General features: G+C 42.8%; 1 protein-coding gene across 1 annotated transcript; it reads right to left on the minus strand.

The window, feature by feature from the left end:
* Positions 1-10922: 10922 nt before the first annotated feature.
* IL1RL2 (interleukin 1 receptor like 2) lies at positions 10923-59875 on the minus strand. The gene is made up of 10 exons (XM_065891211.1): positions 59818-59875; positions 58769-59000; positions 56452-56647; positions 43908-44067; positions 40336-40410; positions 24665-24794; positions 23754-23890; positions 19879-20022; positions 13038-13199; positions 10923-11433 (listed from the first exon to the last, which is right to left on the minus strand). Exons 1-10 carry the CDS (start codon positions 59873-59875, stop codon positions 11015-11017), a joined length of 1713 nt encoding a protein of 570 aa, XP_065747283.1. The 3' UTR covers positions 10923-11014.
* Between the last annotated feature and the right edge of the window lie 12214 nt (positions 59876-72089).

Genomic DNA, 72089 nt, shown 5'->3' on the forward strand with positions numbered 1-72089 from the left:
GCACTGCATGCCGGCCTGGAAGGACAGCCAGGTGTGAGCTCCTTGTAGGTAAGACATGAAGTTCACCATCCATCCACCTCAGTCCCGTGGGCAACGAGCTAGGACAGCCACTGAGATGCCCCAGGGAGGGGGTTGCCACCTTGTACAGTCAAGGATACAGGCTTCTATCTTTTCCATCTCACTGCTCCAACTAAGGTAAGAGAGAGAGAGCAAGAGGAGGGGGGCATGACCTACACCCACCGTCAATCCGACCACTAGAGGCTCAGCTCCCATCTCCCCCTAGCGGCAGAGAGGAGCAGAAAGGCTCTGACTCAAATGATGACGTAATCTGGACTAGAGCTGCATCCCCTAGACCCCAAATGACACTTCAAAGCACCAAAAGTGACTACGAAGCTATCAAATCCTGCCAAGTGCTCATTAAGGGAGCTGATGGGGAAGGGGGCTCGGCGTTGGCGGGTGCGGGGCGACCACATTAGTACCACAGTCACGTAGCTCAGTTACCTGGGGTCTTCCACCTCCTGCCAGTCTTAGGGAGTGGTTGGGATGATGGAGTGAGATTTCATGTTGCACTTTTCCATCCTTGATGGGCCATCTCTAGAAGAATCACCAGCGAAACACTTACCCATCCAACCGTACCAGAAGCTAAGGCTGTGAGTTGTGTCTCTAGCGGACGTTTCTTGTGTTTCTGAGGCAAGGAGGAGGAATGTAGAATCAGCTAGCCAGTCTGCTCTCTCCCCGTATTTTATTAGCACAGATTTTTATTGCTTTGTGTCAAATCAACGTTACAGTTCTTTACAGGAACCCTTAGAAATTGAAGAAAAAAGTGCCAGGGCGCCCCCTGCAGGACACTTGGAGCAATCGCGGGCGCCGCGTGGGCCGTCTGCTTCCGCACCAGCTTTAAGGGTCTGGGACATTCCTGCAGCTGTCTGCAGGGGGTTTTACAGTCCGTTCTTGTCCTTGGGGGCACACAGGTAGCCACCTCCCAGGGGAGTTGGTGGCGTTCCCAAGAGGGGCTGCGCCACAGCGACCCGCCAGCCGTGATTGGGGGCGGGGCTGGGGGGCTGGGGGTTGCCCTGGGGCAGAGGAGGGGACAGCAGCCCTGAGGACAAGTCATTCTTCTCCAGATTCTCTGTCATCAGCAAGGTTGAATCTTCCCCCCTCCCGCAGCTACCGCCACCCTCCCCAACCTCGGGACAATTTCCCCGAGTACTAAGGGAAAACCACTTTAAATGATTTATTCTCCATTCTCCGAAACGGACATGTCTGGTGGAGGGTTTAGTCTTAGGTTTAATTTAAACCAACCAGCTTGGCAGACGCCACAGCCCTGTTCAAGGATCCCAGTGGCTTCTAGCCGCAGCTCTTTCCCACGCGGACGCCTGATGGCCGTGGGGAGCCGGACCATGGGGGACGGGGGTGCTCAATGGAAAACAGCTGGGTCCCCGCAGCCTCTTCATTTAGCAAGGTAACATCCAGGCCAGCCATGTCCCCTTGTGACCTTTGTTGCATTTAAAATATTACAGATGATACAGATAGCCAGAGATACAGATAAGATATACGATCTCCAATCAGTTAACTTTCTCCCCCATGATTTTTTCTTCTCTCCCTCTGCTCTGCACCCCCCTGCACCCTCTGCCCATCTCCCCTCCTTTTAAAAAAATATTTATTTATTATTTATTTATTTATGGCATGCGGGATCTTTAGCTGTGACATACGGCCTTCTTAGTTGTGGCATGCATGCGGGAAGGGATCTAGTTCCCAGACCCCTGCATTGGAAGGGCGGAGTCTTACCCACTGGACCACCAGGGAAGTCCCTCCTCTCCCCTTCTTGTTGCTACCTCACCTGTCCACTAGCTTGCACAGACCATCGGGGCACAGACCGGGCTGTTCTGTTCATCTTTGTATCTACGTAGGAGGCCCATTTGCTGAATGAACACATGGTAGAAGATGACAATAAAACCACAAAAGTCCTGTTTGGGACACGTGTTGGAGCACAGTAGCTCTGACAAACGACCTCCCAGGGCTCTTTCCTGGTCTCTTGAGTGTCTACAGACTGGACTCTCGCCGTTGGTGTGGAAGGTGAAGGCTGGAGCAGGTGTGTGTGTGTGTGTGTGTGTGTGTGTGTGTGTGTGTGAAAGATGGGGCTTCTAGGAACACAGGCAAAGCACATCTTCCGGGTTCTCTGGCCACACCCTGAGAGGCGGGGCAAGCACAGCCCTGGGAGGGGCTCCCGCCCAGTGTTGGGCTGCTCACCTGTTCCCGGCTTCCCCGGGAGCCACATTGGGCAAAATTTCCTAAGGGACACCAGCACTGCAGCAGTGCGACGGAAATCTGGCACAGTCTCAGATCATAGATACAAAGAACATCAGGCCAAAAGTAAATATCCCTGCGTCCCACGTTCCCATTGCTCATTCATCCGCCGATCTGCCAGCACCATGCTGTGCTGGAGGCCCTTGACTCCCCCAGAGGCAATGGCTGTGTCCCCGGGGGCGCTCATGGCCGCTGTCAGAGTCAAGGGATGTGGATGCTTTATTTTTACCCTGAATGAGACGGACAGAGCCTGCATCTCATTCAGTTAGTCATTTGTGGGGATTTTCCAAGCCGACTGATGTTACTTGAAACCGAAAAGGGGGAAAACTGAGAAGGGAATGGTTTTTCAAGCACAAAGGCTAGGAGTACATATCCTGCGATTGTGCACCCACCCCTCCCCCAATAAAGGATTTGGTTTTGTTGATTTATTCCAACAAGCAGATATTAATACTTACACACAAGACCTATAGCCTTCTCAAGGGCCCGAGCATCTCTTCTCAAGAATGTCTGTGCCCTATCAACTATGGTGTGTGAAATGAACTCAGAGAGGGTGACGTCAAAGCAGGGCAGGGACATCCTGAAATAACAAGCCTCCTGTTAGTTTTAGGGGTTCTGCCTCATAGGGGGGCAGCTCACCACTGCAGCCTATCTGACCGAACTCCGTCCTCTTCCCCACGGGGCCCTAAAACCAAAGACCCCAAAGACATTGGCCTCTCTCACCTGGGGTGGGGTGGGAAAGGAGAAAACACAGTTGGGTTGTGACTTGCTGTTGTGGCAGTAACTTACGCTACCAGGGTGGGTAGCGGTAGCGGCAGCCTAGATGCCACTCCCCTTCGTTTGGAGCCCCGGGCCTCTCCTCAACCCAATACTGTGGCTCCTCAAGGTTTAGGATGCAGCCGATTGGATGGGGCAGCAACAGAACCCAAACCTGCAGGAGTGGCCCCGCCTCCACGTCAAAGTCCTGCTTGAGACCACACCCTCCAGGGCCACCAGCAGCATAGCACACTGGATCCCACAGATGCCCGCTCCAGGGAGACGGGCCTGGGAATTGCACAGCTGCACCCCAGCACCGAGAAGTGTGTGACTGCGTCCTTCAAGACCCCAAACATCCCACCCCATGTATCTTGTTGATCACCTCTTTTGAAACATGCAAAAACATATGAAACAAGAAATTTCCCATTGTTATGACCAAAACAGGAACTCAAACATGAGCCTGAAATTCTTCACTGGGACACCTTAGAAGAAATACTTAACTCTCTGTCATCTTCAACCAACGTGTGGTATGAGTCACAACCACAAACTTTCTGGAGGGGAATTTGGAAGGATGTTTCAGATGTCTTAACCTAGAAATTCTATTTCTAGCCATCTATTCGAGGCAAGTCATCAGACGAATGCACCACATTTGCAAAAGTAACCAATTGGAAACAACCTAAACATCCTGAAATCAAGGATTAGTTTAAAAATTATAATACATCTATCCAGGGGAATGCTATGCAACCATTAAAAATGGTGTGTGGGGACCATAGTTAATAACCCTGTGTTGTATATTTGAAAGTCGCTAAGAAAGTAGATCTTAAAAGTTCTCATGACAAGAAAAAAAATGGTAACTATGTATGTCGAGGGATGTTAACCAGACTTATTGTGATGATCATTTCGCAATATATACAAATATTATATCATTATGTCATACTCCTGAAACTAGCATAACGCTATATGTCAATTATATTTCAACAAAAAAGGATGTAGTTTTATGTTACTGGCTTGTAATTATGTCCATTATATGTTATTATGCTGATATATTCATATTTTATTGGGGAACAATTAGATATATATTGCAAGATCAAATCCATGTAAATAGCCATATATACACCAAAATGCAAATAAATATTGTTTTTAAAATAATTTCATGTCTTTATGAATTTTTCCAATGACCAAATAATCAGGAAAAGAAGAAGCTGATTATATTTTGAAAACAAAAGACAACCAAATGCCTTTTCCCCTAGCTAGAAAAGAAAAATGTGTTTCTTTTTTCATAGGCAAATTTGCCCAAGTGTCTGAGAGTTAGTTGTTTTTTCAAAAATCTTTTTAACTACTTTAATGTTCAAGCTTACTTTGGAGAAGATTTCATACGTAACCAAATATAGAGAAAATAATATGATGGGCCCCCATGAGCCTCATTCACGGCCATCTTGTTTCCTCCATTCTCTAAAGGGCTCCTCCTCTCCCTACACTGAATTATTTTGAGGCAAATCTCAGACATCTTAGTATTTCATCCATAAATGCTTCACTATATATATTGTTTTGGAAACTTAACAATGCTACTGTTATCACACCAAAAAATTTAATGGTAATGTTACAGTATCATGAAACACTCAGTGATACTTTTCCTAGGGCATTTCTTACAACTGCATTACCCCTGGGTGATCTCTTCCATCCTTAATTAATTCATTTTTAAAGTGGAGAAAATATAGGATCATTGAGAGTAATAAGGGAGAGAGTATATTAAAGAGATTAGCATAGAGTCTGGCACATTGCAACTGTCCTAAACCAGTAGCAACGGGTGATTTGCGATGTTTTCCACTTTCTCATTCACTCATTCATTTGCACGAATTAGCCCTTATTTTGTGAATTTCCTTTTCACATCCTTTGGCCTTTTTTCTAGGGGGCATTAAGAATGGCAACATTTATCTTTCATATGCTTGCTCACATTCTTTTTCAGGTTATTCTACACTTTTCTACTTTACTTGTGATTATGTAGTAAAATATGTCCTTCCTTTCCTTTGGATCCCATATAATATACATCTATATTTTTTCAGTGTTTTGTGGTTTCGTGTTTTTTTAATTTGGTTCATATAAACTTTGAGAATCACTCATCAAATGAGCCCTGTAATCTATACTTTCACTAAAAAAGCAAAAATATAATCACTCTCTGAATTCATGAGCTTATATATTTTTTGGTAGAATCAGGTTTTTCTTAAGGTGGAACTACTCTAGATGTGTACTCAGTGATATAAGGTAATCTTGGGTTTACCATATTCACAGTAACGCCAACCAGCCGTTTTGTCTAGGGCTTAAAGTGCTTTCCACATATTGCATTTAATACGTACCATCCTCTTATCAAGGAGGTATTATTCTCATCTGGATTCTAGGGATGGAACACTGGGCTAACGGAACAGAGAGATTAGCTACCTTGAGCCCAGGTTATCTGCCTCCCAAGCCCCTCGAACACCTGCAAAGTGAGGAAGGTCCTTAGGGGGCCACCTCACAGAGCTGACGATGAATCAGTAAGTATAAAGCATACAGAAGAGTGTCTGAAATGCTGTGAGCGCTCCATATATGTTACCCTTCATCTTCGTCATCATTACTGTAGTAACAAAAACAGTAAGTGCAAACGAACAGAGTATAAATAATATTAATTATTACAATATAATAATAATAAAAGCCAGTGTTCACTGAGGTATCGCTAGGCACCAAGAAGCATTTTACTTGCTGGTTATCCTACAAGGTAGGTACTTTTATTATCCCCTCTTTACAGAGGAAGAAACTGAGGCACAATGTGTGTGACTTGCCTGAGAAGCTAAGACGTCACCAGTTTAGCAAATGCACTCAGTTATTAGGTGGTGGAGCTGTGACTGGAATCCAGGCAGTCTGATGGCAGGGCTACCTTTCTGGAGCCACCACCTTAGATCCCTGCCTTGTGGGCATATAATCAGGACCTCTTGTTCCCCATCACAGCTTGTGGACAGATGGCTGCAGTCTCGGAAGCCCAAGGATTAGGAACACAGTGACAGATTTAGAAAATGACACTCTCTCAACGTTTGCCACAGCCTAAGAAGAAGAAGGAGACTCTTGGCCTTAAGGTGGAGACCCCGACAGGCTGCGCGCGAGCGCCAGCGAAGAAGAGGATGCGTTCTCTGCCCAGCGATGCAGCCCCTGGCCCAGGGGGTTCCGCGCCGACGGATGGAGAGCAGCGTCTCGGCCACCAGCAGAGGGCGCAGTGGCGCCGTGGGGAGGACCCACGTGTCGTCTGATGTCTCCAAGTCGGGGGGGGGGGGTGAACCTCGCTTTCCCTGGGTCTCAAGAGAGGAAATGCTTTTCTCTTTCACAAGGTTCTTCACCCACGGGGCGACTTTCTTTTCCTCTTGATGTCATCCTGTTACACAGGCAGGAAGTTCTGTTCGCTTGGCTGTTGGGAAGACTTCTGCCCTGCGGTCACAAAACAACAAATAAAACGAATTGACCCAGAAGTTAGCCAATCAAAGAGGAGCCGAAATCGCTACTTGATAAAGCCTGTCGATTGAAGAAAGCGGACTATCATTCCTGCGTGGTGACCCGCAGGCTGGGAAGCTGGATCTGTGTTTGTCTAATTGCTTTGGAAACACGTAAGTGGGTCATTAAACAATCGAGGGACTGGGCTCCACATTTCGAAAAAATTGAGCAAAACTAAACAGAACAGAATAGAACCAATAATAGAACAGAAAATTTTTTCATTCTTTTGTGTGCGTGCGTGTGTTTACTGGGTTGCAATGTGAAATATATCTAATTCTGTAGTTCTCAGTTTAAAAAATGTGAAAGCTGCTGGTAGATGATGCGAGTCCTTCAGCCAAATCCTGGGAATCCAGGCTCTGCAGCCCTGGTCTGTCTTGCACGTGGCTTGGTCTGGGGAGCTGGCCATGTTTGATAGATATTTTGAAAAATCATCCAGCCCCTGCCCAAGCCTCGGTCCTTATTACTGTTTTTATTTTCCAGAAAGATGCTAAGGGGAGTGATGGCAGAGATGGTGGTGTTTGAGGGGAGGGCGAGTAAAAACAGAGGGAAATGGGGGGAAATGGGGGTCAGAGGGCCCGCGGGAACCACAGCACCATCACCATATGAATCTTCCATCCCCAGGATTTTCCAGGTAAGTTCAGGGACAACGTGAATAAATCAATAAAACAGTAGATCCCAGTGATGCAGGTTAAGAAATAATACATCCACTGAGTAAGGGGGAACATTTTTTCTTTTGCACATTGTCCTCACATTTTTCTATAACTGTAACCACACTTTGGGTTTTGCCAGTTTTTCAGTTGACACCAGCACCAAGGTATAAATACTTAAACGGTGACCAGCTGGTTACTTAGATGTAATAGAAATCGGTTTTAATTGTCTCAATGGATAAAATAGAATTTTGATCACTTTCATGAGTGCTCAACAAATACAACTATTACGTATATTTCAAAACTGACAATGAAATTTTCTTCCTGGTCTGCTGACATTTGCAACAGTTATAGCTTACTAGTTCACTGTGGACACAGAGGGGAAGGGGCACACGCACAGGCTTCCTGTCCACCGAGACGCCAGGCTCTCACCCCATCCAGCTCTCCTCTGAGGCTGAGCCCAGCTGGGTCTCCAGAATCAAACCCCCAGCCCCTCCTGCAGCAGGAAATTGGAAGCAGGCAGAGAAGATGAGATAGACCAAAACACAGCATGACCCATCCAGCAAAACGCTTTAGTGCCGCCTGTTTTCGGTCGGCGTGAGTGCACTCCTAACCCCCTTGGCCCCATTTTGGGCCTGAAATCCGAAAAGATGCACTTACATGTCTTCCGAGGGGGGTGGGAGATGGGGGCTGGGCAGCCTCCTGATAAAGACAAGAAAACCCCCACCTTGTGGTCCAATCGTCTGATGGTGTCTCCCGGTGGATTCCCTTTTCTCTTGCTCTCCCTTCTCCTTCGCTAAAAGCTTTTTGGTCCTTGCAGATAAGTGTCAGCTCTGCTCCTAAGAATGGTTAGGCCAGAGCATCAAAGGTGAGCAGTGGCCACTGTCATTAATAAGAGAGCCTCTGACAAAGACCACTTAGAATGCAAACCCTTCCACAGCAGTCAAGAAAGGCAGGAAAAACAAAACAGCTGCTTGTCATATTAAAGCAGCTTGTTTACACCCTGCCAAAGTAGAAAAGAGCTAATTTTTGTGTTTTGTCAGAGTTTGAGTCAATGGTTGACCCAAACCAACAGATTATCTAGGAAAAAATAGACACATTACTGCAAAGCCTACCTAAGTGGATTGGTTTTGTGCTGGCAAACATGCAGATTATGGGTTCCACACTTCCCTTTACCACTCACAGGCAGGCGTTGTGTTGGCGTTCTCGATTTGTGGATTTGAGTTAAAAAATAGTAATACCAATAAAAGAGCCTTTGGGGAGAGGTGACTCAGAACAAGACCCAGGGCTACAAGGTCTGCTTTCCCCTTCCTCTCAGAGGGGGAAGAGGACAGGACGAGGGTTCAGTTTCACTACGACAACGTCAGCATCCCTTAGAAGCTGCCTGGGTTTGGCAAGAGAGAAGGGATGGACGCACTTAGAGTTTCCCTCCTTGAAGGGCCCCAGAAGAATTCCTGTTGAGATCTGTGGCTTCCAGCAGTTCAGGCCCAATGTCCTGCCGCTCTGAGAGCCCGGGTCACCACCCGACCCAGCCCGTCACTTATTCCAGATGTTGTGGCTTTGTCGTCTATAGAATAGTCTCTAAAAAGGAAACCAGGGAGGAATTATCCACTTTCTTAACTTTCCAGACACAGCCCTGGATAAATCAACCACACATATGAGTGCTGAAGGAAAGTTTATAAATACGAAGCAGGATGGAGAGCTGAGGAAAGGTCAGCGGCCTGGGACACAGCAGGAAGCCTTGTGAGTCACTGTGCGGGGGGGCACGGGGGATGGCAGGAGGCACGAAGGGACAGGGGCTCCGCTGCCCATCCCCACATCAGTCAGACAGTGCCTCGTGGAACCACAGAGCGTGCCGAGCACTTACACGTGTGTATCTGCACCTCAGTCTTTTGGGAAAAGACCAGCCCTCCCTGGACCCTTTAAATGACGTGACTCAGCCTTTACCCTGCCCTTTCTCATGGGCAGACTTTCGGCGTTTGAGGTGGGAGACCAAAGGAAGTGGGTTTTGTGGCCAGCTCGGTCATTACAGGAAGGTGAACCAAAAGGTAATGAGGGGCGCAGCACATGTATTTCACCTTCACTCTCACCTATTCACCTCTCACTGTAACCGAGCAGGACCCCATGGGGCCTTCCCGGGACAGACCTCCCCCGCCATCATATCCTTTGCCGTAGCTCCTCTCTGAAGTACCCAGGTAACAGTATCTGATGCACGTTTCCTCAGTTGTTGTTACAGATGTAAAAAACCTCCCCCTCTCCAACAAATGGAAGATGTGAACTGATGACCGTGAGCACATAGCCCCAGGCCTCCTGGAGCCTAAGGACTGATAATGTTTTGTTCTGTTTTGTTTTTAAATATTTATTTATTTGGACGTTCAGGGTCTTAGTTGCGGCATGCGGATCTAGTTCCCCGATCAGGGATCGAACCTGGCCCCCCTGCATTGGGAGCACGGAGTCTTAACCACTGGACCACCGGGGAAGTCCCAAGACTGATAATGTTAACCCCCGTGACACCACCCTGCTACCTTACCATCAGCTAATCAGAGAACAATGCACAAGCTGATCACAGACCCTGCAACACCCCTCCCTCACCTGGCTTTTAAAAGTGCTCCGGGAGACTCAAGAGGGAGGAGATATATGTATACGTGTATAGCTGATTCACTTTGTTATACAGCAGAAACTAACACAACATTGTAAAGCAATTATACTCCCATAAAGGTGTCAAAAAAAAAAGAACACCAATCCCATCCATGAGGGCTCCTCCCTCAAGACCTAATCACCTCCCAAGGCCTCACCTCCTAAAGCATGACATTGGGTGTTAGGATTCCAACATATGAATTTTGCGGACAGGAACGTTCTCACCATAGCAGCCACCTTTGAATGCTGTTGTTGTCAACCACAGAATAAGAGAGTTGGACTATATCTAAGCTCCAACCGTTTGGGTCTTTGAAAGTAATGATAAGAGTTTACAGCTCAATTTTAGTGTCAGAAATCTTTGTGACTTGTTAAATCATAAACTGACCTGTGATGAGCGTGTGCTGGCTAACTGAAAGACGGCTTTTGTTTGCTTGGATTAGAAGTACATCCTCTTGGTGTGGTAACTGCATCTATCATATGTGGCTCAGAATTCTGGCTGACGTAGGCCAGCTGGAAAAATAAGTGAGTGATTACTTATTTTGGTCTGACAGGTAAAGTCTTTCAAAGCATGGGGCCCACCAGCAGGGTGATTAACGGGCAATCTCGGTGGCACCAGAGTTGGTCCCCACAGGGGACCCCAAAGTTGCTTCCAGTGCCAAGGTGCTCAGACTGTGGGGTCACAGGTATTTATTTGCATTTGAGGAGTGAGGGGCTCAGAGACACAGCAAATATTCCCTGAGGACAAGGGCCTTGCACAACCGGTCAGGCATGAAGAGTGAGGGCCATTACCTTTGCCAGCCCTACCCAAGCCCACACTGCCCTCCTGTATCCTGGCTACCCAGCCCCACCAGGGCCACACCACATGCCAAACCACCTGACATCTGAACTGCCACTCTGCAGCCCTCCACGTCCCATCCCCAGGGGCTCAAACGCTAATGCTCCGTGCTCATCGGTGTTCATGAGTGTTCAGCGCCAGTCAGTTAACGAGGGCTTCGGGAGAGGTAATGTCTTTCCCTAAAGAAGTAGCTCTGAGCAAAATGAGCAAATAAACACAGTCCTTTCCACAAGTACACAACCGTAAGCTTCAAGCCAATGGCCCAAATGCAATGCATCCTAATTTAAATGTGAGCCACCACATGGCAACCAACTCTCCATCACGGGGTGATGAACCCCACGTTGGCCTCCCACTTGCTGTCCATGAGGTCGAAGGGCGTGTTCTTTAGCAGCTGGACAGGAGGAGAAGGTGTCCACCTTTTGGGTGGCATGTGATACCTCACTTTTTTCCAGAACTTGGTGTTTGCACACTGTGACTGCTCTGTGAAGTCCCCACTCCACTGGACGGCCCCATGCTTCTGTTTGATGTACTGAATGGACTCTGGCAAGGTTGTATAGTCCTTGACCTTCTCCAGTTCAATCAGAATGACCTTTATCCCATCCTGGATGAGAACATTGTAGACTGCAATTTGTTCTTCTGACATGTTCCTTAATAGGTCAAGGCTCAGCGCTTCGGGAACTATGACGATGATCAGTCTTCTGCATAGCTTAATATTTTCATCAGTGACATTGACCACAGCTGGAAATAAAGAAAGAAGATGCGGAACATCTCATGATGAAAAGAGCCACAGACCCTGCACTACTCAGAACAAGGATCTTATCATGTCTAACTTTGTATCTCCAAACGTAGCTAAAGGTCTGGTATGTATTAGAGGATAAATACTTTTTAAAAAGTAGCAGACTTTTAAAGGATAGGACACATGTAGTTAGCTCAAATGTTGTACTAATCTTTATTTGTGTTTTCCTCTTGTGCTTCATAGCTATTTAAATGACCAGGACTTAAAAGACTAACTTGAAACCAAATAACATATCCCAATGATTTCTTGGGAAGGGGAGGGGAAAGTTCTTGAAATATCCAACTATGGATAAAACTTGGTCTTTTTTCAAAACAAAGGCCAAGTTTTATATCCTCCTTATGCTTAGGATGTAAGAATAGACTGTAACCTCCCCAAGAGCACTTCCTTCTTCTCTTTGGTTTATTTTAATATTTCTAGTGCCTACAACATTACCTGGCACATAGCAGGTGCTCAATAAATATTTGTTGAAGAAGTGAATGAATGAATAAATATTGATATGCTTATGAAATGAGAGCTCTTCTGCAGGTTTATAACAAGCACTGGATCACACTTTCATTTCCTCATGGAGGATGATTTCATAACTTGAAAAGATGTGATAAGCTATGGATAGGAGCAGCCTACAAATCCAAAGTTCTTAGAAACCTTTTAAAATGACCCAGAACAGGCCACTAGGTAGTAATCTTGGTTTCCTGGTGATATTTCAAATATCAGCTGTTTATTGTATCGCCTTCTAAGAAAGAGAAGGTATAGGATAAGACATACGTTTTCATCTATTGAGTATCTAATATGTGCTAAGCTCCATACTGGTCTCTACTCAGGTTTTACCTCATTTAATTCTCTCAACTGAGTCAGGGAAGCATTCTCAACCCCATTTGACAGACGAGACAACTGAGGTTCAGTGATGTTAACTGCATTTCCCAAAGCTACTCTCCTCGTAAAAGGGGGAAATATATAACTTCTATTTTATTTAGGTAGGGCAGGGCTGGAGAGAGTTGAAGTTTATAAAACCAGCCTTAAACATGAGCTCTTTTACAAATTCAATTTGACAGAAAATACTCAGTGGTTAGTCTCAAGGATGTGACAGCCAATGACCAGTTGTCCCTTTTCCGTCTCTTGGCCAAGGCTGTGTATGTCATCATCCAGCGGTTCATACAAATGGGTCAACCATATCCTTACCCAAAGTGAAAGTCACATGGTTTCAACCAGGAATCCCCGTTATCCTGTTGTAGGGATGGGCCTAATGAGAGAAGAGAGCCTGGTCCTCCCTCCTCAGCTCTGGTGCTGTGGGCAGGGGAGTGAAAGGCTCCCTGTGGTTCTGTGGGAAAGGCAAGCGTAGCTCCTTCTGTTTGTAAAGTCAAAAAGAGAGAGGTTCCTTTCCTTTTTTTTTGGCTGCATTGCAGCATGTGGGATCTTAGTTCCCCGACCAGGGATCAAACCTGCACCCTCTGCAGTGGAAGCACGGAGTCCTAACCACCGGACCACCAGGGAATTTCAGTTCCTTTCTATTTTATTCATTTCTTATTTTTATACCTCATTTAAAACATACCTTGTCCAGGAAAGTCATCCCTGCCAAATATAAATAACTTGTATCCACACTGCCTCTCCAGCACCTTGGGGAGGATCTTCAACACCAGAGTGTCCACATCATGGCTGTGGCTTTCTCTTTGAGGCTTGGGGTACAAGACATATGCATCATACAGCTTCCCATCTGAAAAGGAAATGGGACAAGCTCGTGAAATTATTGCTACCAAATTATGTGAACAAAGTGAAAATCTGAGTTGCTATCATGATGTCTTTTTCCTTGGGTTCAATGACTTCCAGGTGCCCACTTAGAGGTAAGGTGTCTCTTTCCCCTGGCTTCATTAAGAATTTTTTATTCTGTAGTTTGAAAATGATATGCCTAGGTGTAGTTTTGTTTGTTTGTCTTTGGTATTTATCCTAATTGGAGTGCTGTGAGCTTCCTGGATCTGTTGTTTGGTATCTGACATTAATTTGGAGAAATTCTCAGTAATTAGTGTTTGAAATATTTCTGTTCCTCTCTTTCTTCTCCTACTGGTATTCCCATTACATGTATGTTACACTCTTTGTAGTTGTCTCACAGTCATTGGATATTTTGTTCTGTTTTTTTAATTTTTTTCCGGTCTTTGTTCTCTTTGCTTTTCAGTTTTGGAGGTTTCTACTGAGGTATCCTCAAGCCCAGAGATTCCTTTCTTAGCGGTGTCTGGTCTAGTAATAAGCCCATCAGAAGCATTCTTCATTTTTGTTTGTTTTCTGCTAGCAGTTCTTTTTGGTTATTTCTTACTATTCCCATCTGTTTACATTGCCCATCTGTTCTTGCATGCTGTCTACTTTATCCTATAGAGCCCTAAGCATAGTAATCATAGTTGTTTTAAATTCACAGTATGATAATTCCAACATCCCCACCATATCTAGTTCTAATGCTTGCTCTGTCTCTTCAAATTGTGGGGGGTTTTTTTGTCCTCTAATAGGCCTTATAGTTTTTCTTGATAGCTGGATGTGATCTACCAGGTAAAAGGATTTGCTCTAAGTAGGTCTTTAGCAACATGTGGTGAGGAATGGAAAGAGGGGAAGTATTCTCTAGTCCTATGATTAGATCTCAGTCTTTTAGTGAGCCTATGCCTCTGGACTATGACATTCACAAACGTTTCTCAGTGTTTTCTCTGCCCTTAGGTTGGGCAGGATGGCTAGAGAGGGCTGGAGCTTGTTATTTCCCTTTGCTCAGGCCAGTCAGACCCCTGATAAAACGCCAGCAGGTTAACCTCTCATTAACTAGTGTATCCCAAGGGCAGTCCTTGTTAAGAACAGAATGCTCTGGTGTCTTTCAAAATGGTTCTTTTTCCCCCTCTCCCTGCTGGAAGCACATAAAGGAATTTTTCTCTGATATTTACCATCAGAGCTTGGTCAGGCTCCTGGAAGTAAAACTCAGGAAAGTGTGAGGGCCCCTTTATGATTGGGTCCCTGAAGAGGGTTCCCAGACCCAACTGCAATACGTGTGTGTGTGTGTGTGTGTGTGTGGAGGTTTCCCCACACCAACAAGCAATTCTTGGATGCAAGCAGGGTGTCTAGGAATTCAACTCCATTCTGACACTTTCTACCCAGAGATAGAATCAGATTGCACAGGGAAAGGGCTCAGTCCCACAAGATCACATTCCACTTCAGACGCCCAGTTGTTACCTGTGCTTCTGACCAAGGCGCTCCAAACTGGAGGTTCCAACGACTCTCCCCGCCCCCCACCCCAATGTAAGCAGCTCCTTGCAGGAAGCAGCTCTTTGCAGGAGGCCCTTTTGTCCTGTCACTCTAGCAAAGCTATATTTTAACTTAACCTTTACACCAGGTGCCTCCATGCTTAACTAACCTCTGGCCAAAGCACACCTTTCGAATCTTTTGATCACACAAGGCTTCGCCTAACCTGTTGATTCTTTTCTTAGAAGTAGAAATGAAGAATAAATAATTAACAGATGACTACATCTCTTCCCCAGCTTCCCCTTCGGTAATCTCACAAGCAGACTGTGTGCACAAGATAGCATCTAAAGAAAGGTCATGCGGAGTCAACAAGCCTGCAAGCAGTGGGAGATGGTGAAGAATCTGACCCCCTTTCTCAGTGATTAACTGAGATTATTTCCCCTTTTCCCTTTAACACCTTCACGGCCGCGCAGAATCTTTGGAGTTGGTTCTGGGACGCCAGTCCACCTTCTCCCCTGGTTGCCAGCCTCCTGAATAAAGCAACATTTCCTTTTCCAACCAACCCTTGTCTCTCGAGTATTGGCTTTCGAGCGATGAACAGCCAAACCTGAGTTTGGTAATGCTAATTCAGGATACCAGTAGCGAGTCCAGGGTGTTACCTGTACTCCGGACCAACTGGCTATAGACCAGATTTCCACGACCCCCTCCTTGGGTTCGATTAATTTGCTAGAACAGACTCAGAGAAACACGTTACTTACTAGACCACTGACTTATTATATAAGGATTTTTAAGGGTATGAAATCAACAGCCAGATCAGGAGATGTACAGGGCAACGGATGGAGAAGGGGTGCAGAGCATCCATGCCCTCTCTGGGGGGCACCACTGTCCCCAAACTCTACCTGCTCACCAGCCCAGAAGTTCTCCAGAGCCTGTCCTTCCAGATTTTATGGAGGCTTCATTACACAGGCTTGATTGATTAAATTAAGAGAAGGAAGCTTCACAAAGCTCATCCCTGATTCATCCTGTGCAACTGTGTCAGATGGTATTTTCCAAAAATAGCCCCAGCAGTATTTCCAGTCCCATATGTTCTCTCTGCACTTTGCCACACCCCACAAAGAGGCAGAATCTATTTCGCCTTCCTTAGAATTGGGTAAGACTCTGCAGCTGCCTTGACAAGTGAACAAAGTAGAATTGATACTAGAAATTCAGGGTCTGAGTCATTAAAAAAATAATGGCTTCTACCTAGCTCTGCTGTTCTTGAAACACTAGCCCTTGGAAGCCATCGCATGCTGTGAGGAAGCCCAGTGTAGTAGCCCCCCTTGAGAGATTATTTGGAGAGGAGCCCAGGCCACCAGTCAACATCCCACATCAGCTTCTTGTCCTTCAGCTGAAGCCCCAGGCACCATGGGGCTGAGACAGGCCACCTCCGCTTTGCCCGTCCACACTCCTGACCCACAGAATCCATAAGCAAAATAAGTGGTGGTTTTATGCCGTAAAGCTTTGAGGTAATTTGATTCCCAGCCACAGTAACTGGGCCGGAATTGGGGAAATAACAATGAATAGCAACAAATAACAATGAGGTGGACCACTCCCCGCAACTGTCTACATCATCAAGAAAATTACAGAGACACAGACCTACTAGTGAGTTTCCTAAGGAAAGTGGGCCCTGCTCTCTCTGTGTAATGGTGGGGAAACAGGGCACCCAGGTTCTGGTGAAGTTCCTTTCATTTTCTAAGGAGATTCATCCCTACTTTTGATGTTAAAGCATCTGTGTACACCCTCATTGGCTGTTGGCAAAAATACAGTCATTTGTTTGCACAACTTAATGTTTATGAAAGTTGCCTAAAGATTATTTGATTCCCTACTTCTCTCAATACGATGCTGCTAAATTTTAAACCTGATCAAACTGGTCCCGTGGAAAAATCAGATGGAATCAATTTGACCTTCAGGTAAGTGCGCTAACTGAATTGTATGAGTTTTTGGCATTTTTGCCCTAGCATGAAGACACTGGGAGAAAAGGCACATTAAACATGCTTTTACATTTACCATGGGAATTTTGTTGCAAGCAAAGTTCATTACATCACATGCTTTAAAGACAAGATCTCACTACAAAACAATTTTCCTGAGGAATCGGCCCAGAAAAAGCCATGTGCTCTCATGAGCGAATGAAAAGTTTGTGTAAACAGTGCCATGAACCTTGTCACGGCATTGCCTTCACTTTTAAAGCAAGAGCATCTTTAAAAACCATCCAAGGTGGGTCATTAACTGTCCCCTGCCCTGCTTATGTTATCATTCTACCCTTTGTTCACTGCACCTGTTTTGTTTTGTTTTTAATTTATTTTATTTTTGGCTGCGTTGGGTCTTTGTTGCTGCGCGCAGGCTTTTCTCTAGTTGCGGCGAGCGGGGGGCTACTCTTCGCTGTGTTGCGCGGGCTTCTCATTGCGGTGGCTTCTCTTGTTGCCGAGCATGGGCTCTAGGCACGCGGGCTTCAGTAGCTGTGGCACGCGGGCTCAGTAGTTGTGGCTCGCGGGCTCAGTTGCTATGCGGCATGTGGGATCTTCCCGGACCAGGGCTCGAACCCGTGTCCCCTGCATTGGCAGGAGGATTCCCAGCCACTGAGCCACCAGGGAAGCCCTCGTTTTCGTTTTTAATCATCTGTTCTACAGGTGCATTCCCCACAAACCTATTTGGAATAAGGTGAGGAATAGACACATCGCTCACGTAGATTTGTAAACGAATTCTTATATTTGTGTACACACATGCACACATGGGATAAGAATTTTTAAACTCCCTCCTGTGAGTTAACAGACAATACACAGAGCTCGTGGACTTAGCCAGGCCTGTCCATGACTCAATAAAACTGTGAGTTATACACACCTCACTATTAATCACAGCTGCGGCTTGACTAATCTGGTTGGAATAAACAACTTATCACGAGAAGGACACATGTTCTCTCTCTCCCTCACTTGTATTTGTTGTCCATTACTCCACATGTTCTCAACTAACCAGAAAATATCCTCAAGGGACACAAAACTGGAAACAGCATCTGGGACTCATCTCAAGGTCTCATCACTAACTCACTGTTGAAGTCACACTCAAAGAGGACTCACAGTGCAGTTCTCAGAGCCTGAGCTGGAGGAAATTTAATCACCAAGGGTGCGTGTACTTTTCTGACTTAAAAGGAAGAAGACCGCTGGCTGACTGTAGGTTCCCATCTCCAAATCCTCAGCCGGCCGGTACCAAATCTGGGCAGCAGCCCGGTCTGAGCAGAGGGTGGGGCTCCCTGAGTCAATCAACTGTCCAGCTTCCCCTGCTCAGGGTGAGGCACAATTCCTTTTTTCTCTTCCTGCTACACTTGACCTCACTCGTGGTGGTTTCACCACACGCTCAGCATTCACGCTCCGGGGATCCCGGTAGGTCAGGGAGGGAGTTCCGGGGACAACACTGAACCCACGCAGTCCCCTGTCAGTCAACAAACAAAGCATCTCTGTGTCAGAAAAGACAAGCAGCAGTGCTGCCCTGAGGTGTCTTCTCAAACAGATGCGGGAGGACCACAGGCAGAGGTGGGCTTACGCAGAGTAGGTTCTACAGGGGCCACGGCCCAGCTCAGCGCCTGCAACGCTAAAAGAGCTTCAGGCGGCATTGGACATGCAACGCCGATTTCCACAAGTGAATTGTGCCATCAAAGAAAAAAAAAAACAAAAACAGAATCTGTTTTTTTCCAGGTTGCTCCAGGGCTGCCAATTTTGAATTCTGAAATTTAACTTAAAGTCCAAGTTAGGATACTTACCGTTTATCAAACATGTGGACAGACACGTGGTTTTATATGCCAAGCAGGCACTTAGTATGACCACCACCCTTCTGTGTAATAGGGATTCCTAAAACGTGCTGGGACCCACCCCACCTCCTTGAGTTCCCAGCAACACTGCAAGTCTATGGACTTGAAAGGGACACGTTTGTGTATCTCTGTGCAGGAAAGCCGCACAGACCTCTCTCAGCCATGTGTGACTTTTTTATCCAGTTAGGACACGTTAAAGCAGATGCATTACTTTTTTGTGAGGCCTTGATTGATCACATCTATTCTGAGATACAAAGAAAATAGCACAGAGTTAAAAGCACAGTGATGGGGCTTCCCTGGTGGCACAGTGGTTGAGAGTCCGCCTGCCGATGCAGGGGATACGGGTTTGTGCCCCGGTCCGGGAAGATCCCACGTGCCGCGGAGCGGCTGGGCCCGTGAGCCACGGCCGCTGAGCCTGTGCGTCCGGAGCCTGTGCTCCATAACGGGAGAGGCCACAGCAGTGAGAGGCCCGCGTACCAAAAAAAAAAAACAAAAAAAAGCAGCACAGTGATGGGAAATGCCGGATCCTCAGATTTGGGATCACACGGGCACTTCTCTGGTGACTAGCGCTGGCAGGACGCGGCTCCCCACGCCAAAATGAACCCCCAGGCAGAGCAGCAGGGGTAGCTTGCTTGGACCTTCAGACATGGGAGCCCCCTGCACCCCAGGACCCTCAGTGCTTTCCTGAGCTTCAACTCTGCTATTCCTACAGGACTCTGTGAGGCAGGCTCTGATCATGGTCCCCTCCCCTCCCCTCCCCTCCCCTCCTCTCCCCTTCCTCCCTCCCTCCCTTCTTTCCACCTATACCTGAGAAAGAGAAGAGAATTAAATACCTAAATCACACAGGGAGTAAGTGGAGAACTCAAATTCAAACCCAGGTCTGTCTCCCTCCAAACCTGAAAGTTGGAGACAAATCGTTTTGGGCCCCCAGCCCAGGCTCAGAAGGAGCTGCAAACACAGGCAACTCCTTGCTCTCTGTGACGTAAATTCTGCATGCACGTGTGCTGTGTTGAAGATGTACCGTGGACAGAGCTCACGCTGCTCCAAGAGAAATTTTTGTCTTTTGCCTACACCAGTGGACGTGAGAACCTTCCTAAAACAGTTGCACTGGGAGCCAGAAGATGATCTGCCAGGTGACTCCTAGCTTGCAAGCCTTATGCGATTGTACAGTGCTGGCGGCTATGGGCAACTCCTTTCTCTAAAGTACGAGAAGCCCCAGGGAGACGCTCTCATCTAAAGTTGCCCACAACACGAAAGGCAAGCTAGTAAAGATGGTCAAGTATATTTACAACGGTTATGCGGACGAGCAGATTCCAGGACAATGCATGTTTCAATGGCTACTCACCTTCTATGGGCCCTGCAGAATGGAAGGCACTTCGATACCAAAGTACAACGTCGATCTTAAAAACATTGTAGATACACAAGGCAGACACCGCCGCGCTGGTCAAAACAAGAAGCCCTCCTATCAAGTAAGCTTGAAAATCTGGAACTACAAATGACAGCAAAAAAAAAAAAACAACCCAATAAATAATAAAATAATAATACTACAAAGAGTCAATTATACACTTAACTTACACAAGTCCCATTACATACGCCAAATGGGTATTAGATGGCAGAGAGGGGAACACTTAATTATTCCTTTACAGTTAAGTAATAGGTATGGGGAGTAGAATAATTTGGTCTTGACCTTGAATTTGGGGAAGAAAATGTGCTCTTGGGAATCTGGAGAGGGAAATTCTGCAGACCCCTAGCTCCAGACGGTGGATGTGGCATGGCTCTGACCGCAGGAAGACTGCTCACCTATCAAAGCACACATGGCCAGGTCCTCCTTATTCAACACTAGACTCTCCATAGGTGGAGCCTGAGAACCTTTACTGGGAAAGTTCCCCAGGTGGTTCTGTTGCATGTTCTTGATTATATTACTGTTATAACCGCCTTCCCAGTTACTCAAACTTGAGCCGCAGGACCCCTGTCATAAATAAAGAACCTTCAGTTGCCTCCCTTGGAAGCCATCTCCGTGGCTTCATAAGACTGGCCGAGAGCCAGACTCCCACCTCATCCCCTCTGGGCCAGCAGAGGCCAGGCTGGGCCCCTGTCTGCAAGACATGGTCTCAGGAAGGGCATTTACACCCTGCTCTCTTTTGTGAGCACATTGCCAAGCAATTAAAGCAAAAGCAGTGGGCAAGAGATGACCAAGGAGAAGAACCAGTTTCTCTGCGACCCCAAGTCCCCTCAAAGCATGCTCCTACATATCTGAAAAGAGGAACAGCACAGCTTTCTGCCTCGCCACAGCCCAGAGCGCTGCTGTCAAAGAAGGAGGCTCTAGGAAGGAGAGAACTAGAAAAGAGGAAACGGGAAAGTGGAAGAGAAATCCTCCCCATTCTTAGAATCCACCGCACATCCACCACTTCCTTCATTGGCCCCCTCCCTGGTCCTCCGGTCCGCACTGGAAAGTGCGTGTGTGTAGGAGGGTGGGCGGGAGGGGGGGAGGGGAGCTTACTAAAGACCTGATCACAACCTGCCCTGGGCCACACCACGTTGCAAACATTTTGCAAAGAAATCTCTATGCGCGCTTGTATGTCTTCAAATACATGGCATAATAAAGCACAATAACTAAAAGCACACTCTGTGTCTCCAAAATTAATCCGTTGATTAAGTCCCAGCATAGCCAAGCGGATCTGCTCTGCACGCGCGTGCCCAGTTGGTCCTGACCGTGTGTTTGAACCTCTAGCTTCTATCTGTTGGATGGAATCACCTCCTCCCCACTGCCACCTCCCGCTTCTATGCTTTTTACCAGCTCTTGGAGCAACAGTGCTACCTCTCCCCTCAGGAAGACCTGTGTCTGGGGACATTTACTGTACACATCAGGGATCTTGGCATTACAAATGGTCATGATAAAAAGACCATGGCCACAATATTTATGAGATTCAAAAAGCCTCTGGTAAGTAAACAGAAGTGTTGGCCTGAAATTCTTGGGTTCACCATTCACTGCATTCAGGAGTGTGGATACCCTCTGCTCTATAATTGAGCTAAAAGACAATGAAATTCCAAACAGGAAGTTAATGAATAAGTTCAAAGGAAGTATTGGCTTTGAAACTGAAATAAGTGGAAAACTCTCTGTTGAGACATCAGGTGTCCTATTGAAGGCCCTATTTAAGGGGGTATTTACCTTTTGGGTCCACATGGCTACCACCAGCCTTAAACTGAGATGGTAGCTGAGAACAAGTGATTAAAGGAAATTCATAGAAGAGCACACCCAACCCAAACAACTCTCTAGAGAAGAGCCTGCTTCCGATAATCCAAATATGATTCACATCTGAAGATGTCTTCAACAAAAATCAGGAAGTCCAATGGAGAAGTTGTAACCTTACTTCAGGTCCCAAGGAAACCAACAAGAGGCTTGGATTTTTTTTTTTTTTGCGGTACGCGGGCCTCTCACTGTGGTGGCCTCTCCCGTTGCGGAGCACAGGCTCCGGACGCGCAGGCTCAGCGGCCATGGCTCACGGGCCCAGCCGCTCTGAGGCATGTGGGATCTTCCCGGATGGGGGCACGAACCCGCGTCCCCTGCATCGGCAGGCAGACTCTCAACCACTGCGCCACCACGGAAGCCCAAGAGGCTTGGATTTAAGAGGGTTTGTTCCTAAGAATTTAGGGAAAACAAAACAGAGTGCACATATCCAAACATACATGGCATGTGAGATATGAAATAAGTGTTGATTGGAACAAAGATGAAATTTGTAAGCGTAGGTTTCCTAACTAACCTAAAACAGAGGAGATTAAGGACATGTCCCCTCTCCTGGACGATCAGCCGGTGTTAACTGATAACATCATTAGTCGCTCTGAGCCTGGACTTTGCCTCAGAATCCTTCTGAACACAGTGCTTCCACGTGGTTATTACCTATAAGGCAGTATTGACATAGAAATTGACACTGGTCTTCCTCAGTCTAGGTTGGGGCAGATTTCAGTTATAACCACTTCAGGTCTTGTGCAATTTTCAAGGCTTCCCACAATCAGGTTCCCCTCTTTTCTCTGGTGTGGGCCCTGAGGCACTCTCTCCAGCGATTTTACTCCTAATGATGTATCACAAAGGAATGCTTCTACATCAGCACCAGGACCAACACACAAGAATTTCCATAGCATCATGATTTGTTAACAGTCCCAAACTGGAAACAACTCAAATGACCACATAGTTACAGTAGAATGGATACACTGTAACCTAGTTATTCAATGGAACAGGATTCAGCACTGAAAATGAATGAACTTCTGCTACACGCTACATCACCGTTGCCTCAGTGAACCCCATAAACCTAAGAGAAGCAACACATCAAAGAAAACCTACTATGTAACTCTCTTTACAGAAAGTTCAAAATCTGTCCAGTAAGCAGTTGGAAATGCAGAGGTGCCACATGGGAAGGGAAAATGTCATTGGAGATGTGGAATTCATTTTCACACACACAGGGATGACAGTTGAAACCATGAGGAAAAGGGATAGTATCAGAGAGGAGTGTATAGAAAAGAGCGGCTCTGAGGATAGAATCTCAAGAATCACCCAGATGCGCCACAGAGGGAGATGGGATGCACATGACTGATTGGGGGAAAGTGATCCCAAATGACTTCCTATGACCTTTCCCGATACATTTAAGAATTGAAAGTTTTTCTCGAGATTATGATCTCATCCTTCACTATTTACTCTCTGGTTCCATCACCTCCAATGGATAATCAACACACTCTGTACAGTGTTAAGTGCACAATCTGTGTACGCACGTGGAATTGGAAGCCTTCCTGCTCCAATATCAGAATTCAGCCTCTACAGATAATTTTACAAAGTTACATGATAAAAATATACATTAGCACTTTATTTTTACATCACATGGTTTATAATAAACAACCTAAAAGCTGAAAATCACGAGTACATGATTATAAACGTTGAGCAAGCAGGTTTAACAAAGGAATACTTCTGTTTTCTAGAGGTCCGATGCATAAAGTCTCAATGCATATTAATAGGGAGCTTTCTAATGACACTGTAGTGAAGCCACAGCCTGACCCCAAGAACATGATCAGACAGGGTATCAGCTTTTATCTAGATTTCATATTGAGTTTCCCTATTTAATACCACTCTGCTGCCTCGCACCAAACATTTAAAGTCACTCCTCTTTCATTCGTGTTTCCTTGCCATCACCTGTAACGCTCTGAGCAGAGTGCATCCCACTAGAGTATTACCTGGGAGTTTTAGTATAACATAAGCTGCAGACACTCCAGCATGGCATGTGAAAGGGTGGCCATAATCTTCCATTTTCACTTCTAAGAAGGTTATGTTCACTGTGTAAAACACTTGTCCTTGAGAAACAGTGTGGTTTCTATGAAAGAAGAGCCAGTCATTAATACGTACATGAGTTGTATTTAACCAACATATTTTATAACCTTTTGTCTGGAGAATAAAGTTCTTTCCTGGAGAACACTTGGGGCCATCATTGCACCCTAAATATACCCTGCTGGCTCAATGAGGTGATGGATTGTGTAGCACCAAATCTGCATTTTCTTCTGGACGGCGATGCAGAAGTGCAGTCCTTTTAATGAGAGACACCATCCTCAGCCCAAAGGGGCCTTCCCCTATCCCTCTCCACTCATCCTAACCTATATCCACTGCAAAGCCCAACACAAGTTCTTCTGCCTTTTGGCTTCATCAGTCTCGTTTCATACCACTCCACTTAAACCACCATAAACTGGGTTTACGCCACTCCGTTAGCTAACGGTCACGCATCGTCTCTCCCAAGAATCCCTGGGTTGTGGCCATTTTGCTATTTAAGGCTTGAAGGCCCATGGCCTTCCTAAATAGGGATGAGACTCATTGAAAGGAGTAGCGGAGAGAAACCGATCTTGCTGCTTGAAGCCATACTTTGTTGTTCTGCCTCCTCTCTCTATGATCCAAGCAGGATTAATAACATGAGCATCTTCTCTGAACCAGAGGCTTGACCCCACAGTACTGAAAAGGGCTTTGAAAGCTACAACCAAAAGGAGTGAGGGGAGAGACAGTGAAAGCCACCTCAAATAAAGCAGTACCAGCACCAAAATCATTTAGATGGAGAAATTCTTGCTAGGTTTTAGGGAAGCCAGAAAAGCAAAACACTTACTCGATTCCTTCTTGAATTCGTTTAGATTCCTTGTAGTAAACATCGACCAATGTATTATTGACCCTCCAGCAGCGCAGGTTTGTGTTACCCCATGTGTCTGTTATATTGCAGTCCACGATGAGGGTGGAGCCTGTGCAAGCAAATTCATAAACACACAATGAAAACACTACCAAAGTGACATGCTTAACAAAGGCACCTTGCTTCTGAGCCTTGAATGTATTTCAATTATCAAAAATGTCCCCCTGAGGTCAATGTTCATCTACTGTACATTATTCTCTCCCTGGATGGAGATGACAAGGACACATGATCTTCCGGGATGCCTATTGTACAGAGACAGGAATAAGCTGTCAAACGTCACCAGCTTGAGACCAATTTCCCCACAATATCAGGGGCACACATAGTGCTTCTACTCTCAGTAAACTTAGCAAAGTTTACAAAGTATTTCACACACGTATCCTCATTCAGTCTTCTTATCTTTCAGACACTCCTACAAGGCAGAAAAGGGGCAGAGCTATTATCCCCATCTTATAGATGAGAACACTGAGGTCCAGACAGATCAAGTGCTTTGCCCAAGGTCACACCTTAGAGGAAGGAACGAGATGTGACTCTGGTTTCCTAATTCCGAATCCAGTGATATTTCTACTTTAGCATTTGTGGCCCCTACCCTTTCCCTCTTCTCTTTATCCTGCCTCCACACGCATTCAAAAATCATATTAAATAAATTTACATTTCATCTTATTTTGCCCCCAAAGCCTAATAAATTCGATCTATTTACTACATGTAAAAAAATTACTGTACTTCTAACAGTCTACTTTAAGTTTCTTTACTCTAGGTGGTATTTTTTTTAATTTGTAAAATATAACACAGTTATGGTAAAAAGTATAGAGTATAAGTGTAAAGTTACTGAATTATTAAAAATCAAATATCCATATCACCTTCACCTCATCAAGAAAATACTATATTGCCAAAACGCCAGAAGCCGCCCACTTGTTGTCCTTGTTTTATATTTTATCACTTCCTACTCATGCCTGAACCCTGGCATCCAATGATCGATGTTTAGTTGGTGATGCTCACCCATGCTGTTGCATGACACCCATGCTGTCACCATAGTCCATACAGACAATGGACCATACTAGTTCTTTTTTTTTTTTTTACATCTTTATTGGAGTATAATTGCTTTACACTGTTCTGTTAGTTTCTGCTTTATAACAAAGTGAATCAGCTATACATATACATATATCCCCATATCTCCTCCCTCTTGCACCTCCCTCCCTCCCACTCTCCCTATCCCACCCCTCTAGGTGGTCACAAAGCACCAAGCTGATCTCCCTGTGCTATGCCGCTGCTTCCCACTAGCTATCTAGTTTACATTTTGTAGTTTATATATGTCCATGCCACTCTCACTTCTTCCCAGCTAACCCTTCCCCCTCCCTGTGTCCTCAAGTCCATTCTCTATGTCGGCATCTTTATTCCTGTCCTGACCCTAGGTTCATCAGAACCGTTTTTGTTTTGGATTCCGTATATATGTGTTAGCACACCGTATTTGTTTTTCTTTATCTGACTTACTTCACTCTGTGTGACAGACTCTAGGTCCATCTACCTCACTACAAATAACTCAATTTCATTTCTTTTTATGCCTGAGTAATATTTTATTGTATATATGTGCCACATCTTCTTTATCCATTCATCTGTCGATGGACACTTAGGTGGCTTCCATGTCCTGGCTATTGTAAATGCAGCGAACATTTGGTGCATGTATCGTTTTGAATTATGGTTTTCTCAGGGTATATGCCCAGTAGTGGGATTGCTGGATCATATGGTAATTCTATTTTTAGTTTTCTAAGGAACCTCCATACTGTTCTCCATAGTGGCTGTATCAATTTACATTCCCACCAACAGTGCAGGAGGTTTCCCTTTTCTCCACACCCTCTCCAGCATTTATTGTTTGTAGAATTTTTGTTGATGGCCATTCTGACCGGTGTGAGGTGATACCTCATTGTGGTTTTGATTTGCCTTTCTCTAATGATTAGTGATGTTGAGCATCCTTTCATGTGATTGTTGACAATCTGCATATCTTCTTTGGAGAAATGTCTGTTTAGGTCTTCTGTCCATTCTTGTATTGGGTTGTTTGATTTTTTGATATTGAGCTGCATGAGCTCCTTGTATATTTTGGAGATTAATCCTTTGTCAATTGCTTTGTTTGCAAGTATTTTCTCCCATTTTGAGGGTTATCATTTCATCTTGTTTATGGTTCCCTTTGCTGTGCAAACCTTTTAAGTTTCATTAGGTCCCATTTATTATTATTATTTTTTTAAATTTCCATTACTCTAGGGGGAAGGTCAAAAAGGATCTTGCTGTGATTTACATCATAGAATGTTCTGCCCATGTTTTCCTCTAAGAGTTTTATAGTACCTGGCCTTACATTTAGGTCTTTAATCCATTTTGAGCTTATTTTTGTGTATGGTGTTAGGAAGTATTCTAATTTCATTCTTTTACATGTAGCCATCCAGTTTTCCCAGCACCACTTACTGAAGAGGCTGTATTTTCTCCATTGTATACTCTTCCCTCCTTTATCAAAGATAAGGTGACCATATGTGTGTGGGTTTATCTCTGGGCTTTCTATCCTGTTCCATTGATCTATCTTTCTGTTTTTGTGTCAGTACCATACTGTCTTGATTACTGTAGCTTTGTAGTATAGTCTGAAGTCAGGGAGCCTGATTCCTCCCACTCTGTTTTTCTTTCTCCAGATCGCTTTGGCTACTTGGGATCTCTTTGTTTTCATACAAACTGTGAAAAAAATTTTTTTCTATTTCCGTGAAAAATGCCATTGGTAGTTTGAGAGGGATTATACTAAATCTGTAGATTGCTTAGGGTAATACAGTCATTTTCCAAATATTAATTCTTCCAATCCAAGAACACGGTATATCTCTCCACCTGTTTGTATTGTCTTTAATTTTTTTCATCAGTGTTTTAGTTTTCTGCATACAAACCTTTTGTCTCCTTAGGTAGGTTTATTCCTGGGTATTTTATGCTTTTGGTTGAAGTGGTGATTGGGAGTGTTTCCTTAATTTCTCTTTAAGATTTTTCATTTTTAGTGTATAGGAATGCAAGAGATTTCTGTGCATTAATTTTGTATCCTGCTACTTTACCAAATTCATTGATTAGCTCTAGTAGCTTTCTGGTAGCATCTTTAGGATTCTCTATGTATAGTATCATGTCATCTGCAAACAGTGACAGTTTTAATTCTTCTTTTCCAATCTGTATTCCTTTTATTTCTTTTTCTTCTCTGATTGCTGTGGCTAAAACTTCCAAAACTATGTTGAATAATAGTGGTGAGAGTGGACATCCTTGTCTCGTTCCTGATCTTGGAGGAAATGGTTTCAGTTTTTCACCATTGAGAACAATGTTGGCTGTGGGTTTGTCATATATGGCCTTTATTATGTTGAGGTAGGTTCCCTCTATGTCCACTTACTGGAGAGATTTTATCATAAATGGGTGTTGAATTTTGTCATAAGCTTTTTCTGCAGCTGTTGAGATTATCACATGGTTTTTATCCTTCAATTTGTTAATATGGTGTATCACATTGATTGATTTGCATATATTGCAAATCCTTGCATTTCTGGGATAAACCACACTTGGCCATGGTGTATGATCCTTTTAATGTGCTGTTGGATTCTGTTTGCTTGTATTTTATTGAGGATTTTTGCATCTATGTTCATCAGTGATATTGGCCTGTAGTTTTCTTTTTTGTGACATCTTTGTCTGGTTTTGTTATCAGTGTGATGGTGGCCTTGTAGAATGAGTTTGGGAGTGTTTCTTCCTCTGCAATTTTTTGGAAGAGTTTGAGAAGAATGGGTGTTAGCTCTTCTCTAAATGTTTGATAGAATTCACCTGTGAAGCCATCTGGTCCTGGGTTTTGTTTGTTGGAAGATTTTTAATCACAGTTTCAATTTCAGTGCTTGTGATTGGTCTGTTCATTTTTTCTATTTCTTCCTGGTTCAGTCTTGGAATGTTGTACTTTTCTAAGAATTTGTCCACTTCTTCCAGGTTGTCCCTTTTATTAACATATAGTTGCTTGTAGTAGTCTCTCATGATCCTTTGTATTTCTTCAGTGTCAGATGTTACTTTTTTTCATTTCTAATGCTATTGATTTCAATCTTCTCCCTTTTTTCTTGATGAGTCTGGGTAATGGTTTATCAATTTTGTTTATATTCTCAAAGAACCAGCTTTTAGTTTTATTGATGTTTGTTATTGTTTTCTTCATTTCTTTTCATTTATTTCTGACCTGATCTTTATGATTTCTTTCATTCTGCTAACGTTGGGGTTTTTTTGTTCTTCTTTCTCTAATTGCTTTAGGTGTAATGTTAGGTTGTTTGTTTGAGATCTTTTCTTGTTTCTTGAGGTAGGATTGTATTGCTATAAACTTCCCTCTTAGAACTGCTTTTGCTGCATCCCATAGGTATTCTGTCGTCGTGTTTTCACTGTCATTTTTTTCTAGGTATTTTTTGATGTCCTCTTTGATTTCTTCAGTGATCTCTTAGTTATTTAGTAGTGTCTTGTTTAGCCTCCATGTGTTTGTATTTTTTAGAGTTTTTTTCCTGTAATTGATACCTAGTCTCGTAGCATTGTGGTCGGAAAAGATACTTAATAGTATTTCAATTTTCTTAAGTTTACCAAGGCTTGATTTGGGACCCAAGATATGATCTATCCTGAAGAATGTGCCATGAGCAATTGAGAAGAAAGTGTATTCTGTTGTTTTTGGATGGAAGGTCCTAGAAATATCAATTAAGTCCATCTGGTCTAATGTGCATTAAAGTTGTATTTCTTTATTTATTTTCATTTTGGATGATCTGTCCATTGGTGTAAGTGGGGTGTTAAAGTCCCCTACTATTATTGTGTTACTGTCGATTTCCCCTTTTATGTCTGTTAGCATTTGTCTTATGTATTGAGGTTCTCCTATGTTGGGTGCATAAATATTTACAATTGTTATATATTTTTCTTGGATAGATCCCTTGATCATTATGTAATGTCCTTCTTTGTCTCTTGTAATAGTCTTTATTTTAAAGTCTATTTTTTCTTATATGAGTATTGCTACTTCATCCTTCTCTTGATTTCCACTTGCATGGAATACCTTTTTCCATCCCCTCACTTTCAGTCTGTATGTGTCCCTAGGTCTGAAGTTGGTCTCTTGTAGACAGCATATATAAGGGTCTTGTTTTTGTATCCATGCAGATAGTCTGTGTCTTTTGGTTGGAGCATATAAGCCATTTACATTTAAGGTAAGTATTTATATGTATTTTCCTATGACGATTTTCTTAATTGTTTTGGGTTTCTTTTTGTAGGTCTTTTCCTTCTCTGTGCTTCCCTCCTAGAGAAGTTCCTTTACCATTTGTTGTAAAGCTGGTTTGGTGGTGCTGAGTTCTCTTAACTTTTGCTTGTCTGTAAAGGTTTTAATTTCTCCATTGAATCTGAATAAGATCCTTGCTGGGTAATCTTGGTTGTAGATTTTCCCATTTTATCACTTTGAATGTGTCCTGCCACCCCCTTCTGGCTTGCAGAGTCCTGCTGAAAGATCAGCTATTAACCTTATGGGGATTCCCTTGTATGTTATTTGTTGCTTTTCCCTTGCTGCTTTTAATATTTTTTCTTTGTATATAATTTTTGATAGTTTGATTAATATGTGTCTTGGCATGTTTCTCCTTGGGTTTATCCTGTATGGGACTCTCTGTGCTTCCTGGACTTGATTGACTATTTCTTTCCCATATTAGGGAAGTTTTCAATAATCTCTTCAAATATTTTCTCAGACCCTTTCTTTTTCTCTTCTTCTGGGACCCTTATAATTCGAATGTTGGTGTGTTTAATGTTGGCTCAGAGGTCTCTGAGACTGTCCTCAATTCTTTTTTCTTTATTCAGCTCTGCAGAAGTTATTTCCACTATTCTGTCTTCCAGGTCACTTATCCGTTCTTTTGCCTTAGTTATTCTTCTATTGATTCCTTCTATTTTTAATTTCATTTATTTTGTTGTTCATCATTACTTGTTTGCTCTTTAGTTCTTCTAATTCCTTGTTAAACATTTCTTGTATGTTCTCCATTCTATTTCTGAGATTTTGGATCATCTTTACCATCATTACTCTGAATTCTTTTTCCAGTAGACTGCTTATTTCCTCTTCATATATTTGGTCATATATTTGGGTTTTTACCTTGCTCCTTCATCTGCTGCATATTTCTCTGTCTTCTCACTTTGCTTAACTTACTGTGTTTGGGGTCTCCTTTTCACAGCCTGCAGGTTCGTAGCTCCTCTTGTTTCTGGTGGGTTAGGTTGGTTCAGTGGCTTGTGTAGGCTTCCTTGTGGGGGGGATTTGTGAGTGTGTTCTAGTGGGTGGGCTGAATCTTCTCTTTCTGGTGGGCAGGGCCGTGTCCAGTGGTGTGTTTTGGGTGGTCTGTGAATTTAGTATGACTTTCGGCAGCCTGTCTGCTAATGGGTGGGGTTATGTTCCTGTCTTGCTAGTTGTTTGGCATGGGATGTCCAGCACTGGGGCTTGCTGGCCATTGGATGGAGCTTGGTTTTAGTGTTGAGACGAGAGCTCTCACCAATTAATATTACATGGGGCCGGGTGGTCTCTGGTTGTCCAACATCCTGGACACAGCTCTCCCAACTTGGAGGTCCAGGCCCAACACCCAGCCAGAGCGCCAAGACCCTGCTAGCTTCACAGCACAGAATAAAAGGAAGGTTAAAAAAAAAAAAGAACAGACAGAACCCCAAAACAAATGATAAAAGCAAAACTAAACAGGCAAAATCACAGAAACATACATACACACACACACACACACACACATTCACAAAAAGAAAAAAAAAAAAACCCAAACAGACAGAACCCCAAGACAAACAGTAAGAGCAAAACTAAACAGACAAAATCACACAAAGAAACATACACACAGACACTCAGAAAAAGAGAAAAAAAAAAAAGGAAGAGAGCAACCAAACCAATAAACAAACCCACAGATGAAAACAAACACTAAAAACTAAACTAAGGTAAACATAAAACCAAAAACAAATCAAATGCAGAAAGCAAACCCTGAGTCCACAGTTGCCCCCAACGTCCCCCGCCTCAATTTTGGAAACACTCGTTGTCTATTCAGGTGTTCCACACATGCAGGGTTTACCAAGCTGATTGTGGGGATTTAGTCCACTGCTTCTGAGGCTGCACAGTGAGATTTCCTTTCCTTTCTCTTCTTTGTTCACACAGCTCCTGGGGTTCAGCTTTGGTTTTGGCCTCGCCTCTGCGTGTAAGTCACCTTCAGGCATCTGTTCCCCGCCAAGACAGGACAGGATTAAAGCAGTGGCTGATTAGGGCTCTCTTGTTCACTCAGGCCCGGGAGAGGGTAGGGTATGGTAGTCACAAATGGGATGCTGGGAGTGCCTGCAGTGGCAGAGGGCAGTGTGACGTTGCACCAGCCTGAGGTGCGCCGTGTGTTCTCCTGGGGAAGTTGACCCTGGATCACAGGAGCCTGGCAGTGGTGTGCTGCATAGGCTCCTTTGAGGGTGTGGGTAGTGACCTGTGCTTGCACACGGGACTCTTGATGGCAGTCGTGGCAGAGGTAGCAGTCTGTGCCCGCCTCTGACATCCAAGATGATAGCTGTGGCTTGTGCTCATCTCTGGAGCTCCCTTAGGCAGTGCTTTGCTGTCTGCAGGCTCACGGAGTAGGAAGCCCTTCTCCTCATGCACCCCGAAACAATGGTCTCTTGCCTCTCCGGCAGGTCCAGACTTTTTCCCGAGCTCCCTCCCGGCTAGCCATGGTGCACTAACCCCCTGCAGGCTGTGTTCACGCCACCAACCCCAGTCCTCTCCCTGCGCTCCAACAGAAGCCTGAGCCTCAGGTCCCAGCCCCCACCCGCCCCGGCGGGTGAGCAGACAAGCCTCTCGTGCTGGTGAGTGCTGGTCAGCAACGATCCTCTGTGCGGGAATCTCTCCACTTTGCCCTCCGCACCCCTGTTGCTGTGCTCTCCTCTGTGGATCCAAAGCTCCCCATCCCATCCCTGCCAGTGAGGGGGCTTCCTAGTGTGTGGAAACTTTTCCTCCCTCACAGCTCCCTCCCAGACGTGCAGGTCCCATCCCTATTTTTTGTCTCTTTTTTTTTTTTCTTTTGCCCTACCCATGTACGTGGGGATTTTCTTGCCTTTTTGGAAGTCTGAGGTCTTCTGCCAGCGCTCAGTAGGTGTTCTGTAGGAGTTGTTCCACACATAGATGTATTTTTGATGTGTTTGTGGGGAGGAAGGTGATCTCCACATCTCACGCCGCCACAATCTTGAAGGTCTCCAACTTACTAGTTCTTATTCATTTCTCTTACTGTTGCGATATAGGCATTGGCATGGTTTCTATTATTTACCGCCTATGGCCTATTTGAACTCTCTTCTCTTCTGCATGTCTCCCAGGTCACGTGTGTATATACCTCATGTATACACACCTGTGTACATGATGAGTATAGAGAATTATCTACCAGTAAAATTGGGAGATCATAGATTATGCCTAGCTCCAACTTGAAATGACATGCCAAGCTGTTTTCTAATAGTTGTACCACCTGACACTTCCACCAGCAGTGTGAGAGTTCCTGTTACTGCACAGACTCCATGATGCCTGGGATTGTCAGTCTATTTATTTTAGCCATCTTTATGTATGTGTCCTGATATCACCTAGCAAATTTAAGTTACATTTCCCTAGATTGCACCTGATCGAGCACCTTTTTAACCTTTTTATTGGCTGTGTTGATATCCTCTACTTGAGCTGTCTGTCCAAGTGGTTGTCTGTCCTCCTACCAGGTGGCCTTCTTCTCATTATTTTGGAGGAGCTTTGGCTAGATCCTGCATACAAAACCTTTGCTCACTTATTTCAAGTATCTTCTTCTACTCTGTGGCTTGTCCTTCCACTCTCTGAATAAACAGAAGTTCTTATTTCTAATGTAGCCTCATTTACCAATTTTTTCCTTCAATACTAGTAATTTGTATGTTCTTCATTTTTTTAATCTTTCCTTACCCCAAATCATAAAGGTATTTTTCTAGAAATGTGTGGTTTTGACTTTCATATTTAGGTCTACAATTCACTTGAAATTATTTTTATAAAAGGCATGAGAAAGGGGAAATTTTTGTTTTATTCTATATTACATCTAATTGTCTAGGACCATTTATTGAGAAGACTGCACTTTCCCTATTCCTCTGTAGTGTCATCTTTGTCAAAACCAAGTGCTTTGCATGCATGGATCTATTTCTGGGCCTTCAATTCTGTTCTGTTGTCGATCCTCATACCAGGACTAGAGTGTCTAAATTACTATAGCTTTTTAGCAAATCTTGAAATCTGGTGTCACTCATCCTCCCATTCAGTTCTTCTTCATTGAAAGTGTCTTAACTATTATTCAGCCTTTGAGTTTTCATACCAATGTTATAATCAATATATCAAATTCTACAAAAAACAGAATCTGTTAAGATTTTGACTGTCTTCTTCCTCAAAACAAAGAAAAAGTGTTCAATAATTCAGTCTTGACTGTGTTGTTTCTATAGGTTTTTAACAACCTGCCAAGACTGAATCAGGAAGAAATAGAAAATATGAACAGACCAATGACAAGCACTGAAATTGAAACTGTGATTAAAAATCTTCCAACAAACAAAAGCCCAAGACCAGATGGCTTCACAGGTGAATTCTATCAAACGTTTAGAGAAGAGCTAATACCTATCCTTCTCGAACTCTTCCAAAATATAGCAGAGGGAGGAACACTCCCAAATTCCTTCTACGAGGCCACCATCACCTTGATACCAAAACCAGACAAGGATGTCACAAAGAAAGAAAACTACAGGCCAGTACCACTGATGAACATAGATGCAAAAATCCTCAACAAAATACTAGCAAACAGAATTCAACAGCACATTAAAAGGATCATACACCATGATCAAGTGGGGTTTATTCCAGGAATGCAAGGATTCTTCAATATACACAAACCTATCAATGTGATAAACCATATTAACAAATTGAAGGAGAAAAACCATATGATCATCTCAATAGATGCAGAGAAAGCTTTCGACAAAATTCAACACCCATTTATGATAAAAACCCTCCAGAAAGTAGGCATAGAGGGAACTTTCCTCAACATAATAAAGGCCATATATGACAAGTCCACAGCAAACATCATCCTCAATGGTGAAAAACTGAAAGCATTTCCACTAAGATCAGGAACAAGACAAGGTTGCCCACTCTCACCACTCTTATTCAACATAGTTTTGGAAGTTTTAGCCACAGCAATCAGAGAAGAAAAGGAAATAAAAGGAATCAAAATCGGAAAAGAAGAAGTAAAGCTGTCACTGTTTGCAGATGACATGATACTATACATAGAGAATCCTAAAGATGCTACCAGAAAACTACTAGAGCTAATCAATGAATTTGGTAAAGTAGCAGGATACAAAATTAATGCACAGAAATCTCTGGCATTCCTATATACTAATGATGAAAAATCTGAAAGTGAAATCAAGAAAACACTCCCATTTACCATTGCAACAAAAAGAATAAAATATCTAGGAATAAACCTACCTAAGGAGACGAAAGACCTGTATGCAGAAAATTATAAGACACTGATGAAAGAAATTAAAGATGATACAAATAGATGGAGAGATATACCATGTTCTTGGATGGAAAGAATCAACATTGTAAAAATGACTCTACTACCCAAAGCAATCTACAGATTCAATGCAATCCCTATCAAACTACCACTGGCATTTTTCACAGAACTAGAACAAAAAATTTCGCAATTTGTATGGAAACACAAAAGACCCCGAATAGCCAAAGCAATCTTGAGAACGAAAAAAGGAGCTGGAGGAATCAGGCTCCCTGACTTCAGACTATACTACAAAGCTACAGTAATCAAGACAGTATGGTACTGACACAAAAACAGAAAGATAGATCAATGGAACAGGATAGAAAGCCCAGAGATAAACCCACACACATATGGTCACCTTATCTTTGATAAAGGTGGCAGGATTGTACAGTGGAGAAAGGACAGCCTCTTCAATAAATGGTGCTGGGAAAACTGGACAGGTACATGTAAAAGTATGAGATTAGATCACTCCCTAACACCATACACAAAAATAAGCTCAAAATGGATTAAAGACCTAAATGTAAGGCCAGAAACTATCAAACTCTTAGAGGAAAACATAGGAAGAACACTCTATGACATAAATCACAGCAAGATCCTTTCTGACCCACCTCCTAGAGTAATGGAAATAAAAACAAAAATAAACAAATGGGACCTAATGAAACTTCAAAGCTTTTGCACAGCAAAGGAAACCATAATCAAGACCAAAAGACAACCCTCAGAATGGGAGAAAATATTTGCAAATGAAGCAACTGTCAAAGGATTAATCTCCAAAATTTACAAGCAGCTCATGCAGCTCAATAACAAAAAAACAAACAACCCAATCCAAAAATGGGCAGAAGACCTAAATAGACATTTCTCCAAAGAAGATATACAGAATGCCAACAAACACATGAAAGAATGCTCAACGTCATTAATCATTAGAGAAATGCAAATCAAAACTACAATGAGATATCGTCTCACACCAGTCAGAATGGCCATCATCAAAAAATCTAGAAACAATAAATGCTGGAGAGGGTGTGGAGAAAAGGGAACACTCTTGCACTGCTGGTGGGAATGTGAATTGGTTCAGCCACTATGGAGAACAGTATGGAGGTTCCTTAAAAAACTACAAATAGAATTACCATATGACCCAGCAATCCCACTACTGGGCATATACCCTGAGAAAACCAAAATTCAAAAAGAGTCATGTACCAAAATGTTCATTGCAGCTCTATTTACAATAGCCCGGAGATGGAAACAACCTAAGCGCCCATCATCGGATGAATGGATAAAGAAGATGTGGCACATATATACAATGGAATATTACTCAGCCTTAAAAAGAAATGAAATTGAGCTATTTGTAACGAGGTGGATAGACCTAGAGTCTGTCATACAGAGTGAAGTAAGTCAGAAAGACAAAGACAAATACTGTATGCTAACACATATATATGGAATTTAAGGGGAAAAAAATGTCATGAAGAACCTAGGGGTAAGACAGGAATAAAGACGCAGACCTACTGGAGAACGGACTTGAGGATATGGGGAGGGGGAAGGGTGAGCTTTGACAGGGCGAGAGAGAGTCATGGACATATACACACTAACAAATGTAGTAAGGTAGATAGCTAGGGGGAAGCAGCCGCAAGGCACAGGGATATTAGCTCGGTGCTTTGTGACAGCCTGGAGGGGTGGGATAGGGAGAGTGGGAGGGAGGGAGACGCAAGAGGGAAGACATATGGGAACATATGTATATGTATAACTGATTCACTTTGTTATAAAGCAGAAACTAACACACCATTGTAAAGCAATTATACCCCAATAAAGATGTTTAAAAAATAAATAAATAAAAATAAATTTTAGGGTAAAATAAAATACATTTTTAAAAATCAGATTAAGGACATTCCCTTCTATTCTTAATAAAAGAGTTGGTTTTTTTTAAAATAATGAATTCCTAGTTCAAGTTTTCTAAATGACTTTTCTGTATCTATAAGGTAAGTGTATTATTTTTCTCCTTTAGTTTGTTTATGCAAAATAAAAGAGTGAATTATCTAATATGAAACAACTTCGTATTGCTCTGTATAACCCCAATTTAGTCCTTTATGTATGTTGTTAAAATAAATTTGCTTTACATTTTTCATCTGTGTTTATGAATGAGAGTTGGCCTGAAATTTTCCTTTGTAGTAATGTCCTGGACTTCCCAGGTAGTGCAGGGGTTGAGAATCCACCTGCCAATGCAGGGGACACAGGTTCAACCCCTGGTCCAGGAAGATCCCACATGCCACAGAGAAACTAAGCCCATGCACCACAACTACTGAGCCTGTGTTCTACAGCCCATAAGCCACAACTACTGAGCCTGTGCGCTACAGCTACTGAACCCTGCATGCCTAGAGCTCGTGCTCCACAACTAGAGAAGCCACCGCAGTGAGAAGCCCATGCACCACTGTGAAGAGTAGCCCCAGCTCGCTGCAACTAGAGAAAGCCTGTGCACAGCAATGAAGACCCAATACAACCAAAAATAAATTTTAAAAAAATTAATAATGTCCTTGTTGGGTTTGGGTGTCAAGGTTTTCCTGACCTTATAAAATGAGATAAGGACTATTTCCTCTTTTACTGCTCTCTGAAACAATTTGTTGAAAATTGATGTTATCTCTTTATTAAATGTTTTGTAGAATTCACCAGTAAAACCAACTGAATCTGGAATTTTGTTTGTGGGAAGATTTTAAATTTATTTAATAGTTATATGATTATCTTCCTCTCTCATGGCTTATATTTTCTTTCTAATTATCTAAACACAATGGCTAGAATTTTCAAAGACAGGAGAGGGGAACAACATTAATTAAGAGAGTTAATAACAGGTATGTTTATCCTTTCTAGGTGTTTATGAAATCCACTAGGGTATTCACATGGTGAGTGATATGTAGACAACTATCTTTTATTATGGGCATTATTATTTCTTTGAAAATTCAGAAGAACTAAAGAACCCTCCTTGAAAAATGTGGGTCCAGAGTCTCTTAAGTATTGAGTAGATTTCATCTCTTTTCCATGTGTTGCTTTGTAAGCTTTCTCATTTCTGTCTTTAATGTTTGAGTTTCTCTGCATTGGGGGGATTAGATTTGCTGGAGCTTCCTCTATCTTCTTTTTCTATTCCACCCCACCCCCGCCCCAACCCTTCTATCCCAGAACCAACTTTGGAATTTATCAATTCTATTTGTTGGTTGTTTTCCTTATAATAACTTTATAATTTTTTATGCCTATCTTTTTTATTTCCTTCCATGGAGTTGTTTAGTTGCTCTTTTTTATAGAGTTAAATGGTTAGATGATGGATTTTAATGTTTTCTACACTTATTATTAATCATAATGATATTTAAAGATACATGCTTGTTTAGAACTCACCATTGGTCACATTCCATGAAATTTGATATATTCTCTCTGCCATTATTTTCTAAATATTCTGTACCAATGGCTTTGGCTTAATCTAACCAAGAAAGTAAATACTTAGAAGCTAAATTTTTTGTTGCTTATTTTTTTTAATTAGTGGATTTATTTTTTGTTGGGTTTATCATTGTTTTGACTTCAGCTGTAAATTTCTAGATTACCTACATGGGGATTATACCACGTGGTCTGTATAATTTCTTTTGGGTCTCTGAGTTTTTCATAGATGTTTATGAGTGCTATCCATTAAATACATTATTCTTAATATATTACTAGAGTATTTTAGATCCTTATTTGACTAGCAAATTTGTCAAAGCCAGAGTATGTTAAAACCTCCCACTATATCTGAAACTATTGTACTGTCTTGTTGTATTGTTCTTGTACTTCTGAGAGTTTAGCTTTATATATTTTATTTTGATGCATGGTTATTTGACACATAAACATTTTTATTTGGGGAAGGATAATTTTTATTAGTATAAAATGATTCAATTTGTCATTTAATTTTTTGCATTGAAAGATATATTATCAGATTGAAAGATTAATATTGTGAATCTGATTTCTTTGTATTGCTATTGTATGCAAATCTTATGCATATCTTGCTTAGGTGCTGATTTTTAATCTTCTAGGACATGTATTTTAGATCTATTTTGAGGAGAGCATATAATTGGATTTTAACATTTGACTCAACCTGAACATCTGCCTTTTCTTTTTTAAATTTTTTTATTTTTTGGTTGCATTGCCTCTTTGTTGCTGCACTCGGGCTTTCTCTAGTTGCGGCGAGTGGGGGCTACTTTTTGTTGTGGTGCACGGGCTTCTCATTGCAGTGACTTCTCTTGTTGTGGAGCATGGGCTCTAGGTGGGTGGGCTTCAGTAGTTGTATAGCGTGGGCTCAGCAGTTGTGGCTCACAGGCTCTAGAACTCAGGCTCAGTAGATGTGGCACATGGGCTTAGTTGCCCCATGGCATGTGGGATCTTCCCAGACCATGGATTGAACCTGTGTCCCCTGCATTGGCAGGAGGATTCTTAACCACTGCACCACCAGGGAAGTCCCGAGCATCTGTCTTTTAATAAAAACTTTGTTTAATTTATTTTTTCTTTAGAAGGTACTCAACACATTTTTACCTTACTAGTGATTACCTTTAAATTAAAAAAAATTATGAGTCCCTTTTTCTCCACTTAGATCACAAACTGAGGCAGTGTTTATTGATCCCTTCCTATGGAAAATAAGGAAAATAACATGATAACTCCCCCTACTCCTTTCATATCCTTCCTAGTGTGAGATAATATAACCCAGGACTCTTGATCAACATTACTTAATAGTAGTTTGATATTACATATCATGTCTTTCAGGAAGGACTTGTCTTTGTGTGAACAGATTTACAATAATCTTTCAGACCCATAGTGATTGCAGCCAGACCTTTCACAGCACAACCTCCCCAGCCTTCTGCTCTGTGATTTTTTATTTTGATACCTCTCCTGATGAACTCAGGTATATCAAAAGCTGGAAACTGGATACACCTGTGTGGGATTTGTCTTCATTCCTGAAATTCAAAAACATTCACAAGGATGTGTGGACTTACTGATTCCTGCCCTTAGGATTTCAGTGGCTTCAATAAGTTTACTCACCAAGTTTTACTTCAATTGAATTATTTTTTGGATAAATGATCTTAGGGATTCTTCTTCCATTTCCCACTTTTTCTGCTAAGAAATCATACCCACATGAAATTGTATTAGAAACATTCCCAACTACTTGAATGCAGTAATAACATAAAGAAAACCTGGTACTGAGCAGACCTTCAATAAACGTTGGTCAAGAAAAAACAATACCCATGATGTGACAAAGTATCACTCCATAAGTGCATATTTTTCAACCAGAAATAATTGAATTGCTAAGGGGAAAATCTAAAAGCTGGGCTACCAAGAGAGTTCACATCATCATTATATATTCGACATAAATATAAACTGATGAGATTGTGTAATAACTTCTCATTGCCTAGTCATTCAGTACACGTCTTAAGCAGTGGTGATAAGCAAAGCTCTGGCCTGGGTCCTAGACAGAAAGAAACAGTGACCCTAATGGTCTGTCCTCAGTTCCACTCCTCCATCCTCCAACCCTGCTATTCCATATTCTTCGCAGACCTTCCTTATTCTTCAGCTTTTTCATCCCTCCCCCCCGACTTTATAACTGCCTTCCTTGTACTGACTCCCCACCCCTTTGTCTTTCTCCACACCTTCCCTCCCCCATTTGTCTACCAATATTTAGCAATCACCCTCTGGATCCCACATTTCTCCTCTCCATTTGGGGTGCGAGGTGAAAAAGTTATAAGAGGGAAGCTATAAAAATGCAAAACCGTATGTCCTTTATGGTGGCAATAATATTTGCACATTCTAGAAACTATTCAAATTCAGTACAGTAAGTCCTCTGCATACAAACCTTCAAGTTGTGAACTTTCAAAGATGCTAACTTGCGTTTGCGTGTCCACATAAGTTAGTTCATGTGTCTGGCATACATTGTCACATGTGTGCAACCTCTACAAGTGGTTGTGCTTTTGTGTACTTTACTCTACAGTACTGTATAAAGTAGAGTATCTTTATTTCAAGCCCAGGATGTCCAGAAGCAAGTGTAAAAGCAGCGGTGATGTAGCTGGTACTTTCCTGCTCACTCGATGCCAGCCCCTGGATGCCAGCTCTCGTACTGGACTACTGTACTTTTCAAGGTACTGTACTGTAAGATTAAAAATGTTTTCTTTATTTTGTGTGTTTCTTTTTTATGTATTATTTTTGTGAAAATTATTATAAACCTATTACAGTATGGTACTATATAGCCGATTGTGTTAGTTGGGTACCTAAGCTAACTTTGTTGGACCTACAAACATGCTCTTGGGATGGAACTTGTTCTTATGCAGGGGACTTACTGTATGTCCCAAACAGAAGTCATCACCAGCCAGTCGATATACCATCTCCCACTCAATCACACACATGGAAAATCTAGATGTCATTCTAAGTAACAGCTTTCCTCCCACCCTCTTCATATGATCACCACCCAGCCAAACTCATTTTACCTCTTAGCATTTCTCAGTCTGTGCCTCTTTCTTGACACCTAAACCCTATTTTCTACTCTTGACTCTTTCCCTAGGCACTCTCATTCACATCCACCTCTTCAATTACCGTCTGAAGTTCAATGACCTTGCAAAAAGGTGTAACTCTAAGCTCCAGACCCATATAGGCCATGACCTACTTGACATCTCAAGTCACCAAGTACTCAGCTCACGCATGACCAAACTCATGATCTCACTCTTAAATCCAGTTTTCCTCCAGAGTTATCTTTTTTCCTTGAATCGTATTACCATCCAAAAGGCCTAGCTTCCTGGATCTTGCCATATCTCTCACCCCACATTCAATCTGACACCAAGACCTGTGGATTTTACCTCCTAGAATGCCTGGAGTCCATCCACCTATGCCTAGCTGATGTCTCACCTGCATTTCTGCACCTGCCTCCTAACTGCCATTCTTATCTATAGGGATCGTTCTGTGCACAGTGGCTACAGTGAGCTCTCAGAAACATGTTACACCATGCTACTCTCCTGCTCTCAACTGCTCTGGCTGCTTCCCATTGTTCTTAGGAGAAAATCCATGCTTCCCACACTGGACTGAACGTTCCTACCTAAGGTTGGCCCCTGACTGCTTCTCCAACCTCTTTACCTACTGTGATCTCCCTTATTCAGCACCATCCCACCAACCTACCTACTTCCCATCCTTCAGACATACCATGGTCTGACTTGTTGTAGGGCCTTCACTTTGGCTGCCCCCTCAGTCTAGAAAAAACCTCACTCGTTTAAGCAGTTAATGCTTCCTGACCATCAGCATCACTATTATTGGGAAGCTTTCCCTGACCCACTTCCTTCTCAACGGATCCTTGTCTGTTTGATATCATATTTTCCTTTCTACTCAGACTTCAAAGCTCCATCCAAGCAGCGGTCATGGCTGTTTGCCTCACCATCATGTTCTCCCTGCCCAGCATAGGACCTGACCTTGATGGGCACTCAGTAAAGGGTCACTAAATTACTGCCTGAAGAAGAATCTCCTACCACTTCCAGCGAAGTTCACATGGTTACATCCAGATGTTGCAGCAGCCTCCTAAGTGGTCTCCAGGCCTCAAGACCCCCTTCAACTCCTGCTCAAACCATCTTAGGACTGATCTCATCCATCACAAATGCAGCCTCGTGGCTCTACATTTACACTCATCCAAGGGCTCTTCAGCGCTTCATGGTAAAACCTGCGTATAATCAGCCCCCTTGACCTTTCCCTTGTTTAACTCCATGACTTCAGTTCCCACCACTCCTCAGCTCACAGTTTTTTATGCTCTAACAAAATTACTTTTAGATCCAACATAAACTATCATGGTAGACACTTCCATGCTTTGCCTTAGACATTTCTCTCTGCCCCTCTTCTCTCTTCTTTACTTCTGTAAACCCTGCTTGTCCTTCAAAATTCAGCTGAGAAGACATTTCCTCTTGGAAAGCTTCCAAGACCATTTATTTACTTGCCACTTATGCAGCTACTTCTGATTTTTTTCCTGCTCCCCTGGACATTGTCTATAACACTCTCCTTACCACATAATGTTAAGATGATCCATTTACATTTCTAGCACCACTACAACCAGGCTGAGAGCTTCTCAATACAAGAAAGAATTTTTTTAATTTTTTAATTATAGGTTTAAACAATTTTGGGCATATAACAGATAATAAATAAACATTTATTGCAATGACATAAAATAAAGATTATTGGACTCAATGATCTCTTAAGGTATTCTTCATTTTGCCTTTGAAATTCCATCTTATAAAGAATTCCCTCAGCCACCAGTGTAAGACTAGAGCATAAGATCATTGAGGTATTCATGTCCGCCCTTTACTGAATACCTATACTTCGCCAGGCACCCTGGGTGCTACTCCATAGACATGATCTCATTTAATTTTCATGAATAAACCAAGAATTTTAGTCTTCCTTTTTTTCAGATGAGAAAACTAAACAGCCCATGCCCTTTCGCCCCACTCCTCCTACCTTCTGATTCTAATAATGACATGTTTGAGGGACTGCTAACCCTCAGGAAAAGCAAGATTGGGAACCCCTTCTGCCCAAAGCCAACCTCTCACGCAAAGCCAAGGGGCAGTCAAGGTGGTGGGTACGATTGCACTTACTGAGGTTCACAGAAATGCTATTTAAAACAGTGTGCTGCTTCTTTGCGTATGTGAGCGTGGCTTGACACGCATAGTTCCCTCCATCCCCTGTCGAGACATTCTTCACTAAAAGCCTTTTTCTCCGAGAAATAAATCGTTCTCCTTCAATCTCTTTACAGTCCTAAATTTAAAAAATATATTTTTCATTTCAAAGAGTATTTTGGGGTATCAGTTACATTCCTAGTTAGCACCATTCTATGAACCATGGGGAGACAAGAAACCTATGTGATCTCTAGACCTTAGGTAATTTACAATCTAATTAAAGACATATGTATATTTATATAAGATATATACATATCTCCCCAGAAAACTGACAAAGGATATTCTACAGGTTACAGTGAGAGCTATAAATATGAGGTCTACTGGGAGTTGAGAGGAGAGAGGCCTATGAAGGCTGGAAGGAAGACTTTATGGAGAAGGATTGGACCTAGTCCATAAAGGAGTTTGGTAGGAGGATGTGAACAGGCAGGAAGGTCCTCCACGTCGCTCAATGGACCACTGTCTAATGGCACCAAGCTCCTTTGCAAGACTGCAAGCCCAGGTGAATAAGGACTGTGACCTCTGTGTTACAGGTCCAATCACACCTTCTCCACCTATCAGGGGTTGGATTTGCCGAGGTCCAAAATAACTCTTCACCAACCTTCTATCTGGTGGCCTGAGCAATAGTCAAAGTGCGTGGCAAGGTTAAGGGGAGCAGATATCACGTCACTTCTTAAGTCACCCAGGCTTCCTCTGCATCAACAAGGAAACAGCCTCACACAAAACCAACTTGAAGGCTGGTTAGTCTCAGGAAGGCCTTTCTCATTGTTCTCCTCAGTTTCCACCCAGAGGGCAAGCCTCACCATTCATCTGTCCTGTCATAAGCTCACATTCTCATGTGAATCGTTTTTTCCATCTCAGAGGCCCACTCCTGAACTCTTTCTCAAACCTTTTCCCATTTCTTCAGGAAGTGCCAATCTACAAAATAACATCTGGGATAATTGAGTCCATTTATTCACTCAAATATTTTTCTTGCTCTTTGCTAGCATTGTGAGAGGCCCTGGTCATGCAGGAATAAGATGATGTCCCTCAGAGCTCACAATCCTTATAATAGAGAAGGCAAACATACAACCCCTCATTATATAAAGACGTAATCGCTCCAGTTTTGAGCTCTCTCCTCACTGAGTCAACCATGGTCAGAATTCACTCTCCACCATTGGAACAGTGTGAATGCTTCCATCGTGGAAGGTGAAATTCAATAATGCCAAAATGAACATTTGTTTATTTATTTATCATGTGAACAATAACTTTCTAGAAGTCTTATATTATTTTTTCTGTAAACACTCTATAGGGGAAACCAAATTATAATCAGAAAATTGCTTACGGAGTAGAATGGGAATTACTAGTAAGAGTCAGATGCTGATAATATGAGTGATGTTGCCTTCTTTAGAATAGGGACAAACAAAAAGTGTGAGTGTTTGGATTATGGAAACCTCGTTCCTGGGTGGGGCTTGTGTGGGCGCAATCTCTGGGACTCTGTTTCTATGCTCTGATCTTGATCAGTCCCCTTTCTGATTGACTCATTCAAGACATACAAATATTTAATCATATTAAAGTTTACCCTGGACAGCTGAAGAGCCATTCTGTCCTTTTTCAGTAACTAGAACTGTCTCTATTGTAATCTGCTGCATTATTTTAGAGTTTTAATTCTCAGAAGGCTTTGACTTTTAGTTAACAGTGAGTGGTGATATCTCACTAATAAGATTTTAATTAGTAATATTAGCAGCCTACATTTGAAAATTTTTGTCTTTCTAGCACCAAGAAGAACAATTCTGACCCAGCACGTACAATGGTTCACAGGTACAAAATAGACGAGAGCATCCTGGCTAAGCTGTAGTGGTCATAGGAGAGTGATGAAGATGAAACTGGTGAGGGAGTCAGGAGCCCAATCATAGAGAACCATGAAAAGGGGAGGAGCATCTGAAGCTGTCTGTGCAAGGGACCAAGGTGTGCATATTTGCCTTGGAGCACAATCTGTCTGGTTGCTCTGTGGGAAAGGATTAAAATGGGGGCAATCCTAACGACTAGGGAACAATTTAGGAAATTATTTCCACACACTAAGGCTGAATAGAACATGAACTAAGGCAGTACACTGGGGATAACCAGAAGGGAACAAAAAACAGTGATTTTAAGCAGTTCTAATTCACAGCCTTAGTGACAAATTTGGACTATGGAGAGGGAACAGGACCGGTATGGTCCCAGCTTAGGGATGCAAAAGTGTCCTTAGATAGGAGATGGAATGCAAAGAAAATACAGAAGAATGATCAGATTTGAGGTTAAGATTAAAAAGTGGCTCTAGACATGGTGAATCTGGTGAGTTGTGTGATGGGAATGTCTACATGGAATGTATGTTAGGTTGTTGGATGAAGTATCTGGAGATGGGAGAAAGGAGAGTTGGGAGCCATCTGTGTGCGATGGTCCTATGAGCCTTCCACCTGAATGCAATCAAAGCAAGAACTGAAGACAACCATGGCTGAAACTGGGAACCCCTAAAATCTAAGACCCAAACCCAGAGAATGAGAACACAGTAATGATTACTAAGGAAAAGCCACGGAGTGGGGAGATAAAGAATGAATAAGTTTCAGAAGGGAGAGAAGATGAAGCTCTCAGCTCATGGGCACGTCCAGCAGCGATGGACACCACAAGAGATCAAAATCAGGATCAGGATTGGAAATGAATGTTAGATTTAGCAGCTGGGAAGCCAGTAGTAAATCAGCAACTATAGATCCAGTATGGTGGTAGGGCAGAAACCATTGTATCGAGGAGTAATTTGGAATTGAAGAAAAAAAGGAGACATTCCTGTTTTTCCAAATGTGGATACTTCAGAGTCTATGAGCATGGATGTTCTAACACCTGAACTTTCTCCTCTGGAACACCTCCAATCTCAAGGACCACCTCTACTCCTATGAGTCTTCAATTCTCCCTGCCACAAGCCAGATTTTGTCATTATCCAGAAATACTCTGTCTCTAAATTCTTAAAAATAAAAATATACCATTCTGGGGGGGACCTTCCAGGTGGTGGAGGAGTAAGACATGGAAATCACCTTCCTCCCCACAAATACATCAAAAAGACACCTACATGTGGAACAACTCCTACAGAACAACTACTGAACGCTGGCAGAAGACCTCAGACTTCCAAAAAGGCAAGAAAATCCCCACATGCTTGGGTAGGGTAAAAGAGAAAAGAAAAAACAGAGACAAAAGAATAGGGACGGGACCTGCCCCTTGGAGAGGGAGCTGTGAAGGAGGAAAAGTTTCCACACACTAGGAAGCCCCTTCACTGGTGGAGACGGGGGGTGGCGGAGGGGGAAAGCTTCGGAGCCACGGAGGAGAGCACAGCAATAGGGGTGCAGAGGGCAAAGCAGAGAGATTCCTACACAGAGGACTGGTGCCAACCAGCACCCACCAGCCTGAGAGCCTTGTCTGTTCACCTGCCGGGGTGGGTGGGGGCTGGGAGCTGAGGCTCTAGCTTCGCAGGTCAGATCCCAGGGAGAGGACTGGGGTTGGCTGCGTGGATACAGCCTAAAGGCGGCTAGTGCACCACAGCTAGCCGGGAGGGAGGTCAGAAAAAAGTCTGGAACTGCCTAAGAGGTGAGAGACCATTGTTTTGGGGTGTTTGAGGAAAGGGGATTCCTTCTCTGCTGCCCACAGAAGGCAGAGCACTGCCTAAACGAGCTCCAGAGACGGGCGCCAGCCACGGCTATCAGCATGGACACCAGAGACGGACATGAGATGCTAAGGCTGCTGCTGCAGCCACCAACAATCCTGTGTGCAAGCACAGGTCACTATCCACACCACCACCGGCCCCCCAGGGAGCCTGTGTAGCCTGCCACTGCCAGGGTTCCGTGATCCAGGGACAAGTACCCCAGGAGAACACATGGTGTGACTCAGGCTGTTGCAATGTTATGCTGGCCTCTGCCGCTGCAGGCTCGCCCCGCATTCCAATTATATACCTTACCCCTCCCTCCCCCCTGGTCTGAGTGAGCAAGAGTTCCCTAATCAGCTGCTGCTTTAACTCAGTCCTGTCTGGGCGGGAACAGATGCCTGAAGGTGACCTACACGCAGAGATGGGGCCAAGATCAAAGCTGAACCCTAGGAGCTGTGCGAACAAAGAAGAGAAAAGGAAATTTCTCTGTCCAGCCACAGGAGCAGTGGATTAAATCTCCACAATCAACTTGATGTACGCTGCATCTGTGGAACACCTGAATAGACAACGAATCATCCCAAAATTGAGGGAGTGGACTTTGGGAGCAACTGTAAACTTGAGTTTTACTATCTGTGAATGATTTGTTTCTGATTTTTATGTTTATCTTAGTTTAGTTTTTGGCCCTTGTTATCACTGGTGGACTTGTTTATTGGTTTGGTGGCTCTCTCCTTTATTATTATTTTTTTTTTAGTTTTTTTATTTAAATAATTTTTTCACTTATTTATTATTTTCTTCCTTTTTGTCTCACTTTTCTTCTGAGCTGTGTGGCTGACAGGGTCCTGCTGCTCCGGCCTGGTGTCAGGCCTGAGCCGCTGTGGTGGGAATTCCCATAAGGTTAATAGCTGATCTTTCAGCAGAAACTCTGCAACCAGAAGGGGGTGGCAGACATATTTAAAATGATGAAAGGGAAAAATTTACAACCAAGATTACTCTAACCAGCAAGAATCTCAATCAGATTTGATGGAGAAAACAAAACCTTTACAGACAAGCAAAAGTGAAGAGAATTCAACACCACCAAACCAGCTTTACAACAAATGCTAAAGGAACTTCTCTAGGCGGGAAACACAAGAGAAGGGAAAGACCTACAAAAACAAACCAAGAACAATTAAGAAAATGGTAATAAGAACACACACACTAATAATTACCTTAAGTGTAAATGGATTAGGTGCTCCAACCAAAAGACATACAGTCTGAATAGATACAAAAATAAGACCCATATATATCCTCTCTAAAAGAGACCCACTTCAGACCTAGGGACACATACAGACTGAAAGTGAGGGGATGGAAAAAGATATTCCATGCAAATGGAAATCAAAAGAAAGCTGGAGTAGCAATTCTCATATCAGACAAAATAGACATTAAAATAAAGACTATTACAAGAGACAAATAAGGACACTACATAATGATCAAGGGATCAATACAAGAAGAAGATACAACAATTGTAAATATTTATGCACCCAACACAGAAGCACCTCAATACATAAGACAAATGCTAACAGCCATAAAAGGGGAAGTCGACAGTAACACAAAAATAGTAGGGGACTTTAACACCTCACTTACACCAATGGACACATCATGCAAAATGAAAATATATAAGGAAACACAGCTTTAAATGACACATTAAACAAGATGGACTTAATTGATATTTATAGGACATTCCATCCAAAAACAACAGAATACACTTTCTTCTCCAGTGCTCATGGAACATTCTCCAGGAGAGATCATATCTTGGGTCACAAATCAAGCTGTGGTAAATTTAAGAAAATTGAAATCGTATCAAGCATCTTTTCCGACCACAGTGCTATGAGACTAGATATAAATTACAGGAAAAAAACTGTAAAAAATACAAACACATGGAAGCTAAACAAGACACTACTAAATAACTAAGAGATCACTGAAGAAATCAAAGAGGAAATCAAAAAATACCTAGAAACAAAAGACAATGAAAACATGATGACCGAAAACCTATGGGATGCAGCAAAAGCAGTTCCAAAAGGGAAGTTTATAGCACTACAATCCTACCTCAAGAAACAAGAAAAATCTCAAATAAACAACCTAACATTACACCTAAAGCAGTCAGAGAAAGAAGAACAAAAACTACCCAAGGTTAGCAGAAGGAAAGAAATCATAAAGATCAGATCAGAAATAAATGAAAAAGAAATGAAGGAAACAGTTGCCAAGATCAATAAAACTAAAATCTGGTTCTTTGAGAAGATGAACAAAATTGATAAACCATTAGCCAGACTCATCAAGAAAAAAAGGGAGAAGACTCAAGTCAATAGAATTAGAAATGAAAAAGGATAAGTAACAACTGATACTGCAGAAATACAAAGGATCCTGAAAGATTACTACAAGCAACTATATGCTAGTAAAATGGACAACCGGGAAGAAATGGACAAATTCTTAGAAAAGCACAGCTTTCCGAGACTGAACCAGGAAGAAATAGAAAATATGAACAGACCAATCACAGCACTAAAATTAAAACTGTGATTAAAAATCTTCCAACAAACAAAAGCTCTGGACCAGATGGCTTCACAGGAGAACTCTATCAAACATTTAGAGAAGAGCTAACACCTATCCTTCTCAAACTCTTCCAAAATACAGCAGAGGAAGGAACATACCCAAACTCATTCTATGAGGCCACCATCACCCTGATACCAAAACCAGACAAAGATGTCACACACACACAAAAGAAAACCACAGGCCACTATCACTGATGAACATAGATGCAAAAATCCTCAACAAAATACTAGCACATTAAAAGGGTCATACACCATGATCAAATGGGTTCTATCCCAGGAATACAAAGATTCTTCTATATATGCAAATCAATCAATGTGATACACCACATTAACAAATTGAAGGATAAAAATCATATGATCATCTCAGTAGATGCAGGAAAAACTTTTGACAAAATTCAACACCCATTTATAATAAAAACTCTCCAGAAAGTAGGCATAGAGGGAACATATCTCAGTATAATAAAGGCCATATATGACAAACCCACAGCCAACATCGTTCTCAATGGTGAAAAACTGAAACCATTTCCTCTAAGGTCAGGAATAAGACAAGGTTGCCGACTCTCACCACTATTATTCAACAGAGTTTTGGAAGTTTTAACCACAGCAATCAGAGAAGAAAAAGAAATAAAAGGAATCAAAATCAAAAAAGAAGTACAACTGTCACTGTTTGCAGATGACATGATACTATACATAGAGAATCCTAAAGATGCTACTGGAAAACTACTAGAGCTAATCAATGAATTTGGTAAAGTTGCAGGATACAAAATTAATGCACAGAAATCTCTGGCATTCCTATACACTAATGATGAAAAATCTTAAAGAGAAATGTAGGAAACACTCACACTTACCATTGCAACAAAAAGAATAAAACACCTAGGAATAAACCTACCTAAGGAGACAAGAGACCTGTATGCAGAAACTATAAGACACTGATGAAAGAAATTAAAGACGATACAGACAGATGGAGAGATATACCATGTCCTTGGATTGGAAGAGTCAACATTGTGAAAATGACTCTACTACCCAAAGCAATCTACAGATTCAGTGCAATCCCTATCAAACTACCAATGGCATTTTTCACAGAACTGGAACAAAAAATTTCACAATTTGTATGGAAACACAAAAGACCCCGAACAGCCAAAGCAATCTTGAGAAAGAAAAACGGAGCTGGAGGAATCAGGCTTCCTGGCTTCAGACTATACTACAAAGCTACAGTAATCAAGACAGTATGGTACTGGCACAAAAACAGAAATATAGATCAATGGAACAGGATAGAAAACCCAGATATAAACCCATGCACATATGGTTACCTTATCTTTGTCAAAGGAGGCAAGAATATACAATGGAGTAAAGACAGCCTCTTCAATAAGTGATGCTGGGAAAACTCGACAGCTACATGTAAAAGAAAGATATTAGAACACTTCCTAATGCTGTATACAAAAATAAATCATATGCCATCACGGCGAGGAGGAGATTATCAACAGAACCAAAAAGTATATAAGAATACACCTGTGAAATGCACCCTGTCTATGTGATAGATTTGTATTAATCTGCATGTTCATCAGTATCTCTGGGACAGTGACAGATGAAAAGGAGACATCAGTCAGGGCCAAGTGCCTGAGGAAGAAGTACGTGCGGGTGTGGAAGCAAGAGTCCAGCCTGATGAGCAGAGGATGAGCACGGCCTCAGAACCGTGGTCAGGTACATGCCCAGGAACAGGGCAAAGAACACGCCCTGCTGCTCTGGAAGGGTGGGGAGCCCCAGGAGGAGGAACTCGGACACACTGCTGTGGTTCTCCCTCCTCATGCCATTCTTATCTCTGCTGGGAACGAATAGAAACTGGAAATGTCAGGAACTTAGACATACTGAGCATAGCAACTACCATATGGTCACATACTTTCTCCAAATCAATGTGTCACTGTACAGACAAATCTCACTGCATTGCACTCACACTTTGGTGCCTCATCCAGTCTGGTGAGAACAGTGAAATGTGATTTGTCTGAACACCGACACAGTCACTTGGAGACATCATTCAAACATCAATGGAAGAAACCTCAATCAAACTCTTCAGCTGAAATCAGGAAGACCTCATTCTTTTTTTAATAGAGTGAAGACACTACGATAGACCTTAGGGGGAGAGTAATAAATAATACACAGTCCCTTCCGTGGCTTTATAGCCAGACAGCTTATGTGTATGTGTCTGTCTTGCACACACAACACACACCACTAAAAGCATTATTGGGAAAGTACTGAACCATGTACAGAATAAGTGCTGAACACATAAACTCACTTCTTATCATTAGAATGACAAGAAGGAAGGGAGGAAGAGAGGAGAAAAGGGAACATTATGGCAATCCCTCAGAAACTTAAACATAGAATTACCATATGATCCAGAAATTTCACTTCTGATAATATATCCAAAAGAACTGAAAGCAGGGGCCAAAGAGATATTTGTACATCCATGTTTAAAGCAGCATTATTCACAAGAGCCGAATGATGGTAACAATCTGTGTCCATTGAAAAATGAATGGATAAATAAAATGTGGTCTATACATACAATGGAATATTATCCAGCCTTAAAAAGGAAAGAAATCCTGACACATGCTACAACACGGATGAACCTTGAAGCCATTATGCTAAGTAGAATCAGCCAGTCACAAAAGTGTAAATACTGTAAGATTCCACTTATATGAGATTCCTAGAATAGTCAAATTCATAGAGACAAAAAATAGAATGGTGGCTGCCAGGGGCTGGGGAGTGGGGAGGAAAATGAAGCATTATTGTTCAGTGGGTACAGAGTTTCCATCTGGGAAGATAAAAAAGTTCTGGAGATGGATGGTGGTGATGGTTGTACAACAAGGTGAATGTACTTAATGCCACAGAGCTGTACACTGAAAAATCATTGAAATGCTAAATTTTATGTTATACATATTTTAGCACAATAAAAAATTGTTAATTTAGAAAAAATATACCATTCTGATGATAATTTCTTATTATTCCACCTGTTTCTTTCTTTTATTTTAACTAAGTAATAATATCTAGTATTTATTTATTAAGTAATTACTATGTACCCACACTGAACTAAGGGCTTAGTGAATAGATTATTTCAATTACTTTGCCAAACAATTCTATGAGGCCATGTCTCCCAGACTGGATTTGTTTCGAAAAAAAAAAAAACATTCTAGCTCTTTTAAGCAGAAAAGGATTTAAAACAGAATATTAGGTGCTGACGCACAATGCGGAACGAGTTCGCGTGATAGCTGCTTCCTTCACCACCATCCTGATGGTGGGAATCGAGACTTTGAGATATACCACCTGCAAGTCAGGGGCCGGGAGTTGCCACTTACACAACTGCAGCAAGCGAAGTCCCAGCACGTTTGCTGGAGCCACAACAACAATAAGTCAGACGACACGCCTACTGCTTCTCAGCTCCCACGAAGCTGGAGACTGGGCCCCGGAACACTGTGGCAGAAAGCCCACGTCCAGTAGAAAAGCAGATCACCACACTCACTTTAGCTTTTCAGTGAAGCCAGCTGGAGAAACTGTACCACATCCAGAACCTTAGCTATAGGTTAGGAAAACGTAGGGTGTGGTTCTGGGTGCTTTGTTCTTATTTTTTTATCAACAGCCTTGCAACCTCTATAATATAAAGAGCCTCCCCATGGATGGGGAGCCTGTACCCACCACATCCATCATGTGATATGGTGAACTTTCTAGCTATCCAGCCCATTTTTCCATCTTAACCTGGATCAGTCCTTGGACCTCTCTAATTTCTCCTAATCACCAGTATCCTTCAGGCATCATTTCCTTTCCTGTCCCACTTAGACTCACGTGGCCATCACTTGAATGATCTCCTTTTAAGTCCTCAAGTCAAGGATTAAGGAAACCCTTCATCCTTCCAGTGTATTTATCCAGAGAAACCCCATGCTGAGTTCATCCTGCCATCCCTCTCCTACACCCCTACAACCAGATGAGCACGACAGGAGCTAAACACACAAACATAAACAAATCCATGGTCCTCACCGTAGAAAGTCTTTGCATCTCCTTCAACTGTCTCTCCCACCTGCGCACCTGTCTGCTCTTTCACACTCTCCACGTCACATCTCCTTCCACTTGACAGGGACAATCGGGGGCAGCAGGAATGAGTTCCCTCCCCCGCTCACCCTCCCCTTCCCCCTTATTCTATCCGTTCTACTTCACACGCTCTCTTGATGATCCCCGCTTCCTAACTCAATTTCTGAAATAGCCTAGTGATCGATGTGGCACCATACTCAAGCCCTTCCATCTGATTCACCACATGAGGATTTCACTGAAAGAATGTCCATCGACAGGTGAATGAATGAAGAAGATGTGGCACATACATACAATGGAACTACTCAGCCATTAAAAAATGAAAAAATGTCATTTGTAGCAAATGGATGGACCTAGAGATTTTCATGCTGAGTGAAGTAAGTCAGACAGAGAAAGACACATATTGTATGCTATCATTTATATGTGGAATCTAAAACATGATACAACCAAACTTATTTACAAAACGGAAAGAGACTCACAGACATAGAAAACAAACTTATGGTTACCAAAGGGGAAAGAGGGGTGGGGAGGTGGGGGGAGGGATGAATTAGGAGTTTGGGACTAGCGGATACAAACGATCATATGGAAAAGAGATAAACAAAGTCCTACTGTAGAGCACAGGGAACCATATTCAATATTCTGTAATAAACCATAATGGGAAAGAAAAAAATTAGAATAAAATAAAATACAAGATAAGGGCATTCATTGCCACTTTCCTTGTGAGAGGGGAAAACAGAAACAAGCTAAATGAATGTGAAATACATAACAGAGAGGACTGACAAAGGCAAAAACTGGTGCTTTGAAAGGAGTAATAGAACTGACTGCAAACCTTTTATAAGACTAATCAAGTGAGAAGGAGAAAGAGAGTGTGTGTGTGTGTGAGAGAGAGAGAGAGACAGAGACAGAGACAGAGAGAAACATATTGTAATGGGCATAAAAGATGAACCTTACTACAGAAGCAGACATTAAAAGCAGAGAAATGATAAACCATTTCATGCCAGGGTATTTGAAACGTTTAACGAAATGAACAATTTCCTAGAAAACCATCCTACAAAAACCCATTCAAGAATAAATAAGAAATTTGTATAATCCTATCACCATTAAAGAAATTGAAACAGTAGATAAAAAACCTTCCCACAAAGAGTACTCATGACCCAGATGGTTGTACTGGCAAACGCTAACAAGCAGAGCTGGGGGAGAACTAATTCAGATATTAAATACCTCGCCTGTGCACCTCTGTGCCAAGGATTATGCCTTTTCCATTACTATCTGCCAGTGCAATCAAGAAAAGAGAAAGTTTGAAGGTGAAAACACAAGGTGCAGGAAGGTGAGTATAGGATGCCCTGTTTCCATAAAAAAAGAAAGGACTAGGAGGTATAGTTTTATTTGCTTGCATGGCATTACACAAGAATAATGCAAGGCCTGCAAGGAACCAATTACAGCAGCCACATGTCATGGAAGGTGAGATGGGCCTGGGCAAATATGAATCAGCAGTAGGAAGGGGACTTTCTGGGGCATGCCTTCTGATACTTCGTGATTCTTGAACCCTATGTGTGTACTACCCATTCAGAGAAACTACTTAATCAATCTTTTTTTTTTTTTTTTTTTTAATATTTATTTATTTATATTTGGCTGCATCAGGTCTTAGCTGTGGCATGTCGGATCTTCATTGCGGCAGACGGGATCCTTCGTGTGGTGCCTGGGCTTCTCTCTAGTTGTGGCCCACGGGCTCCAGAGCGCACGGGCTCAGTAGTTGCAGCGTGTGGGCCTAGTTGCCCCACGGCACGTGGGATCTTAGTTCCCCGACCAGGGATCGAACCCACATCCCCTGCCCTGGAAGGCGGATTCCTAACCACTGGACCACCAGGGAAGTCCCTTAATCAATCTTAATTAAAAAGAATAATGAAGGATAGTCTGAAAAGTAAGAATAATTGGGGGAGGGGTGGATTCTAATAATAAGCTACGACCAAGCTCTAATAACTACAAATTAAAAAAATAAGTAATTAGCAGCGTTAAATTATCCATAGCAATTAGCTAACAAATCTTACGTACACAAATCTCTCTACTTACCAGTTCTGCTTCAAAAGGTACAGCTTAAGCTAAAAAAACAAGTAGGTTTTAAAGAAGAGGAAGGAAAATATCAATAGGAAATTTTTTTTTTTTTTACCTTGTACCACTTTACTGAATCCAAATCAAAACTGTTTGGGAAGTTCAGAGGACATACAAGAACGTCATCTCTTCCAACATATAAAATCTGTTTGTACTCATCTGGCACATGCGGTTGACTGTTTCCAGAAGTACCACACCAATGTTTTTCAAATACAGTGAGGTTGACTTGCATTCTGGGACAGGTGTTTGTATCACTGTAAGAAAACAACAGATTGAAACCTCATAAACTCAAACAGTCACAAAACCAAATAACTCTGTTTATCTCCAAATATTTCCAAATCCTCTTCCAAGCACTGTGAAAACCCTCTGCCTCAAACAAGACAGCATACATCTCACAAGTCATTCATTACGAAAGGAAAAAAGATGTATTTGGATGGTGGAAACACGGGAGGACATCTTAACCAAATGATCAAAATGAACATCACCAAGCAGGGACACGCGGATGCTAGGTGTCTCTGAGTGTGCTGTCTGAAGAGCTTGCAAACCACTTCCATAGCATTCCAGCCAAGAAGGCTCAGCCTGAACCGACTCACGAAGAAATATCTGGCAAACCCAAGTTAAGAGATACAATATAAAATAATTGTCTGTACTTCTTAAAAATGTCAATGTCACACACACAAGACAGGCTGAAGATCTGTTCCAGATGAAAAGAGATTAAAAGTACATGACAACCAAATGCACTGCAATGATCTTGGATTCAATCTTCCACAGGAAAAGGAAGAAAAACATTTATAAAAGTCATCCTTGAGAAGATTGATAAAACTAGAATACAAATTGGTTACTAGATAAAGTATTGTGTGATGGTTAAATTTCCTGAATGTGATAACTATTCTGTGATGATGTAAGAGAATATTCTTGCTGAGAGGAAAGACACATTGAAATATTAAGGGGTAAAGGGACCTGATGCATACAACTGAGATGATTTGGAATAAAATGGTTTAGAAAAAATACCGTGTGTAACATACACAGGGGATGATGGGGAAAATGTGGCAAAATGTTAAATAATAGAAATCTAGATAAAGGGTAGGCAGGAGCTCTTTATACAATTCTTGCAAATGTGATATGAATTTGAATTATTTCAAAGTAAAAATATATAGTTTACTAAACATGTATCATATCTATATATTAAAGATTTGTGAGAATTCACGTTTACTTTCTTCCATGACAGACAGTATTGATGTCTACATTCTAGGAAAGATTATTTTGCCCCATTTCACAGCTCCCATATTTAAATATTTTAAATCCAGCCTGTGATCCAGCAATCCCACTCCTGGGCATATATCCGGAGAAAACCATAATTCAAAAAGGTACATGCACCCCAGTGTTCATTGCAGCACTATTTACAAAAGCCAAGACATGAAAGCAACCTAAATGTCCATCAACAGAGGAACAGATAAAGAAGATGTGCTGTATATACCAAGGAACTGCAAGAGAGGGAGGATGCAGCTACATTCCTGGAGTACCTACTTCACACATGATCTGGGGTCATTTTAACTTCTACCCTATCTGGCTGGCATTACTTCCACTTTACAGATAAGAAAGCCAAGGCTCGTGGAGGTCAAATAACTCATGAAGGTCATGTACATTAGCAAAGGAGGATAACAAAATTGGGGCCCTCAGCCAAAATTTGGTCCACAGATGTGTCTTAATTAGGACACAAGCACAAAGCTTATTGGAAAGTTAACCACACACACACCCATACACACACATTCCGATTTCCAGGTTACCTTGAAATTTTGGAAGATGGACTTGAACCGCTGCATAGACTGCCGCCTTTGGTGTGACATATGCTTTCTGGCTCACCACGGTGCCAACCAGGCTCAACTATCTCCCCCCAGACCTGTGTCACTTACTCACATTACTAGCATAAGGCTTAGCATGGGGTCCAGAACATACCTGATGCTTGGTCACTGTTAAATTTCTATAGCAGAACCCTTACAAAAAGTGCTTGAAGGAGGCTTATACCTATCTGGATGTACCACCTGTCACAAAAACTTTTGGCATTCCAAGAAAGAAGGCAGCAATCATATTGGGATTAAACAGGCTTTGTAAGCTGGTCTGGCCTTGGACATCATTTCGATAGGAAAAGATGCATTTCACGGTCCAACAACTGATTTACAAACCTGTTCTGCTTAAAAGTCTGTTCATTGAAGCCACCTCATAACAATTACAAAACTATATTCTTCTCATTGTTTTCTACATTGATTAAGAGTTTATCAAGAGTTTTTCTAAAAGAATTATATATTATATAAATATTATACATTTTATATATATATATATGAGAGAGAGACAGTTCTCATGAATGAGGAACTTACTTTGTATCACAGTGGTAGATCCCAGAGTCCTCCCCTTTCACAGGGAGGAACAAAATCCAGTTTTGGTCCTGGTGGATTCGAGACTGTATGTTTTTGGATACTGGGATTTTTCTAGGATATTTATACCATGTTGCGTCTACCTTCCCAGATGTTGGCAGAGGGTATATGCAGTGAAAAGCCGTAGGCTGGCCCACTGACACAGTATCCTGCATACTCACGTCCTCGCAAGCATCTAGGGAAAGAAAGGAAAAAAATAATCACAACCGAGAGCACTAGTGTTGGTTATTATTAGTTTCCACAAACACCTCAATTTTCTTGCTGATTTGAAATTTTATGTGAGAGTTTTCTCAGTATGGGAGTTTCCTAAAAACAATCTGCCGATGTGAAAGCATAACCCGAAGTCCTTCACATCTGTCCATAAGAGGGAATCTACTCGGTCCTCCCCCTCAACAAGTGATCTCCCCATTTGGAATGAGTCCCCTCTTTCCCTTCTATTCTAAGACCCTCAATTCCTTCATCTTCCTCCTTCAGAGTAAACGTTCCTATTCTGAGCCCCACTTGACCTGTTTTCCTTCTGCTCTGCTAGCCGGTTAATTCAGTCCGTCCCCCAAAAAAGGTATAAGTATCTCTTCCCCAAAAGGATTGTTAAACAATTCCGCTCGCTTTAAAGTTCGTTTCTAACAAATTGCTTAGTGTTTCTTGGAAGTAATTTGTTCCGTGGCTGGTTTCTTTGCTATTACCTTGGGTCTAACATGTCCGTTTGTCATATAAAGTAGACGGTATTATAGATCTATTTGAGCATTTTAACTCGAGCCTTGACTTGCAGATTTGCCCATCTCCTCCCCCTCTTCAAGTCACTTCAAAGCTCAAAGGGGATGCTTGGGGCTGAGCGTCTCCCGCGGGATTCTGCCTGGACCCCTGGGGCAAGTGTCACCGGCCAGGCTCCGGTCTCACGTGATCCCCCAGGAGGTCTGCACAGGGGCTCGCCCAGAGCGGCAGGGTGGCAGGGAGGGAGGGGGGCCCCTGAGACCCGAACCAACCGAACGTACCTGCTCTGATAAATCGTGGAAGAGCGGTGGACGCGACGCAGAGCAGCAACAACAGCATTCCCCTACAGGCTGCGAGGAAGAAAGAGGGAGGCGTGGAAAGGGGCGCAGCGGGCGGAGCGCGCCCTCCCCCGGCACGAGGCCAGGGTTCTGCGACCTCTGAATCTCAGAGATCCCAGCTAGGCTTTTGACCTTTCCTGCTCCATGAGGAGACCTCCAACTTTGGCCCCAGATGTATCCGGACGCGCCCCCAAAGACTGCTCCTTCCCTTGCCTCACCCTTGCTCCGAGCGCCCACCTCCAGAATCCGGGGGGAGAGGCATCAGTGGGAGGGGTCGGGAGGGGCCGGAGGCGCAGTGTGGGCATCGGGAGGGTCCCCTCTTCCAGGCTGCCCGGTCGCCTCCTTTGGGGGCACAGGGCCATCCCCTTCTGCCACGCAGCTCGCCGCCCGGCCCGCCTCAGCCCGCGGCCCCCGCTCCCCGTGGTGGCGCCCGGGTGCCCACCATGCGTCGCGCGTAGCCTTCCCTGGGCGTCCTTAGCCTCAGGTTCCTCCTGGGCCTGGCCGTCTAAACGGAAACCTGCTCACTCGGGAGAAGGCAGCTTAGGCCTATATGGCAAAGGCCGGCAGGAAAAGAGGGAGGAAGACGGGCCGGCAGTGGACGCCGGCTCCACACCTTCTTCCACAGACGGAGTCCGCTCCCCCAAGGTCGCCCAGCCGGTCAGGGGCCGCCCGGGAGTCCCGATCGCCGCCCCCCGCCCAGTCGCGCACATTTTAACCATCTCCTCGTCCCGCCCGCGCCCTGCTCAGCTGCAGATTCCGCGAGCCGGGTGTGTACCTGCAGAACTGGATCGGAGCGCGCAGAAACTCGTAGAAAGTGGAGACTGACAGCCCGGGACCGAGCCCTGTCGTGGCATTTCCGTACCAGGCTAGTTCCTCACTACGATGGGCGGGGCAGCCCTACCTTCCCAGTGCTAGCTTAGGAAGGAGCGTGCCATCGCACTAGGAAGTGGGTTCGAAGGCTTTGTGCCGGATTTTCTGGCAGCTAAGAAGTCCTCCATCCCCATTAATTGTCTGCTGAAATCTATTCCAAATTGTCCCACCAAATGAACTATTCCTTCCTTTCCGAACTCCATTCGAGCAGTTATTACATGCCCTGCATTGGCCTGTATAGAATGCCCCCAGAGTAGACGCCGACCCAGGTGGCTTTTAAGTAATATTATTTATCTGCCTGGGTCGTGCTGTTAACTTCTGTAAAGCAGACATCCCACGGGGATCCTCAAATACCCGGAGCAGGAAAACTGTTCCTGTCTGAAACTTCCAGCTCTGACAATATCAACAGGGACTTGTTGCCCTGGCCATCAGGAGACACCCAGAGACATCCCGGAGGACACTGAGACTTAGAAAAAAATATAAAATGTAATCTCCATTCAACAGATTTCTGGCCAAGCTATTACTGGCGGTCCTTGTGGGATTCCCAACAGTGAGAAAAGCAGTCATAGCAGCAAGGGGAGATGACAGCAAAGCTTTCTGTGATAAGCTGGAAGCCAGTGGTTTGCAAATTTCTACACTCTTAAAAATTATTAAGGATTCCAAAGTGGTTTTGTTTATGTGGTTTATATCTGTCGATATTTACTATGTTAGAAATTAAACTGGAAAGTGTTTTAAACATTTATTTTCTTATTAACTTAAAATAACAATAAACTCTCTACAATTAATATAAATATCATACATTTTATGAAAAATAACTCTACTTTTCAAAACAAACAGACTTATTGAGACAAGTGGTATTGTTCTACACACCTCTACATACCCATACTTAGTGTTTGGAAATCTCTTATTTAATGTTTAATTTAACAGAAGACAGTTGGATTCTCATATCCAGTCTCTTATGATGTTACATGTCATGTAGCCTCTAAGAAAGTCCACTGTCCACTGGTGAGGGAATGAGAGTAAAAAAGACAGAGAAGGTCTTAATATTACGATGAAAATGGTTTTGGTTTCAGGGATCTTTTTAAAAGACCTCAGGGAGCCCTAGGGCTCTCTACTCTGAGGCCCCCTTGGTAAGCCAGAAGTGGAGATCTTTATTACTTTTCCCCTGGCATCAGCATTAAGTGAGGTTCCTCTGTACTTATACATTTTGCAAGGTTTATGCCCCCAAACCAGCATTACTATAAAAGATATCAAGTGACTCGCATACAGAACTATTGTTATAAGCAGTGTTGAAAGTTATTTCTAAATCTTTTTTGTTGTCTTGTTCAGTTTCTACCTTATAAATAGAGGAATCTGTGTCCTATCCTGTTTTGTATAGTTTGAGGATCAACTTGCATGCCAAGTCCAATCAGTATAGTTGCTCCAAAGCTTAGGAAGTTAAGACGGGCGTCCCAGCCCTCCTGCATGCCCCCCTCTGATGGGACATGGCTGACACTTCACTTTGTCGGTGAGGCTAAGGACGTGAAACTTGCACTTCCAGAGATGGTTTCCGTACCAAATGTATTTCCCGGTGCTGGCGGAATGAACCGCTTGGCTCTGAGGGCAGAACTGACTTGGGGATTGCAACCTTTGCAATTAAAAACAACAGAAAATCAAAACCTTTACTGCAGGTTCTCAACTACCCTGAAAAATCAGAGAAACTGGAGAACATTGTTTGCTAATGAGAAAGGGGAAGGAAGGAATCCAAACAGGTTTGCTTTGTTATGGCGACGAGAAATGCTGCTTTATGCCGAAACTTCCTCAGTTCATTCACTTTATTCTTCCTCTCTGATTTTCACTTTTTAAATTTTCTATTTAGATGGGCGTCAGCAATAGTTAACAGCTAAATAATTCAATAGGTCATAAGTCATATAAGCAAGACCCAGCCTCAGAAATCATAATTACCAAGTTTCCTGTGTACGTCTCTCCCACCCTCCAGACTCACCAACCTAAACTTGTTTATCATTCTGACGTGTGTGTGTGTGTTGTGTGTGTGTGTGTGTGTGTGTGTGTGTGTGTATTCCTTAAGCAATATATTGTGTAGGGTTTTTTAGCGTTTATATAAAAAGTACTATATACTTACGCAACGTTTTATTTCATTATTTCATATTATATTTGTGACATTCAAATATTTTGAGAAGTGTAATTCTAACTCACTCAAGGTAACTACTATATTGTATTCTATTGTATGAATATTCCACAATTTATGTATCTATCTCCTTTGGATATTTAAGTTGGATATTTAAATATCAAATTTATGTTTTGCTTTATCCTGGTGTTTTTTTTTTTTTTGGTACGCGGGCCTCTCACTGCTGTGGCCTCTCCCGCTGCAGAGCACAGGCTCCAGACGCGCAGGCTCAGCGGCCATGGCTCACGGGCCCAGCCGCTCCGCGGCACGTGGGATCTTCCCGGACCGGGGCACGAACCCATGTCCCCTGCATCGGCAGGCGGACTCCCAACCACTGCGCCACCAGGGAAGCCCTTGTGTGGGTTTTTGAGAGATTATCCAGTGAGTGAAAATGCAGGATCACTGGGTAGATGCATCTTCAACTATACTAGGAAACCCTGATTTTCTCCACATTTGGTATTCTTTGGAGGATAAGTATGTCATTGCTTCACGTTCTTGCCAATATTTGGTATGTCAGACTTTTATATTTTGCCAGCTTTTGCCAGTCCAATGATGGGAAAGCTATTGTGTGCATTTATTTTACAATTCTCGAATTACTAAGAAGGTGGAACATCTTTGCCTATGTTCATCCTGTGTCCTCTGTGTGGAATAACTTCTCATGTTTTTCCCATTTTACCCACCTGGTTGTTTGTCTTCCTCTCATCGATTTGTAGAGAACTCATTAAATTCTACCTCTGATGTTTCATGTGCTTACCTTCAAAGTGAAGCACAGGTGTACCTCACTGTTCTCTCCCTGACAGGGAGCTCAAACCCAGCAGCACCCTTTATCTGTAAAATAGCGATGATTAGACCCACTTTGCAGAGGTGACATTTGTAAATCCTCTTTTGCAGAGTGCCTGACGATAATAGAAACTTGATGAGCACCGAGTTTGTTACCATCGTGTTATGACTAATTCTTCCTTGCCACAGTATTTAATATTGCAGATAGCTTTGCAGTGAGAATATCCTTAGGTATTCATGCCATTAGTCACAAGCCATAGGTAATGGACTCTTTCATTTTTTTTTTTTTTCATGAGCTGAAACAATTCCTCTACCAATTCATTACCTCATCCTGAGAGCAGGTGTGAAGCAGTGCTCTGAGTGCAGTGGATGCATTGCTCAGTTCGAACTAGTTGAATTTTACCCTCAGTTGATTTGATCTTCAGACAAGGATGTGATGTACATTCAGAAGAGTGGCAGGGCAATACATTTTATTAAAGATTTCATATACGAATGTATATATAATATAATGCATAGTAATATTATCTGTTCTAACTAACTAGCTGATCATTTCCCATTGAACATAACCTGCAGTTAGTTTCCCAGTAAGAATGAGGTGATGTGGCAGGTGCAGGCCGATGTCGGTGGACATGCACATATGGAGACCCATTTGGGGTACATTAGAGGGTTTCTCTTTTCCTTCTTCACGTCAGTCTCTCAAATCAAATTCGGAGAATCACGACATCACAGGGTTGGAATAGAACCTAAGGTTTGGCTATCACTTGAGCAGAGTAATGGGCACCCTCCTACACATGGGGCAGTAATTAACAATTTTCAGGCCTCACAGCTTACGTGCGTGCACGCACACACACACACACACACACACAACGGCCATAATCGCAACCCCCAACCCAGCCAGCACCGGTCTACTTGGCTCTGGACAGCATCCCTCTAGAGACATCCCGCCCACAAGTCACCCATCTGAATCTCACACCCAGTGTTCAGATATCTTCATATTCTTGCCAAGAGTTTATTCAGATCAGGCTTGAGGGAACTCATTCCCTCCAAGGTAGCCTATTCCAAATTGTAGGCCTGCCAGCCAATCCCTCCTTCCTAACAGGAAGAGGAAACCTCAGCCATGTAGGGATTCTTGTTCCATCCTTCGGATCCATAGAAAGAAGAATGCAGTCTTCCACGTTGCCACACATGCAATGTCGCCAGAACTCCTGCAACCACTGATCTCTCCAGACCTAGTACCTGAAATCAGGGCCTCCAACAGCCTGCAAGTCAACTAAGCCGCTGACCTCTCAAACATGGAGGACACGGGACCTTCATCCCTGACATTCTAAGTGTTAGGCTTGTGTTAACAACACAAATTAGAAGAGATGGTGGTCTGGTTGGGCTTGTACATGTTTGTTTTGCTTTGGTTTTGCTCATTCATTCATTCTGGGGTTACTGCACACCAACATCCTAAATGTTATTTTTTTCACTTTTGTAACCACTAAGCATATTTTTTCCACCAGGGTTTAGGCATGTTCCTTATTGCAAGTGAAGGGTCTTACATTTATCCTTAATCAATGTCATCTGGTAAAAGATGGTTGGTTAAAGAGGTCATTTATCTGGGAGGCAGAACATCTGGGCTCTCTTCTTAGCCCTCTTGCTAACTAGCTGAGCATTGTAACAAATTTGGGGGCAAGGGCTGCCCCCCACAGGTACAGTGAATGTTGACTGAACCTTTCAACCATATTTATTACAGTGATATCCTTTGTGTCTATCAAGTTCACAAAGATTTTTAAATGACTATTTCCAGTGTCACATGCTTCCTATGGGAAAGCAAAGCAAATGTCTCTACAGAACACAATTAGTGAAGAACTTAAAGGTCCATTGCCCTCTGGCCCATTGATCCTAAGAATCTATGCTAAGCTAATCATCAGGGAAGTGGACAGAGATGTTTGGGTAAAGATGACTACTTCATTTTGACCCCTGATAGCTACAAACTGGAAATAATCTAGATGTACAACCAAAGCAGGAAAGCTAAAGTATAGAGCATCCACTTGATAAAATGAATGATCCTTCATAGATCATACTTTAAATAATAATAATGTGGGCAAATATTTTTACTAAGTTAAAAAAGTTAAGGTGTTAAACTGCATATATTATATGATCTCAATTACATCCATAAAACTACAATAAAATGTTAATAATTATCTCTAGTTGTTAGTTTTTTCTTCCTTATACTTTTCAGAAATTTCTGTGTTCTCTCAAACCTACATTGCTTCTATCATACAAAAAAGTATTTTCAATTTATTTAAGAAAAATGTTCCTAATACAATCAACTCACAGAGGGATTTCTGTCCCAACGTTCTAAGACCTCTCTGACACTTGACTCCCTTCTAATTTGCCTTCATAAAAATACCCACCCCTCCATCAAGACTTTACACCTTAGTGTTCTCCCATTTAAAAATCTCTAAGAGCGTGCATATACCAACTCCAGAAATAAAGTCCAAATGTTTCAGTCAGGGATTTAAGACCATCTATTGTACGAGTTTCCTGAGCTTCTTTCTCTCCACACTACACTCTATGACTAGATTGTTTTGAACTTGGAAATTTTCTCAGTGCCTATTATGTTAGGCACATAGCACTTTTGAAACAATCGAAAAGTCAACTCAGGAGCAAAAATATTCCCCTATTTTAGAATTTGAGGAAAGGCTGGGATCCACTTGGGGGAAACAAAAGACTTCAGAAGCAATTAAGTGTAGTGTGGAAGGAAGGATTATGGACTATCATATAACAATAAAGTACTTAAACGGCTACTGTCCACAACTAGAAGGCACACGGGAAGCAAGAATCTGTCTCAGACTAAGAGGGATAAGCGATGTGAGATGGCTGAGGAGGGAAAAATTGGGTAGCCAGGCACGATTCACCACGCGAGCAAAGGCAGAAATGGGTTCACACCATGGACGTTAAACATGCAATACACTCTCACTGAAGACGTCCGAGAAATCTCATTCCAGTATGTGTTTAATGAAAGGAAAATCAGTGAACACTGCAGACTGGTATCAGTGCAGCGCATCCCAGACCCAGAAACAGGAACTAAGGGACACGTGGGATCACTTTCAGGTCAAAGGTTCTGAGAAAAACAAGCTTCCTTGGCTTTCACTCTGAGTAAATTAATCTCCCCACTGGCTGAGCCCTGAGCAAGTCAACAGGATCCTGTGAGTCTTGATGACTCAGGTGGTCCAGACTCAACTGGTCTGACAGCTGAAAATTTTAGTGATTGCTGCCTTTGTGTTTGGGCTGCAGATTTAAGGTGAATGTACAGGATGTATGAACTTTAAACAGCCAAGCCTTCCCTAGAAGGCATCTGAGCCGTGCATGTTAAGATGAGCATGTTTTCAGTTTAAAAGATTAATACTTTAAATATTGTCATCTATTTCCTATAGCTCTCCTCCCTAAAACCAGCGCACACACACACACACACACACACACACATGCGCGCGCGTACTTTAGTTGCAAAATAAATGTTAGTATGACAAAAATGTCCCTCCCAGCTATCTCCCCATGTACATTTTTTCAGGGGTTGTCTATTTATTCCCTGTTTTTTGAATTCTTGCTATTATCATGATTCACTTGTGCGTTTTATTTTAGTAAGAAAGGACTTCCCCCTTCTAGCCCCAGATCATTCTCTTTCCCACCTGCTACCCTCTCTGTGGCCTCCACATTAAGCCAAACTCACCACATTCACAGATTCTTGCCTCAAAGGGGAAAAGGTTTTCTTTTGACAAACTCGCTTATGGAAATCTCTGATTTTCTGTGTGCTATTTATACTTAGCCCTTGGATTAATGTTTGGGAAACCAGGTGTATCGTAAACACCAGGCCAGATCCTGACTTGCTAAACTTGGATTAAATGGAAGCTATTATCATTTTTAGAAGCTGACACCAGGACTATCTGCCCTCCTCTCCCTCCACTCCCCAATCCCCAGAATTTGAAAAAGATTCATTTCTGGATTAAACGAATTTACTCTTACTTGTACTGATCAAGAGGTAAAATTAAGAAAATATATTTTGAGATTCTATCTCAGATATTGGACATAGACTTTCTGTCATAGGGAAAAAAACCTTTGTATTCTATTACAAGTTAATTACTAAATAGGTGTTGCCTGTAAGCGTTAATTATACATAATGGCCCATCTCTGGGAACACTGCCTCCCAAGTAATGATCATTAAGCTAATCATCCCAGGTAATGATCATTAAGCTAAAAATATCTCTGTTTAGCTCTCAGGAGACATCCCGACCAGGCCCACCTGTGAATGCCTGCAGGACAGGAGAAGTTAACACCTCCCCTCTGGAGCTCACCTGACCCCGGAAGTGTTTGACTTTACTCCCGCCCTTTGAGTATAAAAGAAGCGTGAATTCTAACTCAGGCAAGGTGGTTCTTTGAGAGGTGGGGGTCTGCCGTCTTCTCGGTGTGCTGGCTTTCCGAATAAAGTCCCTAGTTCTTGCCCCAACAGCTCGACTTTCGATTTATTGGCCTGTCACGTGGTGAGTAGTAAGGTTTGGACTTGGCAACAGATTTTTCCTTTTCTTCTTTCTGCGGTACGCAGGCCTCTCACTGTTGCGGCCTCTCCCGTTGCAGAGCACAGGCTCCGGACGCGCAGGCTCAGCGGCCATGGCTCACGGGCCCAGCCGCTCCGCGGCATGTGGGATCCTCCCGGACCGGGGCACAAACCCGTGTCCCCTGCATCGGCAGGTGGACTCTCAACCACTGCGCCACCAGGGAAGCCCCGGCAACTGATTTTGATGAAACCCGCCAGGAGCCTCGCTGCTCCTGGCTAGCTGATCCCAGCCTGGGAATTTGGGGGTAAGGTCCTAGCCGCTGCCGGGACCGCTTGTCCGAGGATCTTCCCTTCAACATTCTGGCCACCCCAGCGCTTGGCAATTGGAGCAAGGAATCAATATTTGGGAGCCGAAGGACTGCACGCAGTAGGGTAAGTTGCTCTGGTGTGTACAGCCAGAAACCTCTCCGTGTGGGGCTTTTATTCTGCGGAATAAGCCAGTTGTTTTTGTATTTGAGTGGGGCACCCTGTTGGAGAGAGGATAAGAGTTGCTGGGCTTTTACCCAATTTGTGAACCAGTTCATTTGCTTCTTTGGTTTTTTTAAAATGTATTTTATTGAAGCATCGTAGATTTACAATGTTGTGTTAATTTCTACTGTACAGCAAAGTTTCAGTTATACATATATGTGTGTGTACATATATATATGTTCTTTTTCATAATCCATTCCATTATGGCTTATTACAGGATATTGAATTTAGTCCCCTGTGCTCTACAGTAGGACCTTGTTGTTTACCCAACCCATATAGTTTCCACCTGCTACTCCCAAACTCCCAATCCATCCCTCCCCTACCTCCCTATCCCTTGGCAACCACACGTCTGTTCTCTATAGCTGTGAGTTCTCCTGTTTCATAGATAGGCTCATTGGAGTCATATTTTGTATTCTACAAATAAGTGATATCACACGTTGTCTTTCTCTATCTGACTTACTTCCCTTAATGTGATCTCTAGTTCAATCCATGTTGCTGCAAATGGCATTTCATTCATTTCTATGGCTGAGTAGTATTCCATTATATATATGTACCACGTCTTCTTTATCCATTCATTTGTTGATGGACATTTAGATTGTGTCCATGTCTTGGCTATTGTGAATACTGCTGCTGGGTGCAGTATTCTTGGGGTGCATGTATCTGTCTGAATTAGAGTTTTGTCCGGATAATATGCCCAGGAGTGGGATTGCTGGATCATATGGCAACTCTATTTTTAGTTTTTTGAGGAACCTCCATACTGTTCTCCATATTGGCTACACCAATTTATGTTCCCACCAACAGTGTAAGAGGGTTCCATTTTCTCTACAACCTCTCCAGCATTTGTTATTTGTAGATGTTTTAATGACGGCCATTCTGAACAGATTGAGGTGGTACATCATTGCAGTTTTGATTTGTATCTCTCTAAAAGTAAGCCATGTTGAGTATCTTTTCATGTGCCTATTGGCCATCTGTATGTATGTATTCTTTAAAGAAAGGTCTTTTAGGTCGTCTGCCCATTTTATGATTGGGCTTTTCTTTTGATATTGAGTTGTATGAGCTGTTTGTGTATTTTGGAAATTAATCTCTTCTCGGTTACATCATTTGCAAATGTTTTTTCCCATTCCTTAAGTTCTTTCCATTATGTTTATGGTTTCCTTGGCTGTGCAAAAGTTTACAAGTTTAATTAGTTCCCATTTGTTTATTTTTGCTTTTATTTCTATTGCCTTGGGAGACTGACCTAAGAAAACATTGGTACAATTTATGTTCGACAGTGTTTACCTATGTTCTCTTCTAGGAGTTTTATGGTGTCATGTCTCATTTAAATAGTTAAGCCATTTTGAGTTTATTCTTGTGTATGGTGTGAGGGTGTGTTCTAACTTTTCATTTTGTCTGTATTGTTTCCACGTTTATTGCTGAATCAATTTTGTGATATTTAAAACTTTTACAGATGTCAAACAGAGAAAAGGAATAGAAGTAAAAAAGACCTGGCTGTAGGACATTCCCAGGGAGAAGAGAAAGGTTCCACTTGGTTCCTAAAATCACCAAAAGCCCCAGTCCAGAAATCAGCCAGGTTGATTGATGCCCAGGCAAAAAGACATCCTTTTAATGGTTAGAGATGATCAATTGCTATTTATGGTTTTCTGATGGCTATTCTGTGAAGAAGCGGGGAAGAATGATGAAATTCTTTACGTACAAGCATTTCTGCTATTACATCAGGGAAAATAAGAAAAGGAAGGTAATGAGAGTGATATATTGCTTCAAACCTTAACTCCTCCAGCTGAGCTAGCTGTCCCTGCCACTCCAGCCATCATTCCACTATACCCACCCCCTCCACTGCCTTCCATGTCTCTCCAGCTCCTGACAATGGGGCTCGCAACTGTCCATCCTTATAGGGAATAATTAGAAAATCCTGTGTTAGTTCCTGGAGCACAGGGATTTGGTCTGGTATCGGTTTCTAAGACTCAACAGGGCACCCAATTTGAGCCAAGAGTCACTCCCGGGGCAGGATAGTGTACTTTATGCTGTCATCTCATAGGGGGCCTAAATGCAAATGACCAGCTGGCTGGGTTTCTCAGACTTGTTTAATTGGAAAGATCGAAACCTTCCTTACAGGGAGGATCTTCTACACCTGAAGCCCACTTAGCAGCGCGCACAGGTAAACCGAGTTGGGACCCCAATAAAGGACGAATGCTCTTATTAGAGTACTCCCAGAAGTGCATGGTGGCAGGTTTTTGAAAAGGGAAACCAAGGCAAAAGAATTTGAACAAAAGTCAAGAAATTAAAAAAACAGACATTTTCAAATTTTTGGAAAATCTTTATCAGGCCTACAGACATTATACTAACGCAGATCTTGAGGCCCCTGAAAAATTAGAATGGTAAATTTGACCTTTTCTGTGGAAGGGGTGCAAAGTGCCTCAGATACTGGGAGAAAAGTTGCAAAATTTAGTGCATTTGGAATGAACCTAATGCACTTTCTCAATTGGTAAATGTTCCTTTTAAGTGTTCAACAGAGAACAGACACAGAAGAAAAATATACAAAACAAAAACTTCACTCTTTTGGCAGTGACATTGGATTCCCGGAAGGCAAGTAACCCGAAGAGAGGTAAGCCACTACTGGGGAAGAAACAATGCGCTCACCGTCGGGAGAAATAACATTGGAAATCAGGTTGCCCTAGGCTAAAACATAAGAGGAAAAACAACAAAAGATGAGAGCTTCTCGCGTGGTAGGAAGCTTCGAATAACCCTCTGCTGAATGAACAGGCAGTCCAGGGGCTCCCGTGGACATGAGGTGCCTAAGTCCCCAAGGGAGCCCTGGGAAAAATGACAGTGGGGAATGAGCTGATTAACTTCTCTCTTTTTGTTTTAAGATTTTTCTTTAAATGTGGACCATTTTTAAAGACTTTATGGAATTTGTCACAATATTTCTTCTGTTTTATATTTTGGTTTTTTGGCCACGAGGCATGTGGGATCTTAGCTCCCCAACCAGGGATTGAACCTGCACCCCTTGCATTGGAAGGTGAGGTTTTAACCACTGGGCCGCCAGGGAAGTCCCTGATTAACATTTTTTTTTTTTTTTTTTTTTTTTTGCCGTACGCGGGCCTCTCACTGCTGTGGCCTCTCCCGTTGCGGAGCACAGGCTCCGGACGCGCGGGCTCAGCGGCCATGGCTCACGGGCCCAGCCGCTCCACGGTATGTGGGATCCTCCCGGACCGGGGCACGAACCCGTGTCCCCTGCAACAGAAGGTGGACTCTCAACCACTGCGCCACCAGGGAAGCCCCCGATTAACTTTTTGATAGACCTCACCTTAAAGTTGTGTTTTTTTTTTTTTAAAA

This window comes from Phocoena phocoena, chromosome 14 (genome assembly GCF_963924675.1).
Source record: "Phocoena phocoena chromosome 14, mPhoPho1.1, whole genome shotgun sequence".
NCBI classification, from domain to species: Eukaryota; Metazoa; Chordata; class Mammalia; order Artiodactyla; family Phocoenidae; genus Phocoena; species Phocoena phocoena.

Coding starts and splice junctions, on each gene's coding strand:
- IL1RL2 (XM_065891211.1), bottom strand. CDS start 59,875: ATGCTGTTGTTGCTGCTCTGCGTCGCGTCCACCGCTCTTCCACGATTT. Junction 59,001..59,817: donor TCCACGATTTATCAGAGCAG/GTACGTTCGGTT, acceptor TTCTTTCCCTAG/ATGCTTGCGAGGACGTGAGT. Junction 24,795..40,335: donor TTCAATTGAAGTAAAACTTG/GTGAGTAAACTT, acceptor TTGCTTGCACAG/GCTCCACCCTCATCGTGGAC.